At 34.9% G+C, this 72,089-nt stretch overlaps 3 protein-coding genes and 3 long non-coding RNA genes across 7 annotated transcripts; 3 read left to right on the plus strand and 3 right to left on the minus strand.

Moving 5' to 3' along the window:
* Positions 1–6,633: 6,633 nt before the first annotated feature.
* Positions 6,634–9,547, minus strand: LOC140004703 (uncharacterized). The gene is made up of 3 exons (XM_072044843.1): positions 9,449–9,547; positions 8,028–8,433; positions 6,634–7,073 (listed from the first exon to the last, which is right to left on the minus strand). Exons 1-3 carry the CDS (start codon positions 9,545–9,547, stop codon positions 6,634–6,636), a joined length of 945 nt encoding a protein of 314 aa, XP_071900944.1.
* Positions 9,548–14,071: 4,524 nt separating this feature from the next.
* Positions 14,072–18,542, minus strand: LOC140005306 (uncharacterized). The gene is made up of 2 exons (XR_011813092.1): positions 17,747–18,542; positions 14,072–14,595 (listed from the first exon to the last, which is right to left on the minus strand). It is a non-coding gene; the product is annotated as an uncharacterized lncRNA (long non-coding RNA).
* A 4,161-nt stretch (positions 18,543–22,703) lies between these two features.
* Positions 22,704–23,843, minus strand: LOC140004929 (uncharacterized). Its single transcript, XR_011812747.1, has 2 exons — positions 23,687–23,843; positions 22,704–23,152 (listed from the first exon to the last, which is right to left on the minus strand). It is a non-coding gene; the product is annotated as an uncharacterized lncRNA (long non-coding RNA).
* Positions 23,844–24,838: 995 nt separating this feature from the next.
* On the plus strand, positions 24,839–41,471 carry LOC140005307 (uncharacterized). 2 transcript variants are annotated; one of them, XR_011813093.1, is made up of 2 exons: positions 24,839–25,982; positions 33,726–33,885. XR_011813093.1 is itself a non-coding variant. In XM_072046118.1 (2 exons), the coding sequence occupies exon 2, from the start codon at positions 39,963–39,965 to the stop codon at positions 41,016–41,018; it is 1,056 nt and encodes a 351-aa protein (XP_071902219.1). In that variant the 5' UTR covers positions 24,839–25,982; positions 39,189–39,962; the 3' UTR covers positions 41,019–41,471. The 2 variants fall into 2 exon arrangements, 1 of the variants encoding a protein (XP_071902219.1); XM_072046118.1 differs by lacking the exon at positions 33,726–33,885 and adding an exon at positions 39,189–41,471.
* A 1,651-nt stretch (positions 41,472–43,122) lies between these two features.
* On the plus strand, positions 43,123–45,108 carry LOC140004930 (uncharacterized). The gene is made up of 2 exons (XR_011812748.1): positions 43,123–44,551; positions 44,678–45,108. It is a non-coding gene; the product is annotated as an uncharacterized lncRNA (long non-coding RNA).
* Positions 45,109–69,445: 24,337 nt separating this feature from the next.
* On the plus strand, positions 69,446–71,558 carry LOC113739108 (transcription factor bHLH162-like). Its single transcript, XM_027266353.1, has 3 exons — positions 69,446–69,583; positions 70,997–71,335; positions 71,490–71,558. The coding sequence occupies exons 1-3, from the start codon at positions 69,446–69,448 to the stop codon at positions 71,556–71,558; spliced, it is 546 nt and encodes a 181-aa protein (XP_027122154.1).
* Positions 71,559–72,089: the final 531 nt, after the last annotated feature.

A 72,089-nucleotide genomic window follows, 5' to 3' on the forward strand; every position in this document is an offset into this window, starting at 1 on the left:
TAGGATATGCATACCGATTTTAGTGGTTTGCTTACTAACTTTGGGTATTTTTCTTTTATTTTTCTCCATCCCCCGCATTTATGAAGGATATTTCAATAAGGTAAAAATATTTTTTCTATATCTGATAACAATTTTGGTCTAATAAATTTTGAAAATAACAAGTGTTACTTGATTTTTGGGCAGATTCTATGCTGCAAAAACATGAAAGATCCATTTGGAAGCGCTAGGGTAAAGTATCTAAGAGACTTCATAATTGTTTCATGTTTATTTGATTTGTGAACCTCATTATCACAATTCTTATAATTTCATTGATGAGATTTACTCTAAGGGATTTATCATACAAATATAAATATTTAAGCAATCAATATGATAAAGATATCATTTATTATAACATAAATAGTTCAAGTGCATATTAAACCTCAGAAGTTGATTGACTTTAGAGCATACATGCGTCCAGTCTCCCACTTGCACTAAAACCAATCACCAATAAGTCAATTACCAAATGAGTTTATATGATTATCATGCTTCCTTTAAAATAAAATTTAGTAAACAAATTAACCCTGGCATCATCTGCAGGTATTCTTTCTATCTTTACTTATTTTTTCCATCCCACATTGGAAGAAAAGAAAGAAAAATATATGAACCTAAGCCCATGGGCTAGTGAATAACTTGAATTAACCATTTTGACCTCATGATTTCAATTCAAAATGTTACTTGAGTAAGCCCATAGGCTTGGGGCGTTTCAATTGGTATCAAAACAGACCTTGCATGGTCTCTGCACGGGGTAAGATTGGGTCAGTGTGTTATGGTTCCAACTGTACAAGGGAGTGCAAGGAATTGCATGCCACATATGAGTCAACTTCCATATCCGAGTATAAGGAGTGCAAGGAGCTATGTGCCACCTATGAGGGCCATGTCCAGAGTCTGAATATGACCAAATGTACAGTTTGGATTGTGACTTAAAATTGTGATGAGCTTTTCAAGGATACAAAGTCTTTAAGTGGGGGTAAATGTGAAACCCCTACTTCCATCCCATATCAAAAGAAAAGAAAGGAAAGGATTGGTATATAAACCTAGGGCTATGAACAATTGAATAATTTGGGTTAACCATTTTGATTCTGTGGTTTTAGGTCAAAAAGTTAATTGGGCTAGCCCGTAGTTCTGAGTTGTTACATCATCATCAATGATTTCACCAAATCATGTGATAGCACCTTAATAAATCTACGAATCTATGATGAGATCTTGGCTCTTTTGTTAGAGCAAATTTTCATTATAGTTACAATACAAGATAAAGAACTTTAATGGAGAAACTAATCCAAACTCATATTTGAACTTGTAGATTCAAATACTTCCCTTTGCTACTTCTCAAGTAGCAACTTGTTAAGATATAATTGTATAAAGTTAGTTGTATTTTATTTGAAACTCTTTCAACACACAACACTAATATTATGAGTAAATGCATAATCACTTGCAAACTATCTTTATAAGATTGTTTGCTAGTGTATTCTTGAATTCCCATTCTCTATGAATCAAATGAGATATTGAGTCCATCACATTGAAAGGATGATATATAATATAGATAAAATTCCCTCTTAGATAATTTCATACTAAACATCTTTAGCATCTTATTTATGTACTTTAAAAGTCCTAGTAATCATAATCTATTGACATAGGTCTTTACTTCTAAAGAGAATTTATTTCTCCTTAATATCATGGAGAAATCTTGCACAGCTATATCTATAACTTTGGAACATAGGTATATTCTTTGTATGTATAGTATGTCAACAACATATAAGACAAGAAATGATACAAAAGAAATTCCACGATTGAGACTACAAGAACATTTAGGAATAAGTTTGAAGGTAGTGACCTTGACTCAACAAGATCCCTGACACGTGAATCTTGATACAATCTCAATTAGATGCAAAGGAGAATTAAAGAATCATGGCTTTGGGTAGGATGACCACAATCAAGGTAACTACTTGATCAATACATTAGTTTGAACACTTAGAGAATCCTTGTCCTGAGTAGCTCGATTGAAAGTTCACGAGAACTAGAGAACAGCCTCTCAATTTGATAGAAAATCTGAATAGTCTACTTACATAAAAAAGTTTATGGCTTTGTATAGTTTAAGACTCAATCTAAGTCCTAATCTGATTTGGATGTAATTATGACAGTTAACTTAAATCTGATTTGGATGTAAAACTAGCAGCCCATTATACTAACATGGTTAGCCATTTTATTGGAAATAAATAGTAATGACCAAAACTCTCAAACCCTAATAACTCTATGCTGGAGCGAACAAAACTAGTGAAATAAGAAAAATGCATTTGATGAAGACTGACGCCACAGTTGGCACCGATTTTATCACCGAAGTTCTTCTAGCCGGTAAGACCAATGACCCTTAACAAATTTTGGCACTAGAGTTAACAATGATCATAGCATTGGAGTTTCTTTGTCCAACTTCACATATCGCATTCACTGCAATTAATGCTTGATCCATTTGCAAGACATTGATCCAAACTAGTTCTTTTGGTTGAAACTCTTCAACTCGTATCTTAGATTCCATTTCATATTGAACAGCTTATATAAAAGCTCCAATAGACTCTTTAAGTTTCTTAACTCATGCACCTATAATCAGTCTAACTAGAATCTCAAAAAGGTTCTTCCTTAAGGACTTGATGTCTTCATCATTCATCTTTTCTTGCAAATAATTTGCCCTCAAATCTTGCTTATGTTCGTCTTTTACATCAAACGGACTTAGATCAGAAATATTAAATGTAGCACTAATGCCATTAACTACACATTTATCATCCAACTTATTTCTGAATATCCACTTCGTGCCAATGATAGATTGATTTTTAGGTCTATCAACTAGTGTCCAAACCTTATTTCTCTCAAATTGATTAAGTTCCTCTTGCATTGTCAAAATCTAGTTTTCATCCTTTAAGGCATCATTGATATTTTTAGGTTCAAAAAGAGAGACTAAAGCAAAATTGTCTATCAATTTCTTAGATGAGGAACGAGTCTTTACCTTCTCGGATGGATCACCAATTATAAGTTTTCTTGGATGATTTTGGCTAAATTTTCAATCTTTGGGAAGGTCTTTGAATGAATCATCATTCTTGTCTTCATCTTCCTTTTCTTGATTTTCATGAGTTTCATCCTCCATTTCCTTTGTTTCCGATTTAGAGTTTCCTTCATCACCAATTGTTAGCTTTTTCATTCCTTCACGAACACCAACATCACCTATTCTAATTGTCTTAGCTTTTACGTCATCACCAAATGTCACATTTTCACTTGATTTTGATTTTAGCTTTATGAACAACGAAGGATCACCGGTCATATGCCTTGAACAGCCACTGTCAATGAACCATTTGGACTTGTTTGAGCCTTTTCCCTGAGAGAGAGTGTTTGGTACCCTTTAACTTTTGAATCCACAATAGTTAGCATTGTGTCTAACTAACCACATGCATCTCATTCCTTCGTTCAGATTTCTTTTCACATAACAATCTCCTTTCAAATGTCCTCTTTGACAACAAAAACTACACATAATGAAAGAGTCTTTAACATGTAATGGTTTGATAAATCTTAATCCACTCATTCTATATGTTGTGAAATCATGTGCATTTTTGTTATATGCTAATGTTCTTTCATGAGCAGTAAGAAAGGTGGTTGACATGTTTTTTTTGAGATAATCTTGTTTTCTAGCTTTTAAGGTCTCATCCAAATTGTCCATCCTTTTATTCAAATCATCAAGTCTTTCCTTTAGTATTTTACAAACACTTGTCTTTCTATCAAGTTCATTTTGAACATCAAATCCGGCTCTTACAAAGCACTCATTGTCAGCCTTTAGTTGTTTATTTCGTTGAAAAAGACTTGCATTTTCTTGAATGAGAAAAATAATTTTCTGTTTTAGCTGCTTGTTTTTATCATAAGATTCCTTCAAGGTATTATGCAATTTTTCAACAAAAGATTCAAGATCATCAGCATCTTCATCATCACTTTCAAATTGAGAGTGTATTGAAGTTACCTAATTATCTCCAATAGTTATGAAAGCCATTTGAGCTGATTCTTCTTCTTTTTCAATTTCACCTTTGGAGTTACATTTATTCCATGTAATCTGAAAGTTGTTGAACCTTGATTTTCGATCAGCTTTTTCATCTTTCTTTTTCTTCAGGGAGCATTCGTTTGCGTAGTATCCAGACTGTCCACATTCGTAGCATTTGTCCAATTGTTTCTTGTTGAATTCTTGTTTTCCTTTGTTCCTTGCGTTTGAAGACTGATTCTGGAATTGATTGCTAGGTCCTTCCCTTCTAAACTTCCTTTTATTCAAGATTTTCTTGAAGTTTTTTGTGATGAGAGTAAGATCGTTGTCATCACCATCCGAGTCTTCATCATCCAATTGAGTTGGATCATCTTCACCTTGAGCTGCCTTTAGAGTTATGCTTTTCTTTGCTCTCGCGTTCTCTTCCTCCTGCACTTTAGTTTTTAACTTCAACTCGTAGGAGGTTAGTGAGTTAATGAGAGATTCAATAGGCACAGAATTCAAATCCTTAGTCTCCTCTATTACAGTCACTTTACTTTCCCATTCTTTGCCCAACGCATTGAGAATTTTCCTGTTTTTCTCTTCCAAGGTGTATTCTTTGCCCAACACCTCGAGATCTTTGATCAAGTCATTGAACCTGTAATACATTTTATCAATATTCTCAAGGGATTCTATTTTGAATGATTCATACTTTGTGACCAAGATAGATTTTTTCTGTTATCTCATGTTGTCACTACCCTTATGAATTTCTCTTAACTTATCTCACATTTCTTTGGCAGATTTACATCCTTTTACTCTAATTGATTCATTTGAGTCTAAGGCACTATAAAGTACATTCATGGCTTTGGCATTCAATGTGAGATTGGTTCTATTTTGAGCATTCAATTCAGCTCTTGTTTTTGGCCGAAACAAACCTGTATCTACATCAAGAACGTTAGCATCATGCGGTCCTTCATTCACAATAAACCATATATCAATATCAATGGATTGCAAAAATATAATCATTTTTTCTTTCCAACTAACATAATTGGAACCAGTAAACATGGGAGGCCTAGTGACAGATTGCCCCTCAACAAACATGGCATGATTGGTTGTCACATTTACTCCAAGCCGCTTGAGTTTAATCTCTAAGAGACCAAGCTCTGATACCAATTGTAAGACCCAAAGACAACCTAAGAGGGGAGTGAATTAGGTTGATTAAAAATACTTTATTGAGTTTATGCATTTTTTCTTTAATAAAAATTTACCTTCTTGTCTAGTAGTGATCAGCCAAGTTAATTTAAAGAAGAGAGCAATGTTGATCAGAAATAAGAGTGTATATAAGTAATGAGAATTTTATTAAACAAAAAGAATAAGATGGAGTATCAAACCGATTGCCTACCAAGCTTTCCTCAAACTTGAAGACCAAACTCAAAGATAATCACCTTCTCTTTGATGAAAAATAATCAACTCAATGTACAATGGAGGGATCACTTCCTCCTTGCCCCAAGCCTCACTTAGTCAAGTTAAGAAGTTTTACTATCACTCAGATAACCCTCAACAAAGCTACACTATTGAAAATTTCAAACACAAGAGAAGTGCTTACAAGAACTTCATACTACTTGGAGAACAAATCTTGCTTAGGAGACTATTTTCTAGCTAAAATATCTCTTGAAATCTTGTAAACAAAGTGTGTAAAAGTCACTCCCTGATTCAGAATCGTTTGTATTTAAAGGGGACAAAAAATGAGTTTCATTTGTGCTTCCAACGGATAGAAGGCAGATGAAGAGTCAGCTAGCCGTTGGGGCTGTCGGACGTCCGACAGCTTGTTCATCGTCCAAACACATCATCCGAAAATCAGTCAAGTTGTCGTTCGGACGTCCAATGGGATTTTATCGTCCGACAGCTTCTGCATCCGAACGTCGTCAGAGAGTCATCAAAACTTTGCGAAATTTTTCGGACGTTCGACGCGATCGATGTGCGTCCTAAAAGTGCGTCCGATCCTCCCCGACGTCCGATGCTTCCTCATGAGCGTCCGACAGAGTTTCCTCTTTGATGTTCTTCATCCTTTCGGACGTCCGACAGCTTTCTTTCGAACATCCGACATGAGTGCCCTGTTTTTGCTTCTTTTTTGGTTGATTTTCTTTTCTTGACACCTTTGTACCTAATTCTCTAAAAAGCAAAACACTTATATTTGAAAAGAATTAGATAAACATTTCAAAGTGCTTTGTGATCATCAAAATCAAGAATAACAGAAAATCAGTCAACTGTAACAAACATAGCATCTTTACCATTCCTAGACCTAGGAAAACCAAGAACCATATCCATTTGAGGTATCAGTCCTTGGTTCATTAGGAATATGTAGTGGTATACACAAATCAAAGGGTTCGACTCTAGATTTAGCCATTCTAAATTAGATACACCTCTCCATGATGTGCTCTACATCCCGTCTTATGTGTGGTTAGTAAAAATATTCTTGTAACATAGATAATGTCTTGGTGATACTAAAGTATCCTATTAATCCACCATTATGAGACTTTCAGAGAAGTAACTCAGGTAAAGAACATTGTGGAATACACAATTTATCCATGTGAAACAAATACTCTTCAAATTGATAAAACTTTTTCATTTACAACATTCTTAGTCATTTCATACTCTTTACTAAAATCTAGATCATTGGCATATAATTCCTTAATTTGCTTAGTACTAAGAGCAGAGAGTAAGGAATACCTCCTTGTCAATGTATCCATGACCACATTTTCTTGACCTTGTTTATAGTGGATCACAAATGTAAAAGTATCAATGAATACAACCCATCTTGCATGTCTTTTGCTCAACTTGTATTGATTCTTTAAATACTTCAAAGGTTCATGGTCAATATGGATTACGAACTCTTTAGGCCGAAGATAATATTCCCAAGCCTCCAAAGCTCTTACCCATGCATACAACTCTTTGTTATATGCGAGATAGTTCAAAGCAGTTCCACTTAACTTCTTGCTAAAAAGCACAATCGGTTTCTTTTTTTGTGTAAGCACAACTCCAATACCTAAATGAAAAATGTCACATTTAATTTCAAAAAACTTTATTAAAGTTAGGCAAAGAAAACAATTGTGCATTAGTTAACTTTTACTTAATCAAATTAAAAGACTTCTTTTACACTTCCCCAAAATGGAATTTCTCATCCTTTTAAATTATGGCTGTAAATGGCACTGCAATAGTCTTAAAATCTTTTACAAATCTCTAATAAAAGCTAACCAATCCATAAAAACTTTGGATGTTCCCCCACTGTCTTAGGTATTAGCCACTCTCGAATAGCCAAGACTTTGCTCTAATCCACTTGTATTTCCTACGAATTAATGGCAAAATCTTGAAAAATAAGTTGGTTAGAACAGAAGGTACACTTTTTAAGATTTGCACATAACTTCTCTTGCCTTAACACCTTTAACACACACTTATGATGCTCAATATCATTAGGTGTTAGCCAATCTTAAATATATAGGATCTTGCTCTATCCACATGTATTCCCTACGAATTAACAACAAAATCTTGAAAAATAAGTTGGTTAGAACAGAAGGTACACTTTTTAAGATTTGCACATAACTTCTCTTGTCTTAACACCTCTAATACACACTTATGATACTCAACATGCTCTTCTAAACTTCTACTATACACAAGTACGTCAAAAAAAATGCACCACAATAAATTTACTAATGAAATTACACAAGACATGATTGATAAGATGCATAAAACTACTAGGTCAATTAGATAAGTCAACAACATCACCAACCACTCATATAGACCATATTTCATCTTAAATACAATTTTCTATTCATATAGATAAGTCAACGCACCACCAACAATTTTAGATAAGTCAACAGCACCACCAACCACTCATATAGACTATATTTCATCTTAAATACAATTTTCTACTCATCTCCTTTCTTCATTCATATTTGATGATACCAACTCTTGAGATCAATTTTAGAAGATATTACCATACCATATAGTTCATCTAACATATTATTTAAGCGAGGTATAGGATGATAATACTTCACTATTATAGCATTTATAACCCAACAATTGGTGCTCTTTTGCCATTCACTATCCTTCTTAGGCATGAGTAAAACTGGCACGACATTAGGACTCATACTCTCTTGTACCCATCCCTTGCCTAGCAATGCTTCAACCTGTCTTTGAATCTCTTTAGTCTCCCCAGGATTACTTCGATAAGTTGGCAGATTCGGAATGTTCGAACTTGGGATGAAATTGATCTGACGCTCAATCCCCTTAATCGGTGGCAATCCACTCAAGATCTTCTCAAGAAGCACAACTTGGAACTCATGCAAAAGAAAAACAACTATAGATGGCAAAGATGAATCATACTCTTCAGTAAGTACATAAATGTCCTTACACAATAACATAAGTAAAGATTGATTAGTATTTATCGCTAAAAGACTTTAATATTTCTCCTTTTTCCCTACAATGGCCGATTGACTAGTTGCTTTTCCCTATTTTCTTTTTTAACCATCATCTATTTTTTTTTCTTTTCTAAGTTTAATTTATATTATTTTTGCATATATACTTGATCTTCATACACTTGCTTCTCGGTAAAGGATATAAGAGTGATTCGATGGCTGGCAAACATGAAAGTATATCTATTGGTAACTCCATCATAACTAATGTTTTGATCAAATTGTCACGATCGTCTAAGTAGCATAAAACTCACTTGCATAGGAACAACATCACACAAGACTTTCTCTTCATACCCACCAATGAGGAATAACATAAGCATGTGTTTGATAACCTGCACTTTCCTGTTATTATTCAACCATTGGAACTTGTATTGTCTCAGATGATCTGTAGTTGATAAAGCAAGCTTTTCCACCAAAGTTGTACGAGCAATATTTGTACAACTTCCATCATCAAAATTAAGTTGCAAATCTTCCCCTTAATATGATGAGGAGCATGGAAGATATTCTCCTCCCGAGTCTCATCTAATTCCTCATTCACTTGGCTATTAAAGGCATGCATAATTACTAGATTAACTCTTTTAAAGGCTTTACACATCTCTTCTCCAGACTGTTCCTTAATCAAAAGTGGCATCCCTTCATATTTCTCTTCATTGTCTATCACAATCATCTCATTGGCATTACTTATCATAATTTGCCGGTTTGGACATTGAATAGCAATATGCCCCTATCCTAGACACTTGTAACACATAATTTCTCGATTGCGAGCTTTGGGAGGTACAAGAGTGGTTGATACCTTAGGCATCTCCATTTTAGTCGATGCAATTTTATATTTTGGCATAGTAAATAACTTTCTCTTGTCTTCTCTCCTTGGGTAGTTTCTAGCAACTGAAGCAGTCAGATTAGTGAAACCAAATCTAAGATTACCTCTTTTCATCAATTACTGTCACACCTTAACAGCCTTTTTGATGATATCATCGAGCTCTACATAGTGCTGAAGTTCTATTACATTGGCAATTTTTTGATTCAACCCATCAAAGATACTAGCCATTGTTGCTTCACATTCCTCTATCATATTTGCTTGCATCATGACTATTTTCGTTTCTTTAGCATAATCCTCAACACTCTTATTCCCTTCAATTAAACTTTGCAACTTTTAGTGAAGATCTTGGTGATAATGAATAAGAACAAAACATTTTTGCATTATTGCTTTTAGCTCGGCCCACGTTCTATTGGCCTTTTTCCTGTTTTTCTTCAACAAATGCTTGATTGATCCCATCAAATGATGGCATAATCAGTGAATTTAACAATTGCTAACTTGAAATTTTGAACTTCTGTATACCAATAGCAATAAAATATGAGCTCCATCCGTCGTTTCCCCTCTAAATAAGCCTCAAAAATTGATTTCCATTGAAAGGATGGGATCTTCAATTTAATTTCTTTCATGGAACTATTGTTAGGATTTGCTCTTCTATGAGGTCTCCTCAATACCCAATCGAATTCTTTTTCATCACTATAGTATTTCTTGTGCGAGTTTCTACCATGGTCTCGATCCTAACCCGTACATCGTTCATGTCTTGGCATTTGGAACTCATGCTTGGACTGCTGCTTTTGGGTATTTCCAAATTGATCTAAGCACTCATTGATCAGCTCAAGATCAAAGCTTCCAACATCAGCTTGTTTTGGATCAAAGGGATGATTCTTCTTTAGACATTGTAAACCTACAAAACAAAGTTAGAAATATCTCCTCACCATTCTCCTCATGTGTTTACACTCAAACGCTCTATTACTCTCTTCTTTTCTCAAGTTTTCTTATTCACTTTCGTAAAGATAATTTAGAATGTCATCTCAAAGTATCACATCTTACTTATCAACCAATGATTAAGTTGATTATGATCAAAGTGAAAACAAAAGTCAAATCTAGAAATTTAAGAAACCCTAATTTGACTCAAAATATAAGAAATACAAGAAACAGTAATTTGTTTGTGACTTGAGAATGAATTTACTACTATAAAGGAATTTCGTAAGGTTGTAATTACTTCTTTTCTTGAGGTAACAATGGTTGAACTTCCTTTTTTTTTCTACACAACAAACTCGGCTCCATTTTTTCTTGCCAAACTAGAAACGATTCTTGAAGAAAATAATTTCTCTTTTAGTCGATTTGAAGAAAAGGATTGTCCAAGAATTCAAGAATTCAATATCTTAATAGATTAAGAAATTCTAGATTCTTCAAAAGCTCTCAATAATTCAACCACAAATGTAAAGAAACAAATAAGACTTGAAATAAGTGATGGAGACAAACAAGATATAACATGGACAATATGACAGACATGAATAAAGCACAAGTAAAATAAGAAACACATGGAAACTAAACTATTAAGGATGGAAAATTAAAGAAGGATAAAACCTAATTCCTTAAACCAAGATTTGATAACCAAGCTGATATGAATCCTGAAGTAATTCCAAGATTCAAGCCACAAGAATGTTTAGGAATAGGTTTAAAAGTGGAGACCTTGATCTAACAAAATCCCAAATATGCAAACCTTAATACAATCTCAACTTGATGCGAAGTAAAATTAAAGAAACACTGCTTTGGGTAGGATGATCACAATCAAGGTGATTAATTAATAGATATGTCACTTCGAATACTTAGAGAATCCTTACCCTAAATAGGTCAATTGAAATTTGAAATTCATGAGAATTAGAAAACAACTTCTCAATTTGATAGAAAATCTAGATAATCTACTTACATAAAGAATTTTATTGCTTTATATAGCCTGAAACTGAACCTAAGTCTAAATCCAATTTGGATGTGGATTACATCACTTAATTTTTTTAAAACTAAAACTAGAGTCCTATTATACCAACATGGTCAGCTATTTTATTAGACATAACACAATAACGATCCAAAACTATCAAACCCTAACAACTTTATGTTGGAATGAACAAAACTAACGAAAATAAGAAAGATGCATCCAATGAAGACTGGTGTCGCAGTTGGTGCTAGTGTTGTCATAGGAGTTCTTCTAGCAAGCAGCACCAAGAAGCCCTAACAAACTTCGGTGCCAGAGTTAACACAAGTCATAGCACCGGAGTTGCTCTGTCCAACTTCACCTATCGCATTCACTCCAATTGATGTGTGATCTGATTGCAAGACATTGATCGAAGCTAGTTCTTCTAGTTGAAACTCTTCAACTTGTATCTCAGGCCCCGTTTCATCTTGAACAGCTTGTACAAATGCTTCAAGAGACTTTTTAAACTTCTTAGGTTAAGAATGCATAATGGTCTAATTGGAATCTCAAGAAGATCCCTTCTTGAGGACTTGATGTCCACATCAAGAAAATTGTAAAAGCTTCCACTAAACTACACATAAGCGCAAGGCTTATCCACACTTTTAATAAAGTCATGCTATTTGATTATCTCATCAAAGCAGATGTTATAACTCATAGAGACTTGCTTTGTTGGCACACAAGATGTAGAAATCTTTAAGTTGTGTCATATACACAACTACTTATTATTTCTATTTAAGGAAAGTGGTTTTAACATCTATTTACGATGTCAAAACTCATGGTTAAAGCAAGTAAATCCAAATTAATTTAAACTTATTGACTATCAAAAGGTCTCTTTAAAGATAATTGCTTATCTCTAATGGCAACTTCTCAACCATTCAAACTTTATGGGTAACACTTTACTTTTATATTGGTCTTTACTGTAAAGACACTCTTTCACCAAATAGACTTTTATACTTTTAAGTGGATTGACTAAGGTTAATTCCTTTTGTCAAATATGGAATTCATTTTAGATTTATAGTTCTTAACCATCTCTATAAGTTGTAATGTGATTTATAAATCATTAGGGACTCCAAGATTAAACATCATGATTCTCCATGAGAAAACTATATTTTTAAAACTTACGAAACCTTTATTTCACGAGCTTTTGCTATGCCTCATCATCATAAAATGTTAAGTTTCAATTTCATGCATTTGTTCAACTTTCTCTTGTGGCAATTGAAACTCTTCAAGTTTTAAGTTCTATCTTACTCTCACAATTTTATTAGAATAAAATATTTATCTAGAAAATAGTAGTGTTAGAGATAAACACTTTTTCTCTTTGAGAAGATAGTAGTATCCCTTGAGAAGATGGGCGAGCAAAGTGCCAATAAATGGAGGTAAAGCTCAACCTACCCTTGATTATAGGGGGATTTAGTGTAATTAAACTTGAATTTATGATCATTATTACATGACTAGTCTTACTTATCTTTGTCAAATTTGACCTAATTGATGGGTGAATTCACTTCATATCTTTTGACGAGCGCAGGGTATGCATATAATAATTAAACTTATTTCACAGTCAAGTTCTACATTTATAAAATTCTAAATACTCCATACGTGATTTTCTACAAGTATATAAGTCATGATTAAGTATAGAGTATTAAGGGTCGAACGCACAGAGAAGAACGGACAACTACCGATACTACTGTACGTCCTTTCTTATTTAGACTATCAACAACTTGAAAAAAAATAAAACTACGCTAAAATGTGCAAGAAAATAGCAAACGAAAATTTCTTTGGTTATGGTATTCCTAACTACTCATGCAAGTACAACGTTTGGATCATTGAGTACTACTATCTCGACTAGTTATAGCATAATTTTCTTGTGCATGTGAAACCTACTCTCGTAGTGAATCAATTATACTTACAACTAATCCATTGACAGGTGTCGAGCTTGTGTAATAATAATTATCTACTCAAGAAAATTACAGATTTTGTATATAGCGGTGAGTAGGGTCGAATCCACAGAAATTGGGGATAATTTGTTTCTTCCAGATCAATAGAATAAAATTGGGGGATATTTAAGGGAATGAAGATGAAAATAAAACAAACAAAATTCAAAAACTAACTCAACAAGTACAATTTACTAAAAATAGCAATTAATAAAATTCTACCCAAAAGATCAACTTTTCAGGCACGGTCCAATTAAATGATCATCGATACAAAGATATTTCATTCATCTGTCACTAGGTTGGCTATACCTATCAACAAGCTCTGACAACCAGTTCTTCCTTACTTTTTTGACAGTCAAGGCACGACCATTGACTACTTCTCTAACCAGAAAACAACCCTAGGTACGACCGCAGGAATTTAATTATCTAATTGCATTAAAACTAGAAGAACCCAACCCTAACCAATAAACACGCTAAAAGGGTTTATTTAAATTAGATCTTACAGTTTTTCAACATAAAACCAATTATGGTGGTTGCCACTAGTTATCAACTAAACGAACAATTATGGATTCAATTTAGTTAACGTGACAGTAGGCTATTATATTAAATTAAATATCCGGCCGTTGATACTCAATCAATAAAATATCCATGAACAATTAATCCAGGAAATGCATGAATAGTAACGAATTGGAAGAAATAATGAGAATTCGATTAGATCTCACAGATATTATGGACCGTGTCTTCGCGTCGACCTTTGGGTAGAGGAGAAACCTAGCCGCTCCTCATTGTGTCACTTTCGCTTGATTTAATTGATAACATCCACGCAATTGCCAAAGAATTGGGAAAGTGAAATAACGCAGAAAGTAAAAGGAAAAGCCTTTAAGTCTCCTTTCTTGCTTCGTGCCTGTCCGGAGAAGAAAAGGAATCAAGCAAAAGTCTTATGCAATTCGTACAAAAGCAACAGCAAAGCATCAATTGTTCTCCGGGAAGAAATAAAGCTAATCTACTAGGCTCGTGTGAATCTAGCTTTGTTTTATTGGCCGCCGAAAAGAAAGGAAAACGTCTGACCGAAAAGGAAGAAACTAAAAGCTAATCTATTGATTCCTTAGACGTGAATCTGGTTTTTCTGTTAGCCTTTTGAAGCCGCCGCAAAAGAAAAAGAAACGTTTGCCTCTACTTCTTCTTTGGAAAAGAGTTTTAATCCCATGCAACTCCGCTGCCTACGAGCCCTTTTTGGTTTCCTGATATTTCACTTGTTTTACCAATCCTGCGGGTCCGTCTTTTAAGTGCATTCCTTAGTTTCTGGCGTGGGCACCCCATGAAATAGAGAGTCTTATGAAAATTTGCCTCGTGAAAGCACTTTTTATATTATCCACCTACAATTCATACAAATATGAAATATGAGTAAAATCTCAATACTTAGCACAACAAGTAACCAAAATTAGGACAAAATAACAGTGCAAAATGTGCCCAATAATTGCTCTATCAAATCCCCTCACATCTAGATAATGCTTGCCCTCAAACATTTCGAAACTCAGAAGCACAATCAAGATAGCAACAGTTTCATAGTCATCTATACCAACCCAAATATCCTGCATTCCCGACAATATCACCAATATTAGAATATACGGGACAGGTGGTAATCCAAAAGAATATGAATAGTTATACTCGTCACCTTCAAGAAAATGTATGAATGATGGGAACACTCAAATCGATGTCGCGCCCCATTTTTTGGAAAATCGGAAAAAGGTCATTTTGAAATCATAATGTGTAGTGTGTGTTGAATATGCGAAGTGTGTGAACGTGAGAAATAAAGGAAAAGGCCATGGGACTTTTAAATGCGACATTTTGGCCAAAATAATAATCTAAAAAGGTTTTTAAATGGAAAAACAGGAGTCGCCACTTGGTATTGAGTTGGGGTGTACCAAGTCACTCGAAAAGTAGTTTTGAAAAAGTGAAGTAAAAACCTTTTTAGATGACTCCTAACCTACGAAAATCAGAGAGACGAGTTCGAGAGTCACGGTTGATAAAAGGGAAGGCAAAGACAAAGTCTAAGGCATCATTTTACCCTAACTTAAGCTAGTTGCGTGATTTAGTCATAATTTTCCTTAATTTCTAACCAAAAAATATATTGCATTTGGATGCGTCTAATATGAATGCAAACCTAAATCTAATGAGTGGTTCGAATGGGACAAAATGTCTCTTTTGAAGCTTGATTGATCCTAATCACACGAGTTGTGATAGCCCATAGTGAATCCTCAAAGAGGTCACGAATAAATGCAAATGAATGCTCAAGTAATAATGAGAAAAACGAAAGTGTGCAAAAATGTCTTTGAGTGTAAAAAAACGAGTGTTAGGTGCAAGTGTGCAAGTAGGTATGTAAAGTGTAGGTGTGTAAAAGTGCATGTGTTCAAAATGAGGGAGAGTGTAAGGTGCAGGTGTGCAAATGAGTAAGTAAAATGTAAATGTGAGAGTGTGCAAAAGGATAGAGTGGATAAAGTGGTAGTGTGAAGAGTTAAAATGTATAAAGTGAGAGTGTGTGAAGTGATAGTGGAGTAAAGTGGTAATGAGAATGTGAGAGTGAGAGTGTGCGAAGTGATAATGGAGTATGGTGAGAGTGCAAAGTGATGGTGGGTAAAGTGATAAAATGCCTTAGAATGCATGAGTCCTAGAGAAATGCAAGCAAAACGGGTACGGGGAGACCCTAGATCATGACTTTTGATTTGCCTTTTGATTAGAAAGAAAACAAGCGTGCTAAAACTATGTGTAGCCATACTCGTCTATTTCCCTTACCAACAGGGTGACTCCCTAACCTATGCAAGCAAATGAGCTAGTCTAAAATGAGAATGCAAACCTAAATATGTAAGGGACAGGTTAGGTGAGCATGCAAAAATGAGAAATACTAAAAGGAAAAATGAATGAAATGTAGTGAATGCATGCGAGTGTGTACTAGCGAGGGACGGCCTTATTGGGTCTAGCATTGGACTAGCCCTTTACTAACGTTTTCTCACAAGCGTTGGACTTGTAAGAGCTCGAGGGGAAGACCATGACTAGCATTGGACTAGTCACGGTAACGTACATTCCATCCATATAATCAGATATAATTCTAAAGCAAGTAAACATGCAAAGCACATAGTTTCACATAGCACGTAGCACATGAGCATACTTATCTAGATGTAGAAACCTAGGGAAAGCAATTAAACGCATAGGCATCTAGGCACACACAAGCACATAGCACATAAGGCCTATCTATTACAAAAGGGGAGGCCCTACTACAACCTAAAGGAGAAAAGAATAAATAAATAAAATAATAACCTAACTATTACAACTTTGGCATTAAATTGCCTTTCAAATGATCAAAATTGAACTAAAATAAATATACCAAACTAAAGCCAATAAAGCAAACAAATAAATAAATGAAATAAATAAAAAACATTCAAGAGTCATACAATCAAACACGTAAAGTCACATAGAGCACATAGAGTCAAATAAAGTAAGAAATAAGGGATAGGGTGTACCTCCCTTGAATTGGGGTTCTAATGGAGTGAAATTATTTATTTATCCTCCAAAAACAAAGAAATGGTCAAGATATCGCTTTAATTGAGAAAACTAAAGAAAATATACAAACACAAACTCAATTGGTCATAAAGCCCTTAAGATTGTGAATTAAATGCAGTTTCAGCAAAGTATGGTGGCTAATTGAAGCAAACAAGCAATGAAGTTGCGAAATTAAAGCTGCCAAGGACCAAATCGCAAATATCAGAAAGTTGTTAGGGCCTAATCACGATTTCCAAAACTTTGGGACAAAGATTGAAGGAACGATAAAGTTCAAGGTTCAATTTGCAATTGTGGCAGAGACCCAATTGAATGAATTATAACAGTTTTGGGGGTAAAATTATAAAGTTCGGGAACCCCGGGGCCAAATCACAAAATGAAGAGAAAATGGAGGGACTAAAATTGCAATTTTAGACCAAAAGGTCTCCTTCCCCAACAAATCAGACGTCAATCTACCATTTTTGTCTTTCTTTGTAGATGAAGAACATCCGAAATGTCAAATGAAACTCGCGCAACCCAAATTTATACAAAGGAAAGGATAAAAAACAAAAAGAAAGAATGTCCGATCATGCAAATTTCTAAAAAAAAAAACTTCTTTTTTTCTCCGCCAAATCAATGATATTCGGCCAGCTTTGGATTGACCAGAGCCGCACCTCACACATAGATCCACACAAGATTCATCAATTTTTGCTGCTTTGATTCAAAGTTTTTCTATCAGGCATTTCTTCAAACACCAAATGGGCATAAAAAAACATCATCGATTCTTAGGTTAATTGAATCTATAACCAGCCCAAAAAATTTGTCAAAACACAGGAGATTCCAGTCCAACCAATATACAAAGCATACAATCTAAAATCGTGAGCCATCAACATGAAATTTACACTGAACAAGTGCACGGCAGACATGCTTTGAGATTTTCCAATGTTTGTGCTAAAATGGAAAATTGAAATTCAAAGAGGGAGGACGGCTTACAGCATTTGCTTGGTGAAACTTCGCTGGTGATGATGGTGGGTTCGGTGAGGTGGTGGCGGCATGAGCGGCGGTGGTTCTTGGAACGAGGGTCTCGGGGATGGCAGCAGGGGAGGAAGGCGGTGACGGTGTTTCTGCTGCCATTGCTTTCTTTCTTGTTTCCGTTCCACCTTTGGCCGAAGGCCCTTTTCTTCCTTTGTTCCTTAGTCCGCCACCTCTTTGGACTTTTTTTCCTCTGGCCCCTCTTTGCTTGTTCCCTTCTCTTCACGAAGCTGCCCCCTGGATCTTTCTCTTTTTTTTCTCTGTTTTTGGCTTCCCCCTTTTGTTCGGCCAAGCTCCTATTCTCTTTTTACCTTCAGATCCTTCAAACCTAGCCGCGGGTCCCTTTTTTTGTTTTCTTGCCCGATAGTTTTCTTCTTACTCCATCAACCGAAGACCTCTCGAAGCTACCCTTCTCTATTCAGCCGTAGCCACCACTTTTCTCCTTAACCGCCGCTCTTTTCTTTTTCCTTTCGGCTCTTTCTACCCTGTCCCAAAAACCTAGCTGACCCAAAACCTTCTATTACTCTCTTAGCCTTCTCGGTTTTTCTCCCTCTAAAAACCCCTTTTCCAGCTGTCACTCTTTCTCTTTATATATCCCCCAAACCCTGATTTTCACGGCTCTTGATAAATCTTGGTTCACCACTTTTCTATGGCCATCCAATCGCTCTTCATTCCAGATGAGAGCCAGGTAGGATGAAGTCAAGGTAATCCAAGGGTAAAGGAAAAACAATGGAAAAACGGCGGAAAATGAAATGGGCTAAGCTGCATTTTTACTTCTGCAATTTTTCCGTGCAGTTTTCTTCTTGAATTGTAACATGAAGAAAGGGCTAGGATCCTATGCTTCTCATGGTCCGTGAGCTTGTCCCTCTTTTTTCTTCTTTTTTTCTTTTTAACACATAATGAAATAATTTTAACAAGATAAATAAAATGCTACAAATTGAATTTAAAAGAAAATAAACATATTTTTGTGAACAATTTTCTCTCTCTTTTTTTTCGATAAATCCTAATACTAGAAAGTCTTAAAAAATAAAAATAAACAACTGGGTCATAAAAATAAAAATAACAATAAAATAATAAGTAACAATAATAATGATCTGAAATGCTACGAGATTAAAAAAATAGATAACAATTATCACCAAAAAAAATAACAATAATTTAAAATTTTGGTGTCTACAATCGACATCATGGAGTGGCACTACCATAGGCTTGCACATTTATCACATCTCCACTACTCAAAAATGAACTAAATACTCAAATCAAAGGGACTTTAATAGGGTTGTAATGGGGCATACGTAAAAGGCGGGGTAAGAAGGTAAAAATAAGGCGTAATGTGCCAAGAGAATGTCCGATATTCACTACATAATCTCAATGCTTTATTGGAGCAAATCCACGAACAAGGCATCTTCATTTGCTATACCCATTGTGCAAGTTTTGATTCGATTTTTTTTCTTTTTTTGTTTCTTTCTCTCCCTTTTTTTTCTCGAGGGGCAACGTCTTGCAAGGCATGGGAACGCCCTGTAAGCCAGAGTCTACTGTTCACCATCTTATTGACAATTTCTTCCATTTTTCTTCTTCTTCTTCTTTTTCGCTTTCGATCTCAGATGCGTAGAAACAACACCATACAGCTTCTATTCCAACAACACTTGTGACCTTAGATTTATTTATCTTGCTCAACCAATAAATTTCAGACATCTCTTAAAGACACAAAGTTAAACAAGCAAGTCTAAAAAGATCCTGGGTTATCAAACATGGCTAACAAACGAAGAGAAGGATAACAGTTCAAATTGGTTCACTATTAGAAGACAAGATGAAGGCATGATTTTTAGAAAGTTAAAGAAGGTTAAATCCTAAATATTCTTATCATTTCAAATGCATTCAGTTCAACAAAATGTGGTCTCGACATGTATAAAATAGCAAGTTCTAGAATGCCAATACCATGTGTGATACCCACTCAATCAAGCAAAAAACAAAAAAAGCAAACAAGAATAATGTGCTCATGCATGGCTCAAGACCTCCCAAAAGTTTCAAGAATGGGTCAAGTCCAGCATATTCATCATTCAACGCTATTGTCAAGGAAAAACAAAATGCATAGCTAGTATATATAACCATATACCCGTGCACCTTGATTGTGCAATCCATTATAGCAACATGCTTTAACAGTTAACAAATGTAGGACTAGAGAAGTCAACTAACTACACTTTTTTCTTTCTTCATTTTTCTCCTCTTTTTTTTCATTTTTTTTGTGTTTCTCTTTTTTTTTTTGTTTTAAAAGCAAAGCAAAAGGAGATAATAATGGAAGTCATCCCCCCACACCTAATACCTACATTGTCCTCAATGTAGAAAAAATGAATGAAGTATAAGGAGAAAAGAAGAGAAACTTCCCTGACCACCGAGAGGGTGCAGCGAGACACTAAGGCGGAGGAGGGTGAGGTGGTTGGAATCCAATGTGAGCAAAGAAAGCTGTCTGATGAGAGAGATAGTGATGGTGGGACGGGCAGCGGCGTGCAATGGATGGCACGAGGAGGAGAGAGAGAGAGTTTATAGCGGCGGTAGACAAGGGGAAAACCTTGGACTAAGACAAAACAAAGAAAATTGAAAAGTAGAAGCTGAGACAATGGAAATTGATAAGACCATACAAGACAAGAAAAGAGAAAAGTAGAAAGTGGGATTAGAGAGGGTTCTGGTCAATCTTTGACTTTCGTTGGCGCAAAGGCTGGAAGGCGTGGGCACACCTTGGAAGCTATATTTTTCTGACTGTCAATTCCAAAGCTTCATTCCTTAGGCGTGACCAACTAGCATGGGTATGTCTAACTGCCAGTTTCTTGCCACAAAACAACAACCCACTAAATGACACTAACACTTAACAAAAATTTCAAATATATAAGAAAACTAAAACAAAAGAAGCCTTGGGTTGCCTCCCAAACAGCGTCTCTCTTTAATGTCGTTGGCTAGACATCGTCATGTTTATTCACGGAAGATAAAATCGTGTAGTTCGTCTCAGTGCTTCATCTTCTATGTATCCTTGATATCCCTCGTAAATAGAGTAATCCTTTAGCGCAAGAGATATGGTCTTCTATAGATTAGTCGATGGCGCCAAACAAAGAAATGATGATCTTAAATCTTCACTCACTCCTCCATCACGAGCACTTATTGGTTCGAGATATTTTTCCATCGCAACTCTTAACTTATTCCTGTCATGAAACTCAAAATTTTCTGGTATAAAAAAATTTATTTCACTAATAGGAATTGAAAAATAAGAGTTAGGTAAATATTGATTAAGAACTGGAGGAGATGTCACCGCATTTGGAGATTATTCACTGGATTCATCCACTTGAACACTTTGATATTGGGGTTCCATTTCTTGTACTTTAATTCCCCTTTCAACTGCATCGTTAGATTTTTTTCTTGAGACTCTTGCAGTTTCATGTCATTTGTCAAGATAATTGCATTCTCATTTTCATCATGATCGATAATCATCTGTGAAGGCAATTCTTCATGAACTGGAGAAATCAATTTGCTCATTGTAGATGCCAATTTTATCTCCATCCTTTGTATCTCCTGTTGAAATTGTTCTGTGTTAGCGGCCACTAATTTCACTATTTCTTTAAAAGACATACCTGACATGGATGACAGTTCTTGAGACTCTAACTGTTGAAAACCTATTGGCCTTTGTTCATAATTAAAGTTGGAATCATCCCATCATCTTTGATCATACCCATTTGAATAAGGGTCATACTATGTTTGATATTGAGGTAGAAAATCTCCAAAAGTATCTATTAGAATACCTAAACCATCTTGAAATGCAGGATATATGTTAGTTGAATGATCCGAGACAAGATAAGTTCTACAATTTACAACAATCTATTGATCATTAGAAAAGGCATGAGTCTCATAATTCCTTCTAGAAATAAAATCCAGTATATCACCAAAATACGGAATGTTAGCAGCCATAAACTATAAAAAAATAAGAGAAATATAAAAAAATGAACTCAAAAAGAAACAAATTAATCAGACACCAGTCCCCAGCAGCGGCGCCAAAAATTGATAGGTATCGAGCCTGTGCAATAATAATTATCTACTCAAGAGAATTACAGATTTTGTATATAGTGGTGAGTAGGGTCGAATTCACAGGGATTGGGGATAATTTGTTTCTTCCAGATCAATAGAATAAAATTGGGGGATATTTAAGGGAATGAAAATGAAAATAAAACAAACAAAATTCAAAAGTTAACTCAACAAGTACAATTTACTAAAAATAGCAATTAATAAATTTTTACCCAAAGGATCAACTTTTCAGGTACGGTCCAATTAAATTATCATCGATGCAAAGATATTTTATTCATCCATCACTAGGTTGGTTATAGCTATCAACAAGTTCTGACAAACAGTTCTTCCTTACTTTTTTGACAGTCAAGGCACGACCATTAACTAGTTCTCTAACTAGAAAATAACCCTAGGTACGATCGTAGGAATTTAATTATCTAGTTGCATTAATACTAGAAAAACCCAACCCTAACCAATAAACACGCTAAGAGGGTTTATTTAAATTAGATCTTCTGTTTTTCCAACATAAAACCAATTATAGTGATTGTCACTAGTTATCAACTAAACGAACAATTACGGATTCAATTTAATTAACGTGACAGTAGGCTATTATATTAAATTAAATATCCGGCCGTTGATACTCAATTAATGAGAATTCGATTAGATCTCACAGATATTATGGACCGTGCCTTCGCGTCGACCTTTGGGTAGAGGAGAAACCTAGCCGTTCCTCATCGTGTCACTTTCGCTTGATTTGATTGATAACATCCACGCAATTGTCAAAGAATTGGGAAAGTGAAATAACGCAGAAAGCAAAAGGAAAAGCCTTTAAGTCTCTTTTCTTGTTTCGTGTCTGTCCGGAGAAGAAAAGGAATCAAGCAAAAGTCATACGCAATTCGTACAAAAGCAATAGCAAATCATCAATTGCTCTCCAGGAAGAAATAAAGCTAATCTACTAGGCCCGTGTGAATCTGGCTTTGTTTCTATTGGCCACCGAAAAGAAAGGAAAACGTCTGACCGAAAAGGAAGAAACTAAAAGCTAATCTATTGATTCCTTAGACGTGAATCTGGCTTTTCTATTAGCCTTTTGAAGCCGCCGCAAAAGAAAAAGAAACGTTTGCCTCTACTTCTTCTTTGGAAAAGAGTTTTAATCCCATGCAACTCCGCGGCCCACGAGCCCTTTTTGGTTTCCTGATATTTCACTTGTTTTACCAATTCTGTGATTCCGGCTTTTAGGTGCACTCAGTTTCTGGCGTGAGCATGTCATGAAATAGAGAGTCTTCTTAAAATTTGCCTCGTGAAAGCACTTTTTATACCATCCACCTACAATTCATACAAATATGAAATATGAGCAAAATCTCAATACTTAGCACAGTAAGTAGCCAAAATTAGGACAGAATAATAGTGCAAAATGTGCCCAACAATTGCTCTATCATCTATACCTACTCTTGTGGTTATAAATTTAGCTACAAATTCATTACCTTTATGAAATTACAGGAAATGAATCACTAAATCCATGAAGGCGTACCTCTACTTTCGTGAGTGTACTCCCTAGATTTAGTACTTCTTGAACTAGTGTTAAATTCCAATTTTTATTGAAGAAATACCACCTTTAGTTAATTACAATTAATGGTACCAAGTTAATCATGATTTAGAGAAGCAAAAATACTGAATAACTTGCTTAAAGTAATAGTATCAAATAGCCAAAAAATTAACCCAATACAATTATAGAAATTTCAATCAAAACCCAAGGCATAAACTTTAGAAACACATAATAAATATAAAATCCAAAAACTTGCATATTAACTAAATTTAAAATCAATTACAAAAGATAAAGAGTTGGGAAGGTAGATTAACCCTTATCACATGAGCTCTCCTCTTGCCTTTTTCATCCTCTAACTTCATTTTCATTTAGCTAACATACAAGAAAGGATAAACTAGTTAAAACTAAACTATTTCCTACACTATCTAAACTAAAGAGTTAAGAAACTATATTTTTGTGGTGTTCCTTCACTCTCTCTAACCTCTTCAAAATGAAGACACAAGCTCCTATTTATAGAGAAATTTTCAAGTCCTTCACTTGCATCTTCAATGTGAACACAATTCCAAATAAGTCAATAATTTTGACTCCAAGTTATATCACATCATTATAGAAGAAATAAAGTCAATAATTATTGCTAGAATCTCCCTTTTACAGCTGTAAATCTTCTATAATTTGTCCCTTAAAAAGTATGAAAGAATGGAGGTGAAAACAAGTTGCTCAAGTGAAAGCCGTCATTGTTGACCAGAATCCCTCAAAGTTTCGGCCAAATTCCTTGGAGGGATTTGTCCCCTGTTTCACTTAAAATTTTCTGCCTCTAATCCCTTCAAATAATCCCTCCAAAAATTGGTCTGATTGTTCGGAGTGATTCGAGTCGACTTTCGTTTTCGACAAGTTTTTTTCTTTTTCTAGTGACTCGAACTACTTTAGAAATTCATCATCGTTGCGAACTTTAGGACTTCAATCATAATAATGTAAGCCTATTTCTTGTCAAAACTGAAATCCATTTTCAACTCCTACAAAAATAACAAAAAATGTGCTAGTAAAAGGGGCAAATATCTCATTTAAGTATTAAGCAGTATTTAGAACTAATTTTAGCCAAAATGGATCAATTTCTTCTTATAATATTGCAAAGTGACTAAAAGTAATATAAAATATCATCCAAATATAGCACAAAATAGTCACTTATCACCTTTTAACTATACTTGAATTCCTACTTAATTTGGTCTCCAAACTTCAAAATAGCATACTTTAGTATGGGTTATTATTACTTTATCCCCTTAATGTTTGGCATCACCATCGATTTCCCCTTTAACATTATTTTTTAGTCATTTTACCATCCAAAACTAACGATCAAATTTAATAGAGTTTATTAATTCAAATTATAAGACATGTTTAACCTTTAAAATTAGGGTTAAAAACAAAAAAGCCTCCTGTGCTAAACCTAATATACAAATAAGCCCCCTATGGTTTCAAAATATACAACGCGATACCTCATGTTTTGAACTAAGTTGTAATCGTGACGGAAATTGGTAAAATTAACGGAACTGATGTACTGAAAGCTACATACAAATTCTTTATACTTAAATTTTAGCAAATATTCCTATTTTACCCCTTAACTCCCAATAAAACTCCTAGCGATGCTTGTGTACAGAAATCGATTTTCTACTTGATTGAGAGAAAAAGAAATCTTCTTTTGTTTTCCCTTTTCTCCCAAAAAAACCAAACAACCAGCAGCAATCGTACATCCATTCATACTCCCCTTTCCAGTATCTTTCCAGTTTTTTACGTCTGCACTCATGAGAATCCCTATTTGGGTTCTCTTGCTCGTCACTCTCTGATTCTTTTCCACTCCACTTTTATACGAAAAGACTCCAGACTCATTCTTTTCTTGAATTTGTGTCCCTGATTTTTTTTCTTTGTCTGCATTAACTGCTCCAGCCTTGAATTCTAACGCCTTCTACTCATCACATTGACCAATCCTGTCTGGGCTTCGGTTTTTTTATCAATATTTCCATTTGGGTTTTAGTGGGCTTCTGTTAAATTTTCTCTTTTGTGATATTGTTTCCCCCCTGAATTCTTCTTTTGCTGCAGTAACTGCTCCAGTCCTTAATTTCAGCCCTACAATTCTTACTGGGCTTTTGTTTCTTGATCAAAATTTTATATGCGTTTTCCTTGAATTTCGACGATACCAGGGAATTAGTGGGGTTGGTGGCTTAAAATCATCAGTCTTGAAAAAAGCCAGGAGCCAAGAAGATATAGGGAAATGAAACATGTCTTCATCGTTGGGGAAAACAGTGTCAGCTTGTTGGCGACCTTTGAGTCAATATGTACGTATGAACAGGGATGATAATAGCAACCACAATATTAACAATGAAGATGCTAGTATCACTATGTTAGGCGAGGAAGATGACCCCTCGATTTGGTACAAAGATCTTGAGAAGCATTTTTGTGGAGAATTCTCTTTTGCTGCGGCTCAGGCCAACAGAGTTATGGAGGATCATGGTCAAGTTGAAACTGGAAAGAATGCCACCTTTGTTGGAGTTTATGATGGCCACGGTAGCCATGAGGCTGCACGATTCATCGGTGACAACCTCTTCTATCATCTAATAAGTGAGTGGCAATATCTTTTCCAATTATTTCCTTTTGTTTTCGAGGATATACTGTAATGCTTTTAATTTGAATGAGGAGTGAACTGGTGCATGTTTGTTCTTTTGCAAAAGTTTTAGCCAAGAAAGTTGCTAGACTGAAGGAAGAGAGAATGGAGAAAGAATAATTTGACTGTGTTCAATATGCATTTGGTTATTTATACAAGGGTATTTTGGTCCTTTCATCAGTTCCCGTTAATTTTACCGATTTCCGTCAGGGTTACAAGTTAGTTCAAAATATGAGGTATCGCGTTGTATATTTTGAAACCACATGGAGCTTATTTGTATATTAGGTTTAGCACAAGGGACTTTTTTGTTTTTAACCCTTAAAATTATTATCACTTTACCCCCATAAACTATAATCTCATTATCAATTTACCCTATAAAGTTATTTTTAGGCAATTTATCCCACCATTAACCAACTTAACATGTTAAAAAACTTTAGAAGATAGTACTCTTTTTTTTTGTATAATAAAAATAATAAAAAATTTAGAGTGGCTTTTCTCCTTTTTAGTATCAAGGAAAAAAGTCAAAATATTAATCTCTTTCTTCTTGGCAATCTTACTAATATTGAAAAAAATAGAAAAATAGGGGAGGGGGAGAGAGATCTCAATTTTTTTAATACAAACAAGAAAAATTTTGATAATGTTATTATTTTAAAATTACTTTATTTTTCTATTTATTACTCAATTCCAATCCTAATCCCGAGAACATTAAAGTAATACGATAATATTAAATTCTTTCTTATTTTTTTTCTTTGCAAAATCTAATTTTTTTCCTTCTGTCCTATCTTCTTGTCTTTTCCAAATATTAATAAGTGTGAAAAAGAAATTTGAGAAAATCCTTTTAATTTTATGTTTTTGGAATCTTAGAATGAAAAAAAGGAAGAATAATTATTTCAACTTTTTTATTTTTAATTATACATAAAAAATGTAAATACATTTAAACATTTTAAGATACTTTTTAGATTAACGATAAGATAAAATATTTTGCAAGTAGAGCAATTATATCACTATAATTTAAAGGGATAAAGTGATAATAACAATGTAGTAATACTATAAAATAAAATGGTATTTTTGTCAAAAATTTATTAACATGTTGAGTTAAATTTCCTATGGAGTGAAGTGACTAAAAGATAATGTTAGGGAATAAATTAATAATAGTGATATAATTTAAGGGAAAAAAGTGATAATAGCCCCTAATATATTTGTTGGGGAAAATCGTCCAAAATGTCCCTCACATTTTGTAAAATGACTTTTTTCATCCCTCACTTTTAAAAGTGTAATTTTATGTCCCTTACATATTCACATCGATCAAATTTAGTTCCTAACTAGGTTTCCGATCATTTTTTGGCCGAAATCTATCACGTGCAAGACACGTGATTATTTTTGAAGGGTAAATTTGTTAAATTATATTTTAAATAATCTAATTTATAATCCTCCACATTTTATAAAACAAATTTTTTCGTTCCTCACATTTTATAAAATAATTTTTTCATCCCTTACATTTCACAAAATGAATTTCTCCATCCCTCACATTTCAAAAAATGAATATTTCCATCCTTCACTAATTATGTGTGTGAGGGAAACCCTAAAAATATATATGTGTGTGTGTGTGTGTGTGTGTGTGTGTGTGTGTGTGTGAATACATTTTGTTTAAACACATATATATGTCTATTTGATTTTGCTTAATAATACGAATAGCATAAATATATGTATGTGTCTATTTGATTTCACTTAACAATACGAATACCATATATTATACGTGATCATTTGATTTCATCTGGTATTAGCTAGTAAAAAATCTTGCATTCATTGTCAAGTTGGCCAATAAAACTATTTTCAGTCAAAATACAATAAGAATATACAAATTAAGACTCTATTGGTAAATATTAGTCATAATCATACAAAAAGAGAAGATAGCCTACAAGTTGGACCCAATTACATACATGTGTTTATACTATTATTATTAAGCAAAATCAAATAGACATATATATGTGTTTAAAAAAAAATATATTCACACACATAATTAGTGAGAAATGAAAAATTCATTTTTTGAGATGTGAGGGATGGAGAAATTCATTTTGTGAAATGTGAGGGATGAAAAAAATCATTTTATAAAATGTGAGAGACGAAAAAATTTATTTTATAAAATGTGGAGAACTATAGATCAGATTATGTAAAATATAATTTGAGAAATTTACCCTTAAAAAATGATTACGTGTCTTGCACATGATGGATTCCGGCCAAAAAATGATTGGAAACCTAATTAGGGACTAAATTTGATCGATGTAAATATGTAAGGGATATAAAATTACACTTTTAAAAGTGAGGGACGAAAAAAGTTATTTTACAAAATGTGAGGGACATTTTGGACGATTTTCCCTATTTGTTGCTAACTTATACGTGACTTTTTTTTTATTTCGATTTCCTATTGCCAAATCCTTGCTCGGATAGTGAGTGGTACCCAGTAGCGAAGTTGAAAACTTAAAACATCTAAATCCTTTTAACACACAATTTAAAACTTTTGAATCCCAGAAAGTGACAAAACTTTTGGGATCGAAAAGTTTAGAAAAGTTTTGGGAGTGAATGTTATTTCAGCATTGCTACAAGCGAGCATCCTTATAGTCGTAGTGAATGGTGCATGATTGGGTTTTTTACGTTTACTTCTTCCCTTTTGTCCTTTTCCCTTGCTTTCTTAACTTATCTTAGAATGTTATTGCTCAAAAAATCATGCACCGCCCCTTAATCTTGTAGAAATATAAACCAAGCTAGTGTTGATTTGTTTGTTTTATTTTATTGGCCACATATTATTTTTTTACTTGGCTAGTTTTATTGGTAAGTCTAAAGTTGGCCACATGGGATAAAATTCCATATTGCTAGTACTAATAAGTTGGGCAAGTCCATAGGGTACTGATGTTAAAAAAAGCCTCTGCGGTGTTTTGTTTATTTTTGTACTTTTGTATCCACAACCTCCTTCGAATAATAGAAGAGAATTTCTTTCCCTTTGCCTTATATATCAAATTCTTGAGATTGTTCCTGTGGATTTATGTGTGTTTATTTGTTTGAGTCCTACAAAGTGGTATTAGAGCTACGGTAGATTGAAGTATAACAAACTCTAACTCCAATATTATTTGTTCTGTTCAAAAACTCAAAACAAAGACGGAGTTCAATTTTTGACAAAAACAAATGATAACCCATCTCAATGCATGTAAATTACGTCGATATATTGAATCTGCACTTGCCCAAGATGCTAGTGATGATGATAAGGCGAAAGATAGCTCGGGTTTGTCACAAATTTATTAGGCAATTGACATGTCAGTTTTTGGAAAAATTGCTACGGTTGATATGACAAAGGAGACTTGGGATATATTGAAAAAAACATACAAAGGGATTGATAGGGTCCAACAAAATAATTTGATGATGTTGAAGAGAAAATTTGAACTTATAATGATGGAGAAGTCGGAATCTATTGAATTATACTTTTCTCGTTTGTTAGATATTAAAAACGAGATGAAACTCAATAAGTATAACCTTCTTGACAGAACATTTGTTGAGAAAGTTTTAAATGTCCTATCAATGAATTTGATCATGTGATAGCTGTAATTCAGGAAATGAAAGATATGGAGGATTTGAGTATTGAAGATTTGCATGGGTCATTATTTTGCATGAATAAAGAATTAATGAAAAATTGGAGGATAGAGTAGAGAAGGCATTGCAGATGCAATTGAATTTGAGAGGCAATAATGATGTCAGGAACCAAGGCGAATCCAGTGTGAGGATCAGAGGTGGTTACAATAATAGAAATGGTCATGGCAACAATAATAGAGGTCGAGGAGGTACATCAAATCCTGAATATGGCAGAGGTAATAATTTTAATTTTAGAGGTGGTTCTGGTAGAGGCAGAGGTGCTAATTTTGACAGAGGAAATAATTTTAATTAGAATAATTTTTAGAATAATTTTGAATAATTGTGAAAATTTGGGTCATAGACAATTTGAATGTAGATTTGTAGAAAACGTAGATAGAAATTTTCAGAATAATGTTTTTGACAATCAAGTGTAGAGTAATAATAAAAAATCTAAAATTTTATTATTAGCCTGTAATGCTGTTGGTATGGTTGATAAAAATAAATGGTACTTGGATAGGGGTTGTAGTAACCATATGTCTGGCAAGAAAGAATTATTTGTTAAGTTTGATGAATATGTTCCTGGTGAAATTAAATTTGGAAATAATACAGTTTTATCAATGTTTGGCAAGGAAAAAAGCCTGCAAAATGGGTCTACTGATTTTATTTCTGATATTTTCTATGTTTCTGAGCTACATCAAAATTTGTTGAGTATGGGCCAGTTGTTTGAGAAAAAAAATATGATATTCATATCAAGAATGGTATTTGTACTATTTTTGATAAAAATATTGGAATGATTGCCAGTGTACTAATGACTTCAAATCGCTTATTTCTACTGAATTTGAGTAGTGCCAATTTTTTCTGTTTGAGTACAGTGATAGATGACAGTAATTGGTTGTGGCATATGCAATTTGGTCATTTAAATTTTGACATTTTGAAATTTTTGACCAATAAAAGATTGGTTGGTGGATTGGCTAATATTAGAAATCCTGGTAGAGTTTGTGATATGTGTATTTTGGAAAAACAACATAGGGATATTTTTCAGACTAACAAATCATGGAGGGCCAGAAGACCATTAGAAATTATTCATTCAGATTTATGCACTGTGGAGGTTCCTTCTAATGGTTATTGCAGGTATTTTATTACCTTTATTGATGATTTTAGTAGAAAAACCTGGGTTTATTTTTTGAAACAAAAATCTAATGCTTGTGACACTTTTAAAATTTTTAAAACTTTTGTTGAGAGGCAAAGTAGGTGTCAGATTAAAATTTTGAAAATAGATAGGGATCAAGAACATTTGATGTGTGATGATTTTCTTGAGAAAAAATGGGATACAACATCAGTTAACTAGCAGGTACACTCTCCAATAAAATGGAGTGGCAGTGTGTGAGAACCCGAAAATTTTCACATTTTCTAGATATTATTTTATTTTTGCCTACATTTTTATACTTGCCTTTAAAATATTAAAGTTTCTATGCATTTTTATAATCAAGTACAGTTTTAAATCATTTTCCTAGTATAAGTTAGTGTACGTTAAATTTGAAACACATTATAGCCGTATAACCCGCTAGTGCGATAAAATTTTGGAGATTAAGTGATTTTTTTTGCTAAGTGTTATTATTTACAAGGTGCTAGGAGACAATTAGAAATTAGTTAGATAAATTACCATTGGTAGACAAAAGGATAGGATTGAAACCCTAAAGGACCATTTGTCACAAAACTATTGGAACTTGGACTTTTGACCAAGGTTATTAACTTTACTAAAATCATATTTTTGACCAAAATTCCTTCACTTTCTTGTCTACTTTCGCCAAAAATATTGAGAGAAAAACCAAGAGAGTTCTTCATCTTTCATTTCAATTTCTTGTCCAAATCTTGAGTTCCAACCGATTAAATCGCAAACTACTCCATAAAAGTGCTAGTTATGGTAGTTTCCAAGGTGCTTGTGGAGCTAATTTGGGAAGAAGAACTCTAAGCCACAATCTTTCTTGAGGATCCAAGGAACTTTTCTTGCAAAATCCCTCCTTGTTTGTAATAGTTGCCAATTAGTGGTTTAAAGTGGTAGTTTTGATAGTTTTATGAGCATATTTCATAGTGCGAAATAGTATTATGGAAATTTCAGTTTTTATGGTGATATTTCTGCCCTCATGAGATGAATAATGGCTGGCCATGGAATGATAGCTTTATATTGGGTAAAATGAATCTTTGGCATGCTAGTTTTGGTTACCTAAAGAAATTTCAGCTTATGTGCACAAATTCCAGTTTAGGATTAGTAATCTGCCCTGTTCTAACCAGTTCCATTCGGCCATGGTGGAGGCCGAATTGGGTTTAGCTCAAAATATAAAAGTTGTAGGAATTGATGTTTTATAGTTTCTTGAAAAATTTCAACTCAATCAGAGTACCGTAGCATGTGAAATGATAAAAATATCCTTGACTACCATAGGTAGAGTTTTGCGGACAGTTTTGCCATTTCATCATTCTGGCCTCATTTTTCATCTTGATCCGTATTAAATTAGTATTTGGCCAAAACACAAAAGTTGTAGTGCTATATTTTAGCTTTCCAAATCATCTAAAAACGTCTCAAACGGACGTTTGTAGCCTAAGTTATTGTCATTTGAACACAGTGCTGTTAACCAGCCTGATGGTGAAATTCTGGTTCTGTAATTTGTAAATTTAACCTAGATACATTATGAACGGGGTTGAGTTGTCTTCATCAAAATTGTAGCCCTTTGGCTTAGCTTCGAAACGGTATAAATGTTACCCCAATCCGATAAGCGTAACTTTGGTTGTGACCAATACGCTAAGAGACAGCGAAATTGTCTTTTTGTTCTTTACCTTAAACCTTATTTCCGGTCACTTTTCTAGTTTGGTTTTGTAATGGAATGACTTTTAGCCTATCGAACAGCTATTGTAATGAGATTATTTGTGTGTGATTTTAGGGGCTGATTGAGGAAAATAATGAAGCTGTAAATGGCTGGAAAATAGGTAAATACAAAGGGCGCGCTGCCCAAATTTGCACTCGAGAGCTAGGTAGATGTACTCGGGACTTGAGTAAAAGTTGAGAATGAAACTAACTTGAATTATCTAAGATATTCAAATCTTCTTCATTAGAGGTATATAAGTTAGAATCTGGCCGAAATTTGTATTCTTGGAAAAATGAAATTTACGACTAATAGAAATACGATTTCTTCATTTCTTCGACTCAAATGGAGATTTCAAAATTTTACAAGTGAGCATAAGTTTTATAAATATTTTACTCATGGCCTTTGGTTTAAATGTACTTTTTTTCACTTCCAAAACTATACTTATACTTTGTACTAGTAGTTATTCGAATTTTCTTTGGTTCACCTAAACTTTGGATGGTTTAATTGTATTATTTTCTCTTGATTATTATTAGGGTTTCTGGATGATTGAGAGTGTGTCCGGAAGGATACTTTGGATGTTATTTTGCTTAAATAGTTGAGTGTTCTTTGTTTGTTATGTTTCCATTAACTATATGATTTGTTGTGGATATTTGATTAAATGATAAATGTTTGTTAAAAATGAATTTTGTTAGGCGAGTGTGTACTTAATCGCACTCGACCTAAATGAAATGTGAAATTTTCAATGTTTAAGTGATTAAATGTTAGTTGTGCATGAATGTAAGTCTTTTGGCTGAATTGGGCCCTTGCCCTTCGTTGCCGGTCGACACGAGCCAGAAGCAGATTTGGTCGGGTGATTTGGTAACCTTGGGTGAAAGTTTGGTATATTCGAGTATTATCACGTTATCGGGTGAAGTCTGACCAATGTTCAGAAGGGGGAAGAATGAAATGAATGAACGAGTGACAATGTCAATGGAGGGGTTTTCATTTACAAAATGCATTTTAAAATGATTGGAGAAATAAAAAAATGAAAAATAAATGAAAGAACGAAAGGTTCCATGTGAGCATGTATTCTTTTAATGAATGTGTTATCATTGCTTCATATTGTAAATGTTTCCTGAATTTCTTGTTATTACATGATTAATGTCCTTGTTTAAGTTGATTATGTGTCTGGAATCTCACTGAGTTTTTAACTCATCCCGTTAGTTTTGTTTTCCTTAGCAGGGGATGCGAGTAAGGACGAGAGATCTGTACAGACTAGTCTAATCTAGTTCTTTTGAATTTTTGTAATGATTCTCGCCCTAGCGCTTGGCAAGGGTTGGATGTATGAAGAATTGAAAATCTTTGTACATTTGGGTTTGTACTACTTTGGAGATAGAAATGTATATAAATATATGTTTTAAGTTTGGAATTATTGTTACACTTATTCTTGTGGTCTTATGTTTTTTCATATTTATTTGAGGACTGTAGTGAGTCCCGGCGAGAGTTGGACAAGCGGTCCGCCGAAGCCTTTGGTTCGCCTTAGGGGGAGGAGGGGCTATCACAGGTAGTATCAGCCTACTTCGCGTGGTCGCTACGAGGAGTGGGGTTGGGCCAAATGGTGAATAAATATGAAGGATTAAGTGCTCTTTTGAGCAGAAACTATGAATCATGAATTGTTATAGGTTTTAAATCGTTATCATGGTATTTGAGAACAAAAGATAGGGACGTCAGGTAGAAATCTCAATTGTAGATAATTTACCCTTGGAACTGGCCAGTTCGACATGTGAATTATCTTATTTCGGATTCTTGTACTCGAGTACTCCAGAGTTGAGGGCGATACTAAGTATTTGAGATTTTCATTTTTTGGAACATGAACGGGCTCAAATTTGGCAAGAGTGAGTCCAAGAGGGCAACGGACGTTTAGTTCAGATGGAAAGTGAAGTAAGAGATCGGACGGGAGTGCTTTTAGCTGAGTATAGAACGACAAGTTGCGTTTTCTTTTGTTTTACCCTTGCATTATTCCTACATGTCATTTTGGTTTGTTAAAACCTACATGCATAGTACTTGCTGCCTTTGACTATGTGTCTAACTTGAGATGTCTCTTTATGTATATAGTGTGTCTCCTTGTGTATTTGGTGTGAGATATCTTGTTGTTTTAGTCAATTTACTTCATTATATACTAAATCACCTTTTGGAAAAAAAAAAAGAGAGAAAAGGGTATGGAAGGGAGACGTAGTCGCGGACATGGTCATGGCCGTGGGACTAAGCGAGCTCAAGAACCAAGAGAAGAAAAAGAAACAATGGCCGAGCAAGAATATGGACCGAAGATTGACGCCGGAGATCAAATGCCAACGGTGATGCATCAAATGACAAATATCCTAGCATGACTGGTAGATCAACAATGTCAAATGCTAGTGAATCAACCCCGGAATCCTGAGATAGGAGAGGATAGGGCTCTTAAGAGGTTCCAAAAGTTTCTACCTCCAAAATTTCATGGAAGGCCTAATCCGAATATAGCTGAACAGTGGTTGGAGGCAATGATTAACATTTTCGCCGCTTTGAACTACACGGAGCAAAGACAAGTGAACTTTGCTGTGTTTCAGTTCGAAGAACCGGGCCAACATAGTGGAATGTAATTAGGGCCAAGTGGGAAAGAGAGCCGACGGTATGGACGTGGACGAACTTTGTAAGGGAATTTAACGAGATATATCTCCCACTTTTAATCCAAGAAATGAGAGGAGAAGAGTTTATTGGGTTACGTCAGGGAACCCAGAGTGTGGTTGAATATGAGACTAAATTTACTAAACTGTCCAACTTTGCTTCCGAATTGGTGGCCACGGAGCGGAGAAGAGTGAGACAGTTCGCACAATGATTGAATCTGAAAATCCAGGAAGCTTTAGCGGTGGTTCAGGTCAATACCTTTACGGAAGCTCTTGAGAAAGGCTAAAGGATTGAGGATGTAAAGGCACAGGTAAAAACCTTCTTAACATGGAAAAGGAGTGCATCTGGTAGTGTATCTGAGAAATCTAGCGAAAAGATAGCACCTTCTAAAGTATAAAAAGTGAACCCTTCACCCTGCCCACTATGGACATTAGGAGCACTAGATGAAAGATCTATCAATGACAGTCAAATAGGTCATGGCAAAATTTCTCAAGAAAGCCAAAAAGTAGCTTCTCACCGGCTTGCGGATATTGTGAAAAGGCAAATCATAATGAGAATGAGTATTGGAGGAAATGGTGAAAATGTTTGATTTGTGGGAGCAGCGATCACCAAATTAATAGTTGTCCGATGAAACAGCCCAGGGGGACTAGTGCTCAATCACTGGATGGAACCAAATCGAAACAAGTGAATGAAAGAGGGAATCAAACAAAAGTACCGACAAAGGTATATACCTTAGACGACCAACAAGAACCTGAGTCATCTGAAGGTAAAAATTTCGAGAACGAAATTTCTTAAGGGAGAGAGAGTGTGAGAATCCGAAAATTTTCACATTTTTTAGTCATTATTTTATTTTTGCCTACATTTTTATAATTGCTTTTAAAATATTAAAGTTTCTATGCATTTTATAAGCAAGTACAGTTTTAAATTATTTTCCTAGTATAAATTAGTGTACGTTAAATTTGAAACGTATTATAGACGTGGGACCCGCTAGTGCGATAAAATGTTGGTGATTAAGTGATTTTTTGTGCTAAGTGTTATTATTTTACAAGGTGTTAGGAGACAATTAGAAGTTAGTTAGATAAATTACCATTGGTAGACAAAAGGATAGGATTGAAACCCTAAAGGACCATTTGTCACAAAATTATTGGAATTTGGACTTTTGACCAAGGTAATTAACTTTACTAAAATCAGATTTTTGACCAAAATTCCTTCACTTTCTTGTCTTCTTTGCCAAAAATATTGAAAGAAAAACCAAGAGAGTTCTTCATCTTCCACTTCAATTTCTTGTCCAAATCTTGAGTTCCAACCGATTAAATCGCAAATTACTCCATAAAAGTGCTAGTTAGGGTAGTTTCCAATGTGCTTGTGGAGCTAATTTGAGAAGAAGAACTCTAAACCACCATCTTTCTTGAGGATCCAAGGAACTTTGCTTACAAAATCGCTCTTTTTTTCTAATAGTTGCCAATTAGTGGTTTAAAGTGGTAGTTTTGGTTGTTTTATGAGCATATTTCATAGTTTGAAATAGTATTATGGAAATTTCAGTTTTTATGGTGATTTTCCTACCCTCATGAGATGAGTAATGGTTGGCCATGGAATGATAGCTTTATATTGGGTGAAATAAAGCTTTGGTATGATAGTTTTGGTTACCTAAAGAAATTTCAGCTTATGTGCACAAATTCCAGCTTAGGGTTAGTAATCTGCCCTGTTCTGACCAGTTCCATTCGGCCATGATGGAGGCCGAATTGGGTTTAGCTCAAAACATTAAAGTTGTAGAAAATGATGTTTTATAGCTGGTTGTAAAATTTCAACTCAATCAGAGTACTGTAGCATGTGAAATGACAAAAATAACCTTGACTACCATAGGTAGAGTTTTGCAGACAGTTTTGACATTTCATCATTCTGGCCTCATTTTTCACCTTGATCCATATTAAATTAGTATTTGGCCAAAACACAAAATTTGTAGTGCTATGTTTTAGCTTTCCAATTCGTCTAAAAACGTCTCAAACGGACTTTTGTAGCCTGAGTTATTGTCATTTGAACACATTGCTATTAACTAGCCTGATGGTGTAATTTTGGTTTTGTAATTTGTAAATTTAACCTAGATACACTATGAACTGGGTTGAGTTGTTTTCATCAAAGTTGTAGCCCTTTGGCTTAGTTTCGAAACGGTATAAAGTTTACCCCAATCCGATAAGCGTAGCTTCGGTTGTGACCAATATGCTAAGAGACATCGAAATTGTCTTTTTGTTCTTTACCTTAAACCTTATTTCTGGTCACTTTTCTAGCTTGGTTTTGTAATGGAATGACTTTTAGCCTATTGAATGACTATTGTAACGAGATTATTTGTATATGATTTTGGGGGCTGATTGAGGAAAATAATGAAGTCATAAATGACTGGAAAATAGGTAAATACAAAGGACGTACTATCCAAATTTGCACTCGAGGACTAGGTAGATATACTCGCGACTTGAGTAAGGGTTGAGGATGAAATTAACTTGAATCATCTAAGGTATTCAAATCTTCTTCATTAGAGGTATATAAGTTAGAATCTGGCCGAAACTTGTACCCTTAGAAAAATGAAATTTACGACTAATAGAAATGCATTTTCTTCATTTCTTCGCCTCAAATGGAGATTTCAAAGTTTTACAAGCGAGCATAAGTTTTATAAATATTTTATTCATGGTTTTTGGTTTAAATGTACTCTTCTCACTTCCAAAACTATACTTATACTTTGTACCAGTAGTTATTCGAATTTTCTTTGGTTCACCTAAACTTTGGATGGTTTAACTGTATTATTTTCTCTTGATCATTATTAGGGTTCCTGAGTGATTGAGGGTGTGTCCAGAAGGATTATTTGGACGTTATTTTGCTTAAATAAGTAAGTGTTCTTTGTTTGTTATATTTCCAAAAACTATATGATTTGTTATGGATATTTGATTAAATGATAAATGTTTGTTAAAAATGAATTTTGCAAGGCGAGTGTATACTTTATCGCACTCAACTTAAATGAAATGTGAAATTTTCAATGTTTAAGTGATTAAATGTTAGTTGTGCATTAATGTAATCCTTTTTGCTGAACTGGACCCTTGCACTTCGCTGCCGGTCGACTCGAGCCAAAAGCGAACTTGGTCAAGCGATTTGCTGACCCTGGGTGAATGTTTGGTATACTCGAGTATTACCACGTTGTCGGGTGGAGTCTGACCAATGTTCAGAAGGGGGAAGAATGAAATGAATGAACGAGTGACAATATCAATGGAGGGGTTTTCACTTACAAAATGCCTTTTAAAATGGTTGGAGGAATAAGGAAATGAAAGGTGAATGAAAGAACGAAAGGCTCCATGTGAGCATGTATCCTTTTAATGAATGTGTTATCATTGTTTCATATTGTAAATGTTTCTTGGATTACTTGTTATTACATGATTAATGTCCTTGTTTAATTGATTATGTGTCTGGAACCTCACTGATAAACGTGGTCTCTGCGCGGAGTGAGATTGGGCCAAATGGTAAATAAGTATGAAGGATTAAGTGTTCTTTTGAGCATAAGCTGTGAATCATAAATTGTTATAGGTCTTAAATCGTTATCATGGTATTTGAGAACAATAGATAGGGACGTTAGGTAGGAATTTCGATTGTAAATAATTTACTCTTGGAATTGGCCAGATCGAGATGTGAATTATCATATTTTGGATTCTTGTCCCCGAGTACTCCAGAGTTGAGGGCGATACTAAGTATTTGAGATTTTCATTTTTGGGAACATGAACGGGCTCATATTTGGCTAGAGTAAGTGCAAGAGGGCAACGGACGTCTAATTCGGATAAAAAGTGAAGTGAGAGACCGGACGGGGGTGCTTTTAGCTGTGTGTGGGACGACAAGTTGCGTTTTCATTTGTTTTGCCTTTGCATTGTTCCTACACGTTATTTTGGTTTGTTGATAGGGTATTAACTGTTAGTAATTTTATTGTTAATTTCCCCTTTTATTCTTGTCAAATATTGTTTTAATTATTAATATTTACTTATATTTGGTATTGGGGCTTAATTTCAGGAACAAAGCAGAAAATTACCAAAAAGGAGGGACTTTTATGGGAAAATGGAGACTTCTAAGGACCTTGGACTCTTGAATTGGTGGGGACCACAAGCTAGTGAAAGGTATTTAGTCATTTGGGCCTTTCAAAGAAAGCAACGTAGAGAGACTTGGACCAAGAAATAATTTGGAGGCTTTGTCCACATGTGTGGGGACCACAGGAAATAGCTTTTAGGTTTCTTTCTTTTGGCTTTTTAGGAAGGACGTACAGAAGAAAAAGGGGAGATCCTCTTGAGACGGCTCTAGTTTTAGCTTTTAGGATAGCTTTAGTTTTTCTTTCTTTTTTCAGTGGCCTCTGACACACGCCAGGTGTTTGACAATATTCCCCAAAGGGGAAAAACACCATTTATCCCTTGCTTTCTAGTAAAAAACCGCAATGCCTTTGCAATCCATTAATTCGTGTGGTGATTTAATTATGCGGCTTGGCTAGAGTTTTCCCTTAATTATTTCTCTTAATCAATTATTTTCTGCAGTTAATTTATTTAGTTAGCATTTAATCCAAAACCCCCATACTTTGGACTCTAGAAGAAACGAATTATCCCCAATCCCTGTGGATTCGACCCTACTCACCGCTATATACAAAATCTGTATTTTTCTCGAGTAGGTATTTATTATTGTACAGGTTCGGCACCTGTCAATTTTTGGCACCGTTGCCGGGGACTGGTGTCAGATTAATTTGTTTCTTTTCGAGTTCACCTTGTTTTCATTTTTAATTTATTTTTCTCCTATTTTTTTATGCCTTCTAACACTTCGTATTTTGGTGAGATACTGGATTTTGTTTCCGGGAAAGGCGATGTGACTAATTTTTTTGCTAAGTCTGCATATGCAGAGGCAGTAAACTCTATTAGAAAAAGAATGGCTGCTGCAACCTGTAAAATTTGTTATGCCAGGGATCATTCAACAGGTATGTGCCCCGAATATCAAGATAATCTGAGTGTTCCATTCAATAATTACGGAGATTTTTCACCCTGGTCTCAAACGTGGTATGACCCTAATCCAAACGGGTATGATCAAGGATGGTGGGATAACTCCGGTTATAATTATACAACGAGGCCAATGAATTTTCAGCAGTATGAGTCTCAAGAATCGTCATTTATGTCAAGTATGTCTTTTGAAGAAATAGTTGAACCAGTAGCTACTAATACATACCAATTCCAACAGGAGACACAAATGGGGAATGAGATGATGCAGGATGCAATGAGTTATCTGGCAGATCAACTATGTCTATTGACATCCAAAATGAATCGATTGGCTTCTCAAAGGGAAGAACTGCCCTCGAAAACCATTGTTGATCTAGAAGAAAATGAGAGTGCAATTTGCTTGACTAGTAATGAGGAGATGCAAGAGGGTCAAAATGAGAAATCTGCAGATGCAGTTGAAAAAGAAGCCGAAAATGAGGAAATGGAACCCCAACCGCAACCCATTCAAGTGAATGAATCCAGTGAACAATCTCCAAATGCGGTGACATCTTCTCCACTCCTTAATCAATATTTTCCTGACTCCTATTCTTCAATTCCTGTTACTGAAATTGATTTTATTATACCAGAAAATTTGAAATTTCATGACAGGAATAAGTTAAGAGTGGCAATGGAAAAATATCTTGAACCGAAGAATGCATGTGATGGAGGAGTGAATGGAGAATGCAAATTATCGTTGACTTGCTTGGCGCCATCAACTAGTCCATGGAAGACCGTAGCTCGTGTGCTCAAAGATTACTCCATCTATGAGGGTTACCAGGATCATATTGAAGATGAAGTATTGAAGCGAGCCACAAGATTTTATCCTCCATGAACAAGACATAACAATGTCTAGCCAAAGACATTAAAGAAAGGCGCTTTTTGGGAGGCAACCCAAATATTGGTTTTATTATTTTTAGTTGTTCAATTCTTTCGTTCTGTTGTTTCTCATTTGGATAGTAGTTGGTCTTGATATTTTTCTCCACTGTGATCAGGAAGTGAAATCTTGGCGTGCCCACGCGGTGTTTAGGTCTCCTGAGATCAGAGGACGAACACCAATCTTGGCGTGCCCACGCGGTGTTTGGGTCTCCTGAGATCAGTGGATGTTTTGTAATCTTGGCATGCCCACGCGGTGTTTGACGACCCAAAACATGAAAAAAAAAAAAGTTTCAAAATTTCACATTGAGGAAATTCAAAAATTCAAAAGGCATTTTTCTTTTTATTCAAAAATTCAAATTTTGGAATTTCAAATTCAGAAAAAAATTTGAAAAAAAAACATTGAGAAAAAAAAGAAAAGAGAAAAAAAAAAACTATTTTTTTTTTCTCTTTTCTTTTTCTTTCTTTCTTTCTCTTTTATTCCTCTTCTTCCCCGCTTACTTCTTCTTCTCCTTTTCTTTTCTTCTTTGACCGAGACCTAAGCCGCAGCGCGCCGCACGCCGCCTGAGCCCAACGCTGCCGCGCCCTCGCGTGCAGCCTCCCCTGCGCGACCTCCACCAGCTCCACTCTCTTGACCACCTCCACCTAAGCTCAATCTCTTCCATCGCCAAATCCACGCCGCCCGTGAGCCAAGCCGACAGCGAGCAGCCCAGCCCGCGCCGCTGCTGCTCTCCACCAGCTTGCCGCCGCCTCTCCCTCAGCCCAGTCCGTCGCCAACAGCCTCCATTAGCTCGCGACCGCCGCTGCACCGCCACCCTCCATCACGAGCAGCTTCACCTCGCGGCCTGGAGCTGCCGCGAGCCCCATAGCGCCGTGCCAGCTTGCAGCTCGGCCCACGTCAATCGTCCGCCCCCGCTGCCGCTGCCTCTACATCAGCACCACCACCTAAGCCGCACGCGACTCCTGCTTCTGCCGGCCTCTCCTGCAACCGCGCACATCTCCTCCATTGCCGCGCGTCACCACCTGCCCAAAATTGGCAGGTGGAGGTATTCGAATTTTCACCTTGATTTGTATTTCTCTAGTCCTTAAATTGCTGGAATTTGCGTTTTTGTTTCTTGAGTTTCTTGTTGGAAAACAGCAGGCAGTGATTTTAGACATTTTCTGGGGCTAATTGTGGGTAGAGTTGAGTTAAACTGCTGCGATATTTGGGGGTACTTTGGGAGTAAGTTGCCAATTGCTTCTGGCTTTAATTTCAGCTCATCTTTGGCACTACTTGGGTGTTCGAATCTATTTCGTTCACTAGGTTGGTTATTTGCTTTAATTTCTCCCTATACACTCACCAGTGGTACTGGTGATGGTAGTTGTTTAACATCTGATAATCTGTGTTCTGGATTGCCTAATTAAGCGAGTTGTGACTACTGGGCATTTGTGATTGAGTCCACCCTGTGATTGAGTGTTTGGATAAAGCAGGGGGTGCTTTAGGCATTTTCTGGGGGAACTTTTGGGACAGATTTGGGTTTAATTGCTGCCAAAGTGGGGGTATTTTCTGCTATTTGTTGAAAAGCTAGCCTTTTGATTACTTTTTCCCTGCGACTCACCAGTGGTACTGGTTGAGATCTTTTGTCTATCGTTGTGGCTTATATTTGAAGATATTTGCTTATTTTGAAGTTAAGGTTCTTGCATTTGAGTTGCTGCTATTGAATTTAATTCTTTCCTATCTGTGCACCAGTGGTACTGGTTGCAGGGTTGCTTTCCATTTCTTAATCATCTGTGCTGGACTGCCTATTTGATTCCATTGGTTGTTGCAATTGCCTTTTGCTTGGCCCAATTGTTAGTTTTGATCGTTGAATTGGGTACTTGGCTGCCAATTTGAAACCAGTTGTTGAGATCTTGGTTGGATTTGTGTCCAATTGTTGTGATTTGTTGTTTTGAATAGAAACCGGCATCACTCTGAGTTTGTTTGAATAGTTATTTTGGTGCATTAATGGGATTGTGTCCGAGTATTGTGGGTACTTTTCTGCGTTCATTAGTTGAATTGGAAGGCTACTGTCCCTTCCTTTGCTTATTGCTGACCGATTAAGTCTAATTGACTTGCTGGGAGTACTCTCTCTATTGATTTCAATTGCTAAATCTTTGGAGCATTTGTTGCGCTTTTGGCCTGCATTGTTCCTGCATTTGACCCAATTGGGGCCACCAATGAGTATTGATTGAAATTGCTGTATTGTTGGGATATTTGTATAGTCTCTAGGTGCATGGGTTGTGCATTTTGTTGATTGGGTTGTCTACGAGGGAAGCACCGGTGGCTATTAAATTGTTATTGTTTTGAATTTGCTAAGTGGCCTCTCCCACCGATGACCTCTGATGCCAGGTGGCGCCATTCTCTAAGAACCTGGCCGCGTACTTCCACCATGTCTGCTTCACTCCCCCATTCCCGCCTATCCCGTAGCCGCTTGAGAGGGAAGTTTCGATTTTCTCTTCGCTTTAATTGCTATATTACCTCCATTGAGGGCAATGTCGGACTTAGGTGTGGGGGGGACAGCTGTGGTACAGCTAGTATTTCTAATTTTTAGTTTTTACATGTTTTCCTTTATTTTTGTTATTTGTTCTATTTTTCGTTTATTTCCTTTTCTTTCTTTTTAGTGGTCAGCTCTTCTTTGAATACCAAGTTTGATGCTGGATTGTTATCTCTAACTCTGCTATTGCCAAGTTTATTAATAAAAAGGTATCAAGTTGATGTGGTTGAGTTCAGGAACATCCCTCTGGTGAATATCAGTAATTGCTTAACTTTTCCAATTTTTGATTAATTTTTCTAGGCATAGGGAATGATTGTTGGCATTTTTCATGTGAATTGGTCCAGTTATTAATTTTAGTTCTCCATGTCTGGAAATTTGAGGCTGGCTGCTGTTATTCTTGTGTTGCTTTTAGATATCGTGCTATATGGTTGCAAATAAGAGTTGACTGTACTCCGCTAGTGGTTACTACTGAGTAACCGGGGATCTTCACCTAAAGTGTTGATTTTCGCGTCAAAAAGTAGTAGTTGCTATGAGTGCGTGGTCCTGTAGCGATTGGAACTGAGTAACCGGGCTCCTCCATCTGTCAAATGTTGGAGTTCGCGTCAAAAGGCTCTATGGGCTATAGACTAAATCTTTTGTTATTGGTAAAAAAAAAAAAAAAAAGTGAAGTAAAGATTGTGTTAGTATGTGAATAAGTCAGCTTGCCGGTTTGTGATCTTAGTGTCGAGATTTTGGTTAATAGCTGGACCATTTACTGATAAATGTGAGCAACCATGCCTTCTTCTTAGATTAGTTTGCTTTAAATTGGAGGAGTTGGTAGTTTAGATGCTAACCAGGGTGATTTTTCTTGGATCTTGACCTGTGTCGCTTGATATATGATTTTCTTGGTATCTTGGCAATACGGTAGTTGGAGTAACAGCCATGGTCAAATTTTGGTGTTCAATTGTTGTTCTCATGCTTGAGGGCAAGCATGATTTAGGTGTGGGGGGAATTGATAGGGTGTTAACTGTTAGTAATTTTATTGTTAATTTTCGCTTTTATTCTTGTCAAATATTGTTTTAATTATTAATATTTACTTATATTTGGCATTGGGGCTTAATTTCAGGAACAAAGCAGAAAATTACCAAAAAGGAGGGACTTTTATGGGAAAATGGAGACTTCTAAGGACCTTGGACTCTTGAATTGGTGGGGACCACAAGCTAGTGAAAGGTATTTAGTCATTTGGGCCTTTCAAAGAAAGCAACGTAGAGAGACTTGGACCAAAAAATAATTTGGAGGCTTTGTCCACATGTGTGGGGACCACAGGAAATAGCTTTTAGGTTTCTTTCTTTTGGCTTTTTAGGAAGGACGTACAGAAGAAAAAGGGGAGATCCTCTTGAGACGGCTCTAGTTTTAGCTTTTAGGATAGCTTTAGTTTTTCTTTCTTTTTTCAGTAGCCTCTGACACACGCCAGGTGTTTGACAATATTCCCCAAAGGGGAAAAACACCATTTATCCCTTGCTTTCTAGTAAAAAACCGCAATGCCTTTGCAATCCATTAATTCGTGTGGTGATTTAATTATGCGGCTTGGCTAGAGTTTTCCCTTAATTATTTCTCTTAATCAATTATTTTCTGCAGTTAATTTATTTAGTTAGCATTTAATCCAAAACCCCCCATACTTTGGACTCTAGAAGAAACGAATTATCCCCAATCCCTGTGGATTCGACCCTACTCACCGCTATATACAAAATCTGTATTTTTCTCGAGTAGGTATTTATTATTGTACAGGTTTGGCACCTGTCATTTGTTAATACTTGCATGCATAGTACTTGCTGCCTTTGACTATGTGTCCAACTTGATATATCTCTTTGTGTATATGGTGTGTCTCCTAGTGTATTTGGTGTGAGATATCTTATTATTTTAATCAATTTATTTCGTTATATATTAAATCACCTTTTGAAAAAAAAAAAAGAAAAGGGTATGGAAGGGAGACGTAGTCACGGTCGTGGTCATGGCCGTGGAACTAAGCGAGCACAAGAACCAAAAGAAGAAAAAGAAACAGTGGCCGAGTAAGAACATGGACCGAGAAATGAGGCCGGAGATCAAATGGTGACGGCGATGCAACAAATGACAAATATTCTAGTATGACTGGTAGATCAACAAGGTCAAATGCCAGTGAATCAACCCCAGAATCCTGAGATAGGAGAGGATAGGACTCTTGAGAGGTTCCAAAACTTTCTACCTCCAAAATTTCATGGAGGGCCTAATCCGAATATAGTTGAACAGTGGTTGGAGGCAATGATTAACATCTTCTCTGCTTTGAACTACACAGAGCAAAGACAAGTGAACTTTGTTGTGTTTCAGTTCGAAGGACTGGTCCGAAAGTGATGGAATATAATTAGGGCCAAGTGGGAAAGAGAACATACGGTATGGACGTGGGTGAATTTTGTAAGGGAATTTAACGAGATATTTCTCCCACCTTTAATCCAAAAAATGAGAGAGCAAGAGTTTATTGGGTTACGTCAGAACACCCAGAGTGTGGCTGAATATGAGACTAAATTTACTAAACTGTCAAGTTTGTTTTCGAATTGGTGGCCACGGAACGGAGAAGAGTGAGACGGTTCATACAAGGATTGAATCTGGAAATCTAAGAAGCTTCAACGGTGGTTCAGGTCAATACCTTTACGGAAGCCCTTGAGAAAACCTAAAGGATTGAGGATGCAAAGACACAGGTAAAAGCCTTCCTAACACGGAAAAGAGGTGCATCTGGTAGTGTATCTGAGCAATCTAGCGAAAAGATAGTGCCTTCTAATGTACAAATAGAGAACCCTTCACCTCGCCCATCATGGACATTAGGAGCACTAGATGAAAGATCTATCAATGACAGTCAAATAGGTCATGGCAAAATTTCTCAAAAAAGCCAAAAAGTAGCTTCTCACCGGCTTGCGGATATTTTGAAAAAGCAAATCATGCTGAGAATGAGAATTGGAGGAAAGGGCGAAAATATTTGATTTGTGGGAGTAGCGATTACCAAATTAGTAGTTGCCCAATGAAGCAGCCTAGGGGGAATAGTGCTCAACCACTAGATGTAACCAAACCGAAACAAGTGAATGAAAGAGGAAATCGAACAAAAGTACCGGCAAAGGTATATGCCTTAGACGACCAAGAAGCACCTGAGTCATCCGAAGGTAACAGTTTCGAGAACGAAATTTCTTAAGGGGGAGAGAGTGTGAGAACCCGAAAGTTTTCACATTTTCTAGGCATTATTTTATTTTTGCCTACAATTTTATACTTGCCTTTAAAATATTAAAATTTCTATGCATTTTAATAAGCAAGTACAGTTTTAAATCATTTTCCTAGTATAAATTTGAAACGCATTATAGACGTGGGACCCGCTAGTGCGATAAAATGTTGGTGATTAAGTGATTTTTTGTGTTAAGTGTTATTATTTTACAAGGTGTGAGGAGACAATTAGAAATTAGCTAGATAAATTACCATTGGTAGACAAAAGGATAGGATTGAAACCCTAAAGGACCATTTGTCGCAAAATTATTGGAATTTGGACTTTTGACCTAGGTTATTAACTTTACTAAAATCAGATTTTTGACCAAAATTCCTTCACTTTCTTGTCTTCTTTGGCCAAAAATATTGAGAGAAAAACCAAGAGAGTTCTTCATCTTCTACTTCAATTTCTTGTCCAAATCTTGAGTTCCAACCGATTAAATCGCAAACTACTCCATAAAAGTGCTAGTTAGGGTAGTTTCCAATGTGCTTGTGGAGCTAATTTGGGAAGAAGAACTCTAAACCACCATCTTTCTTGAGGATCCAAGGAACTTTGCTTACAAAACCGCTCTTTTTTCTAATAGTTGCCAATTAGTGGTTTAAAGTGGTAGTTTTGATAGTTTTATGAGCATATTTCATAGTTTGAAATAGTATTATGGAAATTTCAGTTTTTATGGTGATTTTCCTGTCCTCATGAGATGAGTAATGGTTGGCCATGGAATGATAGCTTTATTTTGGGTGAAATAAAGCTTTGGTATGATAGTTTTGGTTACCTAAAGAAATTTCAGCTTATGTGCACAAATTCCAGTTTAGGGTTAGTAATCTACCCTGTTCTGACCAGTTCCATTCGGCCATGATGGAGGCCGAATTGGGTTTAGCTCAAAACATTAAAGTTGTAGAAAATGATGTATTATAGCTGCTTGTAAAATTTCAACTCAATCAGAGTACTGTAGCATGTGAAATGACAAAAATAACCTTGACTACCATAGGTAGAGTTTTGCGGACAGTTTTGACATTTCATCATTCTGGCCTCATTTTCGCCTCGATCTGTATTAAATTAATATTTGGCCAAAACACGAAAGTTGTAGTGCTATGTTTTAGCTTTGCAACTCATCTAAAAATGTCTCAAACGGATTTTTGTAGCCTAATTTATTGTCATTTGAACACAGTGCTATTAACCAGCCTGATGATGAAATTTTGGTTCTATAATTTGTAAATTTAACCTAGATAAACTATGAATTGGATTGAGTTGTCTTCATCAAAATTGTAGCCCTTTGGCTTAGCTTCGAAACGGTATAAATGTTACCTCAATCCGATAAGCGTAGCTTTGGTTGTAGTCAATACGCTAAGAGACATCGAAATTGTCTTTTTGTTCTTTATCTTAAACCTTATTTCTGGTCACTTTTCTAACTTGATTTTGTAATGGAATGACTTTTAGCCTATTAAGTGGTTATTGTAATGAGATTATTTGTGTGTGATTTTTGGGGGCTGATTGAGGAAAATAATAAAGGCATAAATGGTTGGAAAATAGGTAAATACAAAGGGCGTGCTGCCCAAATTTGCACTCGAGAGTTAGGCAGATGTACTCGCGACTTGAGTAAAGGTTGAAAATGAACCTAACTTGAATCATCTAAAATATTCAAATCTTCTTCATTAGAGGTATATAAGTTAGAATATGGTCGAAACTTGTATTCTTGAAAAAAATGAAATTTACGACTAATAGAAATACGTTTTCTTCATTTTTTTGACTCAAATGGAGATTTCAAAATTTTACGAGCGAGCATAAGTTTTATAAATATTTTGCTCAAGGCCTTTGGTTTAAATGTACTCTTTTCAGTTCCAAAACTATACTTATACTTTGTACTAGTAGTTATTCGAATTTTCTATGGTTCACCTCAACTTTGGATGGTTTAATTGTACTATTTTCTCTTGATTATTATTAGGGTTCTTGGGTGATTGAGGGTGTGTTCGGAAGGATACTTTGGACGTTATTTTGTTTAAATAGGTGAATGTTATTTGTTTGTTATGTTTCCATTAACTATATGATTTGTTGTGGATATTTGATTAAATGATAAATGTTTGTTAAAAATGAATTTTGCTAGACGAGTGTGTACTTTATCGCACTCGACCTAAATGAAATATGAAATTTTCAATGTTTAAGTGATTAAATGTTAGTTGTGCATGAATGTAAGTCTTTTGGTTGAATTGGACCCTTGCCCTTCGTTGCCGGTCGACTTGAGCCAGAAGTAGACTTGGTCTGGCAATTTGATGACCCTGGGTGAAAGTTTGGTATACTCGAGTATTACCACATTGTCGGGTGAAGTCTGGCTAAAGTTCAATAGGGGGAAGAATGAAATGAATGAACGAGTGACAATGTCAATGGAGGGGTTTTCACTTACAAAATGCATTTTAAAATGATTGGAGGAATAAGGAAATGAAAGGTGAATGAAAGAACGAAAGGCTCCATGTGAGCATGTATCCTTTTAATGAATGTGTTATCATTGTTTCATATTGTAAATGTTTTCTGGATTACTTGTTATTGCATGATTAATGTCCTTGTTTAAGTTGATTATGTGTCTGGAATCTCACTGACCTTTTAGTTCATTCCTTTAGTTTTGTTTTGCTTAACAGGGAATGCGAGTAAGGACGAGAGATCTGTATAAACTAGCCTAGTCTAGCTCTTTTGAATTTTTGTAATGGTTCTTGCACTAACACTTGACAAGGGTTGGATGTATGAAGAATTGAGAACCTTTGTACATTAGGGTTTGTACTACTTTGAAGATAGAACTGTATATAAATATATCTTTTAAGTTTGGAATTATTGTTACACTTATTCTTGTGGTCTTATGTTTTTTCATATTTATTTAAGAACTGTAGTGAGTCCCGACGAGAGTTGGACAGGCGGTCCGTCGAACCCTTTGGTTCGCCTTAGGGGGAGAAGGGGCTATCACAGGTAGTATGAGAGCCTGCTTCGCGTGGTCTCTGTGCGGAGTGAGGTTGGGTCAAATGGTGAATAAGTATGAAGGATTAAGTGCTCTTTTGAGCATAAGCTGTGAATCATGAATTGTTATAGGTTTTAAATCCATATCATGGTATTTGAGAACAATAGATAGGGACGTCAGGTAGGAATCTCGATTGTAGATAATTTACTATTGGAACTGGCCAGATCGAGATGTGAATTATCTTATTTCGAATCTTGTACTCGAGTACTCCAGAGTTGGGGGCGATACTAAGTATTTGAGATTTTCATTTTTGGGAACATGAATGGGCTCATATTTGGCTAGAGTGAGTGCAAGAGGGCAACGGACATCTAGTTCGGATAGAAAATGAAGTAAGAGACCGAACGGAGGTGCTTTTAGCGAAGTGTGCGACAACAAATTGCATTTTCTTTTGTTTTGCCCTTGCATTGTTCCTACATGTCATTTTGGTTTGTTAATTCCTACATGCATAGTACTTGCTGCCTTTGACTATGTGTCTAACTTGAGATATCTCTTTGTGTATATGGTATGTCTCCTTGTGTATTTGGTATGAGATATCTTGTTGTTTTAGTCAATTTATTTCGTTATATACTAAATCATCTTTTGGAAAAAAAAAAGAGAGAAAAGGGTTTGGAAGGGAGACGTAGTCGCGGACGTGATCATGGCTGTGGGACTAATCGAGCTCAAGAACCGAGAGAAGAAAGAGAAACAGTGGCGAGCAAGAACATGGACCGAGGATTGAGGCCGGAGATCAAATGGCGATGGCGATGCAACAAATGACAAATATCCTAGCATTACTGGTAGATCAACAAGGTCAAATGCCTGTGAATCAACCCCGGAATCCTGAGATAGGAGAGGATAGGGCTCTTGAGAGATTCCAAAAGTTTCTACCTCCAAAATTTCATGGAGGGGCTAATCCGAATATAGCTGAACAGTGGTTGGAGGCAATGATTAACATCTTCGCCGCTTTGAATTACACGGAGCAAAGACAAGTGAACTTTACAGTGTTTCAGTTCGAAGGACCGGCCCGAGCGTGGTGGAATGTAATTAGGGCCAAGTGGGGAAAGAGAACAGATGGTATGGACGTGGACGAACTTTGTAAGGGAATTTAACGAGATATATCTCCCACCTTTAATCCAAAAAATGAGAGAGGAAGAGTTTGTTGGGTTACGTCAGGGAACCCAGAGTGTGGCTGAATATGAGACTAAATTTACTAAACTGTTCAAGTTTGCTTCCAAATTGGTGGCCACGGAGCGGAGAAAAGTGAGACGGTTCATACAAAGATTGAATCTGAAAATCCAGGAAGTTTTAGTAGTGATTCTGGTCAATACCTTTACGAAAACTCTTGAGAAAGCCTAAAGGATTGATGATGCAAAGACACAGGTAAAAGCCTTCCTAACACGGAAAATGGGTGCATCTGGTAGTGTATCTAAGGAATTTAGCGAAAAGTAAGCACCTTCTAAAGTACAAAAAGTGAACCCTTCACCCCGCCCACCATGGACATTAGGAGCACTAGATGAAAGATCTATCAATGACAGTCAAATAGGTCATGGCAAAATTTCTCAAGAAAGCCAAAAAGTAGCTTCTCACCGGCCTGCGGATATTGTGAAAAGGCAAATCATACTAAGAATGAGTATTGGAGGAAAGGGCGAAAATGTTTGATTTGTGGGAGCAGCGATCACCAAATTAGTAGTTGCCCGATGAAGCAGCCTAGGGGGAATAATGCTCAACCACTGGATGGAACCAAACCGAAACAAGTAAATGAAAGAGGGAATCAAACAAAAGTACCGGCAAAGGTATATGTTTTAGACAACCAACAAACACATGAGTCATCTGAAGGTAAAAATTTCGAGAACAAAATTTCTTAAGGGGGAAAGAGTATGAGAACCTGAAAGTTTTCACATTTTCTAGGCATTATTTTATTTTTGCCTACATTGTTATACTTGCCTTTAAAATATTAAAGTTTCTATGCATTTTTATAAGCAAGTACAGTTTTAAATCATTTTCCTAGTATAAGTTAGTGTACGTTAAATTTGAAACGCATTATAGACGTGGGACCTGCTAGTGCGATAAAATTTTGGTGATTAAGTGATTTTTTGTGCTAAGTGCTATTATTTTACAAGATGCTAGGAGATAATTAGAAGTTAACTAGATAAATTACCATTGGTAGACAAAAGGATAGGATTGAAATCCTAAAGGACCATTTGTCACAAAACTATTGGAACTTGGACTTTTGACCAAGGTTATTAACTTTACTAAAATCAGATTTTTGCTCAAAATTCCTTCACTTTCTTGTCTTCTTTGGCCAAAAATATTGAGAGAAAAAGCAAGAGAGTTCTTCATCTTTCACTTCAATTTCTTGTCCAAATCTTGAGTTCCAACCGATTAAATCGCAAACTACTCCATAAAAGTGCTAGTTAGGGTAGTTTCCAAGGTGCTTGTGGAGCTAATTTGGGAAGAAGAACTCTAAGCCACCATCTTTCTTGAGGATCTAAGGAGCTTTGCTTGCAAAATCACTCTTTGTTTTTTATAGTTGCCAATTAGTGGTTTAAAGTGGTAGTTTTATGAGCATATTTCATAGTTTGAAATAGTATTATGAAAATTTCAGTTTTTATGGTGATTTTTCTGCCCTCATGAGATGAGTATTGGTTGGCCATGGAATGATAGCTTTATATTGGGTGAAATGAAGCTTTGGTATGCTAGTTTTGGTTACCTAAAGAAATTTCAGCTTATGTGCACAAATTCCAGCTTAGGGTTAGTAATCTGCACTGTTCTGACCAGTTTCATTTGGCCATGATAGAGGCTGAATTGGGCTTAGTTCAAAACATGAAAGTTGTAGGAAATGATGTTTTATAGCTGCTTGTAAAATTTCAGCTCAATCAGAGCACTGTAGCATGTGAAATGATAAAAATACCCTTGACTACCATAGGTAGAGTTTTGCGGACAGTTTTAACATTTCATCATTCTGGCCTCATTTTTCACCTTGATCCGTATTAAATTAGTATTTGGTCAAAACACGAAAGTTGTAGTACTATGTTTTAGCTTTCCAACTCATCTGAAAATGTCTCAAATGGACTTTTGTAGCCTGAGTTATTGTCATTTGAACACAGTGCTATTAACCAGCCTGATGGTGAAATTCTAGTTCTGCAATTTGTAAATTTAACCTAGATCCACTATAAACTGAATTGAGTTGTCTTCATAAAAGTTGTAGCCCTTTGGCTTAGCTTTGAAACGGTATAAATATTACCCCAATCCAATAAGCGTAACTTTGGTTGTGACCAATACGCTAAGAGACATCGAAATTGTCTTTTTTGTTCTTTACCTTAAACCTTATTTCTGGGTCACTTTTCTAGCTTGGTTTTGTAATGGAATGACTTTTAGCCTATTGAATGACTATTGTAATGAGATTATTTGTGTGTGATTTTGGGGCCTGATTGAGGAAAATAATGAATCCATAAATGGCTGGAAAATAGGTAAATACAAAGGGCGTGCTGCCCAAATTTGCACTCGAGAGCTAGGTAGATGTACTCGCGACTTGAGTAAGGATTAAGGATGAAACTAATTTGAATCATCTAAGGTATTCAAATCTTCTTCATTAGAAGTATATAAGTTAGAATCTGGCCAAAACTTGTACCCTTGAAAAAATGAAATTTACGACTAATAGAAATACGTTTTCTTCATTTCTTCGACTCAAATGGAGATTTCAAAGTTTTACGAGCGAGTATAAGTTTATAAATATTTTACTCATGGCCTTTGGTTAAATGTACTCTTTTCACTTCCAAAACTATACTTTTATTTTATGCTAGTAGTTATTCGAATTTTTTTTGATTCACCTAAACTTTGGATGGTTTAACTGTACTATTTTCTCTTGATTATTATTAGGGTTCCTAGGTGATTGAGGGTGTGTCCGGAAGGATACTTTGGACGTTATTTTGTTTAAATAGGTGAGTGTTCTTTGTTTGTTATGTTTCCATTAACTATATGATTGTTGTGGATATTTGATTAAATGATAAATGCTTGTTAAAAATGAATTTTGCTAGGCGAGTGTGTACTTTATCGCACTCGACCTAAATGAAATGTGAAATTTTCAATGTTTAAATGATTAAATGTTAATTGTGAATGAATGTAAGTCTTTTGGCTGAACTGGACTCTTGCCCTTTGTTGCCGGTCAACTCGAGTTAGAAGCAGACTTGGTCGAGCGATTTGGTGACCCTTGGTGAAAGTTTGGTATACTCGAGTATTACCACGTTGTCGGGTGGAGTCTGGCTAATATCTAGAAGGAGGAAGAATGAAATGAATGAACGAGTGACAATGTCAATGGAGGGATTTTCACTTACAAAATGCATTTTAAAATGGTTGGAGGAATAAGGAAATGAAAGGTGAATGAAAGAACGAAAGGCTCCATGTGAGCATGTATCCTTTTAATGAATGTGTTATCATTACTTCATATTGTAAATGTTTCCTGAATTACTTGTTATTACATGATTAATGTCCTTATTTAAGTTGATTATGTGTCTGGAACCTCACTGAACTTGTAGCTCATTCCGTTAGTTTTGTTTTCCTTAACAGGGGATGTGAACAAGGACGAGAGATCTGTACAGACTAGTCTAGTCTAGTTCTTTTGAATTTTTATAATGATTCTCGCCCTAGCGCTTGACAAGGATTGTATGTATGAAGAATTGAAAACCTTTGTACATTTGGGTTTGTACTACTTTGGAGATGAAAATGTATATAAGTATATGTTTTAAGTTTGGAATTATTGTTACCCTTATTCTTGTGGTCTTATATTTTGTCATATTTATTTGAGAACTGTAGTGAGTCCCGGCGAGAGTTGGACAGGCGGTCCGCCGAATCTTTTGGTTCGTCTTAAAGGGAGAAGGGGCTATCACACAGAGAGGAAGAATAGGACAGTTATGAATATGGTGAGATGTATATTGAAGGTGAAAAATATGTCAAAATCTGTTTGGGTAGAGGCAGTTTCTTATGCCATTTATATGTTAAATAGGTGTCCTACCAGAAATGTTCTTGAAAAACTCCTGAAGAAGTTTGGAATGGTAGAAGACCATTTGTTGGTCATCTCAGAGTTTTTGGATGTATAGCCTATTCCTATATTCTTAGATCAATTCAGAAAGAAACTTGATGATAAATGGGAGAAGTGTGTATTTATTGGTTATAGTGAAGTCTCTCGAGCTTACAGGTTGTATAATCTTGTGACAAACAATGTGATAGTGAATAGAGAGGTGACTTTTGATGAAAGATGTGTTTGGGATTGGTCTACTGGAAATTTTGAGGCAGCAGAGGTGACTCTAAATTATCAGTAAGAAGAGGATAACTATGATATCCAGCCATCACCAGTTGCTCAGGATCCACAAACTGAGTTAACTGGACGTCCCCAGCATTAATGACAGATGCCAGCTGATCTGCAGGATTATGTTATTGCACCAGATGATATTCCTTCAAATGAAAATATTGTTTATTTTGCTTTGTTTGCAGGTTGTGACCTAGTTGTGTATGAAGAAGCAGCTAGTGATGATCGTTGAGTGAAACTAATGGAGGAAGAAATTCATGCAATAGAGAAGAATGACACCTGGAAACTTACTTCTCTTCCAATTGGTAAAAAAGCCATTGGAGTAAAGTGGATATACAAGACAAAATTTAAATTTAGTGGAGAAGTTCATAAATACAAGGTGAGATTAGTGGTGAAAGGATACAGGCAGAAACCCGGAATTGACTATTTTGAAGTGTTTGCACCAGTTGCCAAGTTTGACACAATCCGTATGAGAAATTCTCTAGTTGCTCAAAATAACTGAAAAATTTATCAAATGGATGTCAAGTCAGCTTTTCTAAATGGAGTTCTTAATGAAAAAGTGTATGCGGAGCAGCCAGCAGAATTTGTTAGAAGGGGTCAGGAAAATAAGGTGTATAGATTGAAGAGAGTCTTATATGGATTGAAACAAAGTCCAAGAGCGTGGTATACAAGAATTGATTCCTATTTTCTGACTCATGGTTTTTAGAGGTGTCCATATGAGCACACTTTATATATTAAATCTTCTACTCACGTGGTGATATTCTTGTTGTGTATTTGTATGTAGATGATCTAATTTTTACAAGGTATAATCCAGAGATGATTCCAGAATTCAGGGAGACTATGATTAAGTAGTTTGAGATGACAAAGATGGGACTCATGTCATATTTTTTTTAGGAATTAAAGTATTTTAATCTGACATTGAGATTTTTATATCTCAAAAGAAATATGCAGGTGACATTTTAAAGAAATTCAAGATAGATACAACAAAGCCAATTATGACACTAGTTGAAGAAAAATTGAAATTGACCAAGGTAGGCACTGGTGGATATGTGAATCCCACCTACTTTAAAAGTTTGGTAGGAAGTTTGAGATATTTGATGTTTACAAGACCAGATATCAATTTTGCTGTTGGTCTGATTAATAGGTTCATGGAAAATTCACGTCAATCACACTTGCAGGTAGCTAAGAGGATTTTGAGGTATATTGGAGGTACTCACAGTAATAGAATTTTTTATTCAGAAAATGATTCAATTGAATTATTTGGCTACACAGATAGTGATTGGGCAGGTGATATAGTAGAGAGGAAGAGTACTTCAGGTTATGCATTTTTTATTGGTTCTAGCATGTTTTTCTGGAATTCGAAGAAGCAGCAGGTGATTGCATTGTCTATAGCGAAGGCGGAATATATTGCAGCAACTAACAGTGCTACTCAAACTTTTTGGTTACGTTGCATACTTGGTGTCCTAAAACACAAGCAAGTTGATCCTATGAAGATTTATTGTGATAGTAAATCAGCAATTGAGTTATCAAAGAATCCAGTACTCCATGGGCATAGCAAACATATTGACATCAAATATCATTTCATAAGTGAGTTGGTTCGAGAGAGGAAAATTGAAGTTGATTATTACATACCTGAAGAGCAAGTGGCTGATATTTTCACCAAGGCATTGAAGGCGGAGACTTTTGTCATATTGTAAAAGATGTTGGGCATGACCAAATTTGGAAGTCTGGTTTAACGGAGGAAATGTGGAAATATAAACCAAACTAGTGTTGATTGGTTAATTTTATTTTATTGGCCACATGTTATTTCTTTATTAGCTAGTTTTATTGGTAAGTCTAAAGTTGGTCACGTGGGATAAAATCCCATATTGGTAGTACTAATAAGTTGGCCAAGTCCGTAGGGTACATATGTTAGAAAAGCCTTTGCGGTGCTTTGTTTATTTTCGTACTTTTGTATCCACAACCTCCTTTGAATAATAGAAGAGAATTTCTTTTCCTTTGCATCATATATCAAATTCTTGAGGCTGTTCATGTGGATTTATATATGTTTATTTATTTGGGTCCTACAAATCTCAGGGATCTGTAAAGAGATTGCAGTGGTAAAAAAGTGTTCCAACTAACAAAACTTTGGTCCATGCATGCATGCACTTTCTCAATTCATTTACGGTCAACTTCGCGTGTTTTCGAATAATCAACTGTTTCTGATGTAAAGGATAGAAAGATCCAGCACAATATGCACAAAAAATGTTGTAGTAGCTTTGAATCCCAAAAATAAAAAAGCTTTGAATGCGGCTGAAGCAATGCAGAATATAAATGGGACCTATAGGAACATTCAATTAAATTGTAGCTAATCAAATGTAGCGTGATCAAACAGTAATATAGAACTTTTTACTGCGGTACTCAGCTACTTTTGTTGTCTTTCGATTATTTTTGTGTTGTCTTTTCCATTTACTGCATTATTTGTGCTGACTGGTGTAAGGCTCTGTTCGAGCATGGAGAAAGTGAGGCAAATGAAAATGAAAATCTTTTACCAGAACACGTCCAGTTATTAAAAAACAAAACTTTGAGAGAAAATGGAAGTTAGTAATGGTTAGTGGCAATTATTAAGATTTTTTATTCAGACATCCATTTTCCCCTAAAATTCTGGAAATTTTGCAGAATAAAAAATGCAGGAAAGTGCAAGAAAATATTGGAATTTTCTTGCTAAATAAATACACATAAAGAAGTTTTATAACTAATTTTCCTTCACTTTTCCTCACTTTTTTTCCTTTTGCAAACAAATACCATGTTTGACTACACACACACAAAATTTTAGAAATCTCCCTCGAGGTTTTCTATAACATCATTGAACTACCCTGAGATTTTTAAAATCTCACTTACCTCCATTGAATTGACATTTCTTGTAACATTTTAACCTATTTGGAGAAAATACAAGAACGATAAAACTTTTGTTCCAATACTACCTTTATGTTATCCTACTTATGGAATTTATAACAACAATAAAAAATAAAATAAAGTTAAATTTTTATAGAGTAAATTTTATAGATACTGATAGTGTATATATCTATGATACATATGCAAAAGTTGGAGTTCAAATTCAAATTTTATATAATTATTGTTTATGCAATACTAACAGTGTATACACTATCAGTGTAGGAAAGATTAATCCATTTTTATAAGGATTAAATTTCTTGCCATATATTATTTATTTTAATTGTATTGGAACAAAAACAAAATTTACACCTTAAAAAATTCATACATATAAAGAGATTATTTTAGTTTTCAATACAACTTAAACTACACCATGAATTAAAACATATTTCTCCAAAAAATATCTTGACTTCCTTAATTTTAACTGTGCGCGAAATTTTTTGAGCTGTTAATTACTCTCCAAAATCCTCCTAAGTGGTTGATATTGATTAGATTTAATTTACACACGTTCTTAGCTATCCCACCATGATCCCAATGTAAAGAAATATGGACCATTAATAGTAAGAAATTTATTTTTTAATTTACATTTTTTGCTTTTAAAATTGGAAAAATCGTCCAAAACGTCCCTCACATTTTGTAAAATGACTTTTTTCGTCCCTTACTTTTAAAAGTGTAATTTTATATCCCTTACATATTCACATCGGTCAAATTTAGTCCCTAACTAGGTTTTCGATCATTTTTTAGCAGGAATCCATCACGTACAAATCACGTGATATTTTTTTAAGGGTAAATTTATCAAATTATATTTTACATAATCTGATCTATAGTCCTCCACATTTTATAAAACAAATTTTTTCGTCCCTCACATTTTATAAAATGATTTTTTCATCCCTCACATTTCACAAAATGAATTTCTCCATCCCTCACATTTCAAAAAATGAATATTTTCATCCCTCACTAATTATATATGTGAGGGAAACCCTAAAAAAAAGTGTGTGAATACATTTTATTTAAACACATGTATATGTCTATTTGATTTTGCTTAATAATACGAATATCATAAATATATGTATGTGTCTATTTGATTTCACTTAACAATACGACTACCATATATTATACGTGATCATTTGATTTCATCTGGTATTAGCTAGGAAATAATCTTGCATTCATTGTCAAGTTGGCCAATAAAGCTATTTTCGGTCAAAATACAATAAGAATATGCAAATTAAGGTTCTCTTGGTAAATATTAGTCGTAATCATACCAAAAGAGAAGATAGCCCACAAGTTGGGCCCAATTACATACATGTGTTTATGCTATTATTATTAAGCAAAATCAAATAAACATATACATGTGTTTAAAAAAATGTATTCACACATATAATTAGTGAGAAATGAAAAATTCATTTTTTGAAATGTGAGGGATGGAGAAATTCATTTTGTGAAATGTGAGGGATGAAAAAAATCATTTTATAAAATGTGAGGGATGAAAAAATTTATTTTATAAAATGTCGAAGACTATAGATCTGATTATGTAAAATATAATTTGACAAATTTATCCTTAAAAAATGATCACGTTCCTTGCACATGATAGATTCCGACTAAAAAATGATCGGAAATCTAGTTAGGGACTAAATTTGTCCGATGTGAATATGTAAGGGATATAAAATTACACTTTTAAAAGTGAGGGATGAAAAAGTTATTTTACAAAATGTGAGAGACGTTTTGGACGATTTTTCCTTTAAAATTTCATTTTGTTTTGACTTTTGGTTAAATACGTATTAAGAACAAGGGTAATATTGTCAATTTATAATCTTTGATAGGAATATTTAGTCTTGTCAAATTGATAAGGGAGGTAAGTGAGATTTTAAAAACTTGAGGAGAGCTAAGTAATATTATGACAAACTTTAGGGGAGGTTTTTGAAATTATCCCTTAGCGTAAATACAGACACACCGCCACTTAAGATTATTATTCGCATCTTCAATTAACACTTCAATGGTCAAGCCACAAAACAAGCCACTTTTATTTTAACAGGCCCTTCCCCACTCACCTCCTCCAACTTTAACTACACGCTCCACCACGAACAGATTGTCAAATTTATCTTCGTTTTAACAGTATTCATATAGGCCTTTTTGTTTTTAGTTTTAAAGAGGGAGACTAAGCTTGGGGTGTGAAGGGAAGAGGGGTAAGAACCGTTCTTGGCAGTTCATGATCAAGATTTGGCAAAAAAAAAGGGTAAAATTTAGATTTTATCTTGTGCATCATTTTTAATACATCATATGTGAAATTTATAAATTTTTTTTTTATAGTTATACATTATTGAAAGTGAGTTATGCTATGTGCAGACTGATTTACAAATCACCCCCGAACAGTTTTTCTGATAACCGCTCGGCCCCTTGTCCGATGTGAAGAGATATTACCTTCTTGAGTTGCGGAACTGTCAAAAGGGTTCCAGCACTTCTCAGTTCCACAACATATGCCCTCATTCAGGATTGGGAACCTCACTGAGTTAGGGCTCCACCACCTTTTCCAGAAACAAGGAAGTTGATCGAGTGGTTTGCCCCTTTATTCTTTTCCCGTATTTTGATGTAGCATTTCCCAGTTCAGTTTTTTCATCTCTGATCTTGAACTGTCTTTTTCCCGTTATCTTCCTGTACCCCTCATTATTGTTCAGCTCTTGAAGATGTTTCCTTTTGCCGACCTGCTGTAATAATCTTATCCAGCCTCTCGTTCCTTTGTAGTTCTCTTTCTCGTTTCCTTTACCACTAGTTATCTTCCTCTCTGCTTTCCCTGCGTTCACTGTTTTTTTTAGTCGCTCTTCCACTGATTGCTTTGTTCCTCTCCTGTTATGTGATGAAAATAAACTAAAATTTGTTTTCCCCTAGTTCACCGATTTCTAGGTTTTTCGGACGATTCCACATACTGTTCATGAAGCTCCTAATTCCTGATGTATTTCCAGTTTTATCTCCCACAACTTTCCCAACAGCGCTTGCAGTCACTTCTTCTTCTTCAAGGTCCATCCCTCCTTTTTTACTCCTCTAAAAGAATGAATTTTCTCATAACTCTTTCCAAAACCTCCATCATCAGATACATAAAACCCTAGATCCACTGTCTATCACTCTTTCCAAATCTGCGCTGAAACAAGAAGAAAAGAAGAAAATTTTCCTTAGAAGCTAAAAGAAATTAAAAGCGAGAAGGAAAGATTAAACTAGATCTTTTTAGATCTAGTTTAATCTTTTACTTTTAGATTAAACAATTATTCTTTTCATTGGAATCATTAACTTTTCCTTAAACAATCTAGCTAAGTAATGATGGTTTTTGAGTCTACAGGGTGTCCACGAGCCAAATAGTTGATACAAAGAACTTGGAAGAGTACGTAGATGTACCAATTTGGCAAATTCTTGTACTAAGATAAAAGAGCTTTAATAAGTAAGCGTTGGCCAAATAATTAGTTTATTTATTGCCTTAAAAGGAAATGATCTCAGTTGACAAGTGAGTTTTTTGAATGTTTATTTAAAATTTTACTGTAATTTATTGTAAAAATTATAGAAAAAATTTTTGAACTGTATAAATTTTTAGATATTTTGAAATGTATAATTTAAAAATTAAATTTTTTTTAAGATTATTATAGTTAAAATTATTAAAAAATTTATAACAGATAAACTATCAAAAATTTGCTTCACAAACAATGTCGAAGTTTTGTCCAACTTCGGTCACGTCGTTGGCTGGAAATCAACAAAAGTTCTGTTCGCTTTTTGACAAAAAGCCATATTTTAAACACTCTTGGGGGCAAACGTGCCAAATCCATAAAGCAAAATAATAGATAAATGAGATTGAAGCATGTAGTCTTATCAAAAACAAACAGCCTGTAGTCCCAACATACAAATTTCAACTAGTACAACCAATAAGGGAAAAGGAAAAGGAAGAAGATTTGAGAACGCAATCTAATTACATAATAATTACAGATGTTTGTACTAGTTGAAATTTGTATGTTGGGACTACAGGCTGTTTGTGTTTCAATCTCATTTATCTATTATTTTGCTTTATGGATTTGGCACGTCTGCCTCAAAGAGTGTTTAAAATGTGGCTTTTTGTCAAAAAGCGAACAGAACTTTTGTTGATTTCCAGCCTCAAAGAGCGTTTAAAATACGGCTTTTTGTCAAAAAGGGGCAGAACTTTTGTTGATTTCCAGCCGAGGCAGACGTGCCAAATCCATAAAGCAAAATAATAGATAAATGAGATTGAAGCATGTAGTCTTATCAAAAACAAACAGCCTGCAGTCCCAACATACAAATTTTAACTAGTACAAACATCTGTAATTATTACGTAATTAGATTGCGTTCTCAAATCTTCTACCTTTTCCTTTCCCCTTATTGGTGCTTGCGTTTAAATTATTGCATAGATTTTGTTGAGAGAGGTTCCTATTACTAAAATGGGGATGTTACGAAGGTATACTCGTAAGAGATAAGTGTTACTCTAACTGGTTAAACCTTATTTCCTATAGATGTTTAGACTTGTTTCTCAATTTCTACACGTAAAGGCTTGGGAAAGAACCTAGAAATTAGGATCCATTCAACAATCGCAACTCAGACAATTACTGCATGTTGCTTGTAGTTTAATTTCTCCTTAGTATAACTTTTTTTCGTTAGCTCATTTATGTTATACGAGTAGATTAATGTCAGGACTAGATTAGTCTTTCCTTCATTTATCATGTTATAAACAGCTCCATGCTTGCGTATGATAGTTGCAATTCTTATTGATGGATTTGATTCTTAAAATTTATTGATGAGAAAAATGCAGTTTTAGTCTTTAATATTTAGTACTTGTATAGTTTTAGTCCTTAAAATTTCGACAAAAAAAATTTGTTTTCCAATGTTTAGCACTTGTGCAGATTTAATCTGTAAAGTTTTGGTAAAGAACAAATCCAATTCTCAATGTATCCAACTTGAAACAGATTTAAGACACTTGAAGAATTTTCTCAATTACTCATAAAATTTAGTCGGGTGAAACTATATGTCCGTGAAAATTAATATAAAAATAAAGAAGCAAAATAGAAGTTAACTTTAACAATAGGGTTTGGCTCAGTAATCAGGAGAAGACTCTTTTACCTCTTTTCACTGTTAAGTTCAGGATTCGAATTTTGAACTTGATAGTTGAGGGTGAAAAAGGTGTGGGAAGCCAAGGGAATTTTAAATAAATAAAATTAGTTAACCTTAAATAACAAGATTAAGGACTAATAACAAGAACTTCATTAAAACTACTAAATTGAAATTGGTTGGAGCACTCGTTTTATCTATTCAAAACTCATTTTCACTCTTTATCCCTATCACTTGCAAGCAAAAAAACTCAAACATTTAATTTTTTTAATAGTTTAATAAAATTTCTTTTTTTATATAAATTTCTTGGTTAATTAGGTACTCACATGCTACCAAATGAGTTATCATTATTATTCAAAGTTAGTCAGTGTTTTGCTTCTTTTCCAAAAAAATTAATTTAATGACCCCTGACTGATTCCGTCATAGTAATTTGGAAAATCTACCAATCGTCCTAAAGTTGCTTCATTTTGGAAATATTGGGGACTATTTTTTTTTTTTTTTGTCAAACTCCTAGGAACTAAAATCGCAAGACGTGCCAAACAATAGGGACTACCTTTATTTTTATCAAAACTTTAGAGACTAAAATTGCAAATGTGCCAAATATTAAGGATCAAAATTGCATTTCTCCCTTAATTGATTAGACAATTTAACCTTTTCTTTTGGGCAACAATTTAACTTCTTCTTTATTTAATCAATGTACGTCTTTATTAATGGCCCTACTCCTTTTATCTAGTTCATCCTATGTAACTCTAACATGTCGAGGGAATAATACACTCCATACCCCTAAACTTGTATCACTTTTCCACATTACATTCTAAATTTCAATTTTGGATACTTTGTATCCTAAACTCTCAAGTTTATCCTACTTAAATATAATCAATGACAGCTGTAGCAAAATTAATAGCATAGAAGATCCAACAAATCAATGATAATATGTTAAAAATGGTCAAAAGATGCCAAAATATTGTAGCAAAAATAAAACAATATATTGTCATTAATTTATGTAATCTTTTATCTCGTCAATTTTACTAACAATATTAGTGACTATGATCATATAAATCAATGATAATGTACTCAATGTGGTAAAAAAAAAAAGTTAAGAGATCGTATTTATAATAAAATAGTACATTGTCATTAATTTTTGCTATCTTTTATCTTGTTAATTTTGTGAACGTAATTATTGACTGGATTTAAATGGGACCAATGTGAGAGTAGAGGGTGCGAAGTATCCAAAATTAAAAATTTAGGGCACAAAGTATATAAAATTAAAATTTAGAATGTAAAATTAGAAAGTGGTACAAATTTAGAGTTGTAAAATGGCGTTAATCCTGTATGGAGCAATAATCTAAAATCCTCCTAAATGAGGTGCCGGTCCAGATCATGACCGCTTGACCACCTGCGGCTAAAGGCGTCCAATCAATCACTCTGAATAACTTTAACACACAATGACCCCTCGTGAGATTTAAAATTTCTTTTGAACCAAATATAAAGATTTGGAACTTGAAGTGGTGTGATTACTTTTTAAAGCTCTAAAATTTGATATCATTACTTAAAAAAGATGTCATTTGCTAGCAATTTCCTACTAATAGGCGCACTATAAACTACCAACAAAAATATGCCGATAGTCCGCCCTACCGTCTTTCCCGATTCCTATACTTTAATGTTAATGTACCACAAACAGACAAGGCATAATGTTTCACGTCTTGCTTCTTGGTGTAATGATGTTTAGATTCTTGGAATTACTTGGGCGTTGACTCATTGTAAAGCCGCCACGAATATGCCCAGAAGAGATTCATGAACCATGTTGGAGCAAAGACAAAGTGAGGGAATTCCATATCAAAGTTGGAATTGGATTCAATGAAAATTAACGTGTAATAGACATTCTAATCAAAACGATGGATCACATAGGCAATTCCACGCGTTTTCATCGATTAAAAAGCTAAGTTTTGTCTCCCTTGGATACTTTTATTTAAAAAACGAGAAACTACTATATATTTGTTGGTATAGAAAAGTTTCTTCAGTATCAAACTTTGATGATTTACGATTATGACATCTGGTCACGAAAATTGACAAATTTCTTTAGAAGAAAGTATAAAAAGCTGCTGGATTTTCGTCCAATTTCATTTTCCCATTTACAAATTATATCTACTCATGATTTTCCAAACTTCAAGTTGTGAAATTTAGCTTCAAATGCTGGATAAAAATTCCAATTTAGTCAACTGATAACAAATTATGGGATCTTGGTTAAAAAAATTAAAAATTTGTACATAATACTATATAGAACCATTCAAGACAAAAGTTATTGAAACGACTTACATGTTACATAAAATGAAGCAATAATCAAGTGCACTTAGTTGTGATTTTCCACTTACATGTCACTAATCAGTCCTTTGCTGACAATTAGAGGTAAGAACATCCCTTCCCTTATGTATGGATTTGCACGTTATACTTTTAGGATGGAAAAGAAATGAAGAAGTTGTCCACCGTCCATGAGAGATGCTGTAAACTGGAGCAAGTATCGTTTTCAGATGATAAAGCTGTTTGAATGCACTTGCATTCGTCGGAGGCTTCAATAATATTCGTTGTGGGTATTGTCAAAATGTATCATGATCCGATGGTAAAGGTGTCATCTAGGTGGACAAAGCTGTTCGAATGCTCTTGCTTTCGTCGAAGACTTCATAGCATACGTTGTGGTTATTGTCAAAATTTATCATGATCAGATAGTCATCTAGGTTGAAGATATGGGGCTGATTAAATTGCAAATTTAAAAGCCCAAGCTTCTCGATATTTTTCCTTCTTTTTTGGGTCACTTTAGCATAGGCTTCAGCAAAAGTATCATGTCTTGTTAGGTATATTTGGCAAAATTGAACTCGTCAAACTCAAGTTCAGGTTCAATTTTATATTACTTTACATAAAATTGAGCAAATGGAATTTAATCAACTTCAATCAAACTTATGGAATATAAATTAATATTTGATATAATTGCAAACAAGAAATAAAATAAACATTTCATAATAATGCAAGCTCTAACTCAACTCGAGCTTGGCTTTGGTCAATGCAATTTCAAACTCAAGTTTTGACCGAACATGCTATCAAATAACTAAATTTAGTTTGACTCGATTGTACCTCAAGCTCTAAAGGCCATAGTAGTACCATTGAGCTAAAACTGCTTGGTAAACTTAATAAATTAAAATAGAGTAAATTTTATATAGATTGAGAGTATATATATTATTTCAGTAGGATACATGATATATATGCAAATTTTGGATTTCAAAAATTTCAAATTTAAATTTTATTAAATTGTCATGTATTTATACCTGACGATGTATATATTGTCAGTAAAATTCTTTCCAAAAAAAGTCAAAAGTTAACTTATATAATTGTTATATTATTATTTTTTAAATGTAATTGAGAGTGTGGCGTCTAGTTCAAGCGGTTTGGCCTTAGAGTTAACAGTGTTTTAACTCTTCTCCAATTAAAACATTGTTAACTCTAAGGTTTGGCGAATCTTTTGGTTTGTTTTTAATAATGGACAAGTTTGTTACAATTTTGTATAATAATAGACCCCAATATGTTTAAAATGCACACCCTAAAATACTCAAAATCACACAGTTTTTTTTTTCTTTTCTCTTTTCTTCTTCCTCCCCCTCACCTTAGTCACCATTGCCGCCCAGCACCTTCGCTGGCACCCTCCCTCTTTTTTTCCCTCTCTCTCTCTCTCTCTTTCGCCTTCTCCTCTCTCCCTCCCTCCTTGCTCTTCCTCTTATCTCCTCCCCTCCTCCTCCTCCTCCTGCTTCTCCTCCCTTCTCTTGCCATCCTTTATTCTCACCCCCACTTCCCTCTCCCTTCTCGGTGACATCTACTTGCATGCAGCTAGATTTGGTCGTGATCTAGCCATGTGCGACCAGAGGTCTTGGGTTGGAGGAGGGGAAGGGGGAGGAAGAGGAGACGAGGTGAGGGAGACGGAGTGGCGGGGCAAAGGAGAAGGAGGAGGGGGAAGAGGAGAGGAGAGAAGGAGGGAGCGAGGGAGGAGAGGAAAGAGGGACGAGGAGAAGAGAGGGAAGAAAAAGGAGAAAAAAGAAAGAAAAAGAAAAGGAAAAAGGAAATAAGAAAATTTTCACCAAATCCTTGAATACACAATTTTTTTATTTACTATTTTTATGATAAGCTATTAAAAGTTGTATACAACCTTCCCAAAATACACCATCTAAATGGACACTAAAATTACATCCAATTAGATGATTTACACTTCTATGTATAAAATTACAATGTGTACTTTCATTCCATCGATCTCAGTTTATTTCATAGATCGTATACTATATCTCTTCATAAGTTCAACAAATTCACTGCTTTATCAAATAGACAAATAAAATTTACAAAGCTGTTGTTGAAAAGGAAAAAAAATGGTTAACACTCTATATGAATGTTTTAAGGCCACTGGACAAACAATAGCTGCGTTTTCCTCCAGAAGAACGATAGCTTCGATATTAATCCTAGCATTCACGTACACATCATTGAAAACGTAGTTTAAGTTTTGAAAGCAAAACATACATTAACTGGAAAGCAAAAAAGACTAGGACTTTCTTTTCTAAAACTTTTTGTTTGACTTAGGATTCTTGACAATATTGGACAGTGCAATAGTACTGTGATAACTTATCTAGCTGCCATTTATTGATGCTTTAAAACAATGAATTTATTTGCTAGCATAATAAACGTATATCATAAAGGTCACTTTCAATGCGATAACGAGGAGGACTATATAGAAGATCAGTTTATCCAAGTGATTTACTTGAAGTCCAAGAGATGTAACAACTTACAAGTCTGTCTGTTACTTGGCCTTAAAGCCTTGAAGGAGATTCTATGTGAGATTATTGTACTTGGGGTAAGTCTAAACCAGATTATTCTACCAAAAAAAAAAAAGAAGTCCAAGAGATGAAAAGAGTTTTCAAATGTTTGTAAAATGATTCAAACACGTTAAGATTACAAATAAGAATTAAAATCCTATGACAGTACTATCATTGTAGATCATGTTGAGGTAATTTATACTACTGAGAAATTTAATTCTAGGTGATACAGAGATTAGCTAAGAGATCATAAGGTTTTATGTACCCCTTCATCATATACTAACTCAATAAACAGGTTGGATTCCATGCTAATTCCTAGCACTATTAGGTGGCTTTTTTAAAAAAAAAAAAAAGCAAATATATTCAATGAAACGAGTATAAAAAATATTACAAAAAATCGAAAAGTTACTCATAAAAGAAAAGAAAACAAAATTGAACTTCAGTGGTGGACCAAAGGTGGTACTGCAGCGCGTGATAAATCATAAATGACGTCATGCATGTCGTTGTGAGTCTAATTTGGAGATGGCACTAGTTTTAGTTCTTTGTTGCATGTGTTTAGTGCTTCCACCTGTGGTAAATGGTAAGGTAGCTTCTACTTCTTTGGCATTATGGAAAATTAACACTTAAACAAATTTAAAAAGATAATAATAAAAATGTATTGTTTGACACATGTATTTTAGAAATTGACAAAAATTACTCTTAAAACCATTAGTTTTATATGTTAGGGAAAAAAATCCTGTTAATGATGGAATAAAAAAAAATTAAAAGATGAAAAATATTTTTTAATACCATATAATGCTCTCACGTCATTTATTATTCTTTACATTTAGAGTTCATCTTTAATATACTGTCTAGTTTAGTTGCATGACAACTATTTATAATTTGAATTTTAAATCCAATTATTACACCGTTAGTGATAAAAAATTGACTCAACTAATTACGAAATCTCATTATTGTAGAACTTCTTATTGGCCTACCTAACGACGTGGACCCAATGGGGAAAAAGTGGCAGTCTGACAAAATCCTCTGTATGCTGCTTCGTTTCGACCTGGTGGTTTTGGTCATTTTTAACAACGCGTAACTTTGGTTGCACACGGTGTAATTTTGTTTGCACAACGTGTAATTTTAGTACAAAATTTTGCGGATTCCACACACATTCTGAAAATCGATATACAACTAGTGATTTGGACCGTACATTTTTTTGGTCAAAATCTGGCCGTGAACAGTTCATGCTTGGTCTGGGGCTCCACATGACTGACATATGTTAATTCAGGTCACTTCGTCAAGAATGCTGCGCCAGCCATGACCTACACTATTTGTCTATACATATATTTCGAAATCTTAGCTATCCAAACTCTCTTGTAACATTCCACCATATTATCCTCTCTCGAGTTTGCTATCGTCTTGTTTCTTTAGCTGTACTTGATCAAATTTGTCTGAGAATTCCAAGTAGGGCTATGGAGAATAATTGTTCTAATGATGCTCCAAGAAAGCTTGATAGAAAGACTATTGAGAGGAACCGAAGAATTCGCATGAAAGGTCTCATTTCTGAGCTTGCATCTCTTGTTCCTCCTCAGCATTTTAAACCATCTAAGGTGTTTTCTCATTCTCTTTTTATTTCTCTGCTTAAATCTTCTTTACTTCTTACGTTTCTGATTTTGAGATGATTAATGAATTTTCCTTCTCATTTTGGCATGGATGAAGTACTAGGTTTTGATGTTTGGTAAAATTTCCAAAGCATAGAATTAGTTAGGATATATGATTAGGGTTTAGAACTGCGGGAAAATTTATTGCAGTAGCTAGATTACCTTCATTTTAACAAACAATTGGTGGTTTTTTTTTCTATAGAGATAAATTATCAAAAGAATTCTACGATTACAGAAAACTTGAGGGAAAATGTCATTTTCAGACGCTTTACTTCAGAAATTACACTGAAACCATTTTTTGAACTTTAATCTTTTAGTCCATTGTTAAAACCATGATTTGGTTTCTCTACAATTCTACAGTATTGGTCAGAATGCATCAATAAGAAATGAATCCAGTTTGTAACATTTTTTCTTCACAACAGCAAGACTATAAGAGTTTTTTTGTAACTATTGGACCAACTCCAACGGTTAGTTTGTAGCATCATATAATCGTTCATAAGAAATTATTTGATCTGTCTCAACAATTCTTGTTTTCTGGTAATTTAGGTTGCAATAGAATAACCTATTGCCCCCCATCCCCCCCTGCCCCCGGTGCTTTTGAAAGAAAACCACCTTGCGTAATGGAGATTTTGGCATATCACTGTATGTATTGCTAAGAGAACGAGGCAAATTTCATGGAGGTGTTACATGGTCCTATGACCTTAATGACCTGCGAATCATATTGGTCACATCACTTTGAAATCTTAATATAAGCAAAACTTTGGCCTCTCTACTCGTAAATTTCTAAGAGATGATTGTTTAAGCTATTATAATATGATTTGCACCCTGCCATTTTGTTTCTGTTAGAAAGAAACGTGTTCCATGTGGAGAAAATGCCTTGGCGAAGTTCAATGTATTATTATAAGAGCCGTTGATTACACAAACAATATCTATACCACCGATATGGGACAGGCTGAAAATCATATTACAATAGCAAGGTTATGTGTCCCCATTAGATGCAAGGTTAATTGTCCCGATCTGATAAACACATTGAATCTGAACTTGTTTCTATACTTCATTGCAACATAAATGTTTGAATTCAGACAAGTATCTTAAAGTCTAGTTGTTTCTTTCCAAACTGATAATTATTGCACTGATCTCCTAAGTTTGTTCGGTTAAGTGTTAAATCTCAATTACGATGCCAAAATTGTCCTTTTTTTTTTTTTTTTATCAAAATGGAAGAAAGATATAGTATCATGGGGGCATGAGATTTATTACGTGATATCAGAGACATTTCAATTTCACAAAGCTTCTCATACTCAGGGATTTGATTTGTATTGCATTTGGCTACAAAGTTTAGAGTCTCTTATATGGTAAATGCAGGAGATGCTAAACCAAAAGGACCAGATTGACCAAGTTGTTACTTATATCATGCAATTGAAAGAAAGGGTAGAGAAATTGAACAAGAGAAAAGAGAAGTTAAAAAGCGAACATCAAACAAAGGGTACAAATCCCAGAAATTCAGCCATTCCGAGCTCAAGAATTCCAGTTCTGAAAATCATGGAAAGTGATTCAAGCTTAGAAGTTGTTTTAGTAACTGGTTTAAGGAAGAACTTTGCTTTACATGAAGTCATCCAGGTTCTTCATGGACAAGGATTGGAAGTAGTTAGTGTCAGCATTTCTACCATCGAGGAAAAAATTTATCACATATTGCACGCTCAGGTGATTATCAACCTTTCTTGTTTTAAAAGAAAGAAATGTCGAATGTCTACATAGTTTTCAACTTTTTGCGGATTAGAATTAGGAAGATATTTAGCACACTAAAGAGATTTGAAGCCTAAATTGACCTCTCTTCGTCTATTTTCTTAATTTGCAGGTGAAAGTTCCCAGATTAGGCGCTGATACTTTGACAATTTACGGTAGATTGCAGAAGTTGTTTAACTAGTACGTATAGTCCCTCAACTTGAACTCATGATCTTAGTTTGATCTCAACTTTTCCAATCGGATAATAAATTTCTTAACTTATAAATTTAATTCTAAATGGCCTTTCAAAGTCAAATCTAAGTATGTATTTTTTACTTCCCCATCCCCTGAAAACCGCCCCAAGACTTTATTTAATGTTTATTTTCCAACTCCGAGTTAAAAAAAAAAGTCATATTTGCCCCTTTGAATGGTTTTGATCCAGTATTTAGTACCTAACTTGACTAGCAAAAATTGACAAAACTATTTATCTAAAAATTTACATAAACCAAATAAAAATTAAAAAATATTGGAATTTAGAGGAGGAAAATACGCATGTATATAGCATCAGGAGGTAAAGTGAAAATTAACATATATAGATTTGGCTTCAAAGGAATTTAGAATCAAATTTATAAGTTGAAGAATGTAGTGGATATTATTAGAAGTTGAGGGATGAAATAAGATCATGGATAAAGGTTAAGGGACTATGGAAGTCAATTATACTACGTTTTATTTT

The sequence above is a fragment of the Coffea arabica genome, chromosome 4c (genome assembly GCF_036785885.1).
Source record: "Coffea arabica cultivar ET-39 chromosome 4c, Coffea Arabica ET-39 HiFi, whole genome shotgun sequence".
Taxonomy (NCBI): Eukaryota; Viridiplantae; Streptophyta; class Magnoliopsida; order Gentianales; family Rubiaceae; genus Coffea; species Coffea arabica.

Bases quoted from the DNA above. Each gene is read 5' to 3' on its own strand.
- LOC140004703 (XM_072044843.1), bottom strand. From the start codon at position 9,547: ATGGCTAGTATCTTTGATGGGTTGAATCAAAAAATTGCCAATGTAATA. The intron at 8,434-9,448 runs GTGTGACAGTAA...TTATTGTGTAAG, and splicing joins TCATCAAAAAGGCTGTTAAG to GACATTTATGTACTTACTGA. The intron at 7,074-8,027 runs GTATGGTAATAT...TTTTTCATTTAG, and splicing joins TATGTTAGATGAACTATATG to GTATTGGAGTTGTGCTTACA.
- LOC140005307 (XM_072046118.1), top strand. From the start codon at position 39,963: ATGCCTTCTAACACTTCGTATTTTGGTGAGATACTGGATTTTGTTTCC.
- LOC113739108 (XM_027266353.1), top strand. From the start codon at position 69,446: ATGGAGAATAATTGTTCTAATGATGCTCCAAGAAAGCTTGATAGAAAG. The intron at 69,584-70,996 runs GTGTTTTCTCAT...TGGTAAATGCAG, and splicing joins AGCATTTTAAACCATCTAAG to GAGATGCTAAACCAAAAGGA. The intron at 71,336-71,489 runs GTGATTATCAAC...CTTAATTTGCAG, and splicing joins ATCACATATTGCACGCTCAG to GTGAAAGTTCCCAGATTAGG.